We start from the raw sequence: 60,948 nt of genomic DNA on the forward strand, positions 1-60,948 counted from the left end.
ATGTTATATCTATCAGAGAATTTAAAAAAACTGATTAGCATGTTAGAAGGCCCTAGTGAAAAAAATAGACAATATGCATGAACAGATGAGGAATTTTCTCTGAAGGATAGAAACTGTAAGAGTCAAATGGAAATGCTAGAAATAACACAGTAACAGGGATGAAGAACGTCTTTGACAGGTCATGGAAATAATCAATTCACTTGAAGATGGGTAAATAGAAATTACCCAAACTGAAACAAAAAGAGAAAGAAAACCAAAAAACAAAACAAAAGAGCATCCAAGAACTGTGGGACAATCTCAAAGAGTGGCTGAGAATGGGACTGGAATCTCAGAAGGAGGAGAGGGGAAAGAGAGAGAGAATGGGAAAGAAGAAATATTGGAAGTGATAATAGCTAAGAATTTTCTGAAAATACAGAAAGACATCAAAAACAGGTCCAAGGAGCAGAGAACCACAAATAGGATAAAGAGGAAAAATAATTCCTAGATACAGCATACTCAAACTGCTAAAAAACAAAAGTAAAAAGAACATCTTTGAAGGCAGCCAAAGGAAAGCAGTGCTCAAGGAAACAGCTAAAAGAATCCTCGGTAAAAAATGTTGCTGTTGTTTTGTGCCATTGAGTCAATTCCGACTCACAGTAACCCTACAGGCAGAATGCATCTACAGTAAAATGCACAGTGAAAGGTATACACTAAAATGACTAAAGTGGGGACTTCCAGTAAGGGAGTGGGACAATGGTGACTGGATAAGCACATTACATGGAACTCCGGCCTTATTTATAATCTTTTAATTATTTACAGGGGCAATTTATTTACATAGTACTTGTGGTGGCACAGTGGTTAAGAGCTCAGACTGCTAACCAAAATGTTGGCAGTTCGAATCCACCAGCTGCTCCCTGGAAATCCTACGAGGCAGTTCTATTATGTCTGCTGTGAGTTGGAATCGACTTGACGGCATCAGGTTTGGTTTTTGTATGTGTGTGTGTGACTAACAACTGATTTTTTTTAAAGAAAAGGAAAGGAAAAAAAAAACTTACTCTGGGGTAGAGGAATCCAGAAGGAAACAGGTAAGAACCACCTCCAAAGGAGTATAGTTATAATAATAAATGTTACCAATTATTGAACACAAACCATGTAGAGCATTCTTTCAAGTGGTCTTCACAACAATCCTATGAGGTAAGTGCTACTATTATCCCCCTTTTACAGATAAAGAAACTGAGGCTCACAGAGGTAAAGTAATTCACATCCATTCCTTCATTCAGAAAATATTTTTTGACTGCTTACTATGTGCCAGCTTCTATGCTGAGTTTTGAGTATAAGTTGGTGGGTAAGTGTCACCACTAGTGGCAATACCAGAATGATGATTAAATCAACTTTGAGCCCATGCTTTAAGGACCACACACTCCACTATCTGCTGGTAGGACAGAGAATACTTCTTTGGACCCAACGTAATCCACAGGACACTACACTGCCTGTAGAAGATGCTACTGACTCAGAAGTGGGCCCACTCTTGGGAGGGACATCCACATGTGGCTCACATGAAGCCAGAAACACCCAAAGTACACTCACCACCCACCTCCCTCCCAACCCCACTGCTTCAGACTGGAGACACAGTTCTTACTTGAGGTTGTCAGGAGTTTTGGATGGCAATACTGACAGCACCAGAGAGGACTTCTCAATGGCCGAACAGGAGGCCACCAGATTCAGCTGGGGGATGAACTTGACCTGTTGGCACCAGTTGGGATGAACAGCCTGGGAAAGAGAGAGGCAATGGTGGGAGACTCAACCCAAGGATAGCATTCTGGGCCCAGACACCAGAACGTGGGTAGGTGTTAGGGACTGGAGGGGGCCAGAGATCACCAAGTCTAATGCTCTTCTCTTAGTGATCACAGCTCTGACAAAGTGCTATTGCCCCACAGTCCTAATCCAGGTCCTGCGACCAGGGGTGTGTGACTATCACTTGTCAACAAAAAAACTTAAAAGCACTCAAGCCTACTGGTATTTGATTTCTTGTTTTATAAGTTAGAAGATAGGCAAGGTCAGGACCATACTAATATTGTTCTCTGTCACCTGTATTCCAAGAGGGGAGAAAGGATGGATTCAAGTCTGCAGGAACCCCCGCTACAGATAAGCCTGTGCTTCCCAGCCCACTGCTGCCCTCCATGTTTGTCAGAACATGGTCGGCTCCAGGGAGCATGTAGTGCATGAGAACATTATTGGCTGCAACCTGGACAGCAAAAGGACAAGACACACAAGTCAAGGGACTGGCCTGGCCTGACGGGCTCTGAATTCACTAGCAGCAGCTATGATCTGAGCTAGTGCTTGGCCTCCCAAATGGGAGATTTTCCTCTCTGGGACAAGAATGGAGGAGAGAGGGTGAGAGGGTAAGCTGGACAGGTCACCAAACATTTTTCAGCCCATTCTACCGGCAAGATCCTGAGCCAGGTTTCACATACATTACTTCACCAAGCACCTGGCACAGTCTGTCCACAAAGGCATCTACCCGAGGCACTGAACTAAACCCAGGACACTTAGCACCTCAGAGGGAAAACCAAGCCCAAGGTGAGATTCACACAGAAGATGGAAAGAAGATGTGCTAGTTTGTGACTATGAGGGTCACAGGGCCTGAATTACCTGACCTGCTCAAAAAGAAGCATTTAGGAGCCTTGGGCCACCCAATTCAGGCAGCAAGGACCTGAGGAAGTAGAGTAGGGCATACAGGTACCTGAAGCAACAGCATGTGCCAAGACCCTGAGGTGGGAAAAGGCTTAGTGTGTTCGGCAAATAGTGAGGGAGCTGCATATCTGGAGCAGAGTAAACAGGAGAAGAAAGACAGAAAACAACAACAAGAGCAAACCAGGGGCCAGGTCACCTGGTATCCTGATGGTCATGGTAAGGACCTGAGGTTTTGTTCCAAATGTCATAAGAAGCTACAGGTGGATTTTGAGCAAGGGAGTGACATGACTGTATTTCTATTTCAGAATTCCTCTGGCTGCTGAATGGATAAAGCACTGCATGTAGAAAGGAAGTGGCAACCCACTAGAAGGCACTGCAGTGGTCCAGGAAGGAAGTGATGTTGCCAGGACCAGGGCTTAGCAAGAAAGGGAGTGAGAGAAGGGGCCACACCTGGGATGCATGTGTATTATGCAGATAGAGCTAATGGGGTCCAACAGCTACCTCAATCCCCTTCCCAGAGACCAAGCCCCAGGCCTAAGATTGAATGCAGGGGGGAAATCTACTTTTTGCATCATTTATTTTTGGGTGGGGCGTGTATACAGATAATTACCATGATAACAGCTCAATGAAAGGTAACACTTACCTTGAGTCGGTAACTTTTATGTGAAGTGGACTTCTCATTTAAGAGCTTCTGCATGGAAACTGTAATCCAGTTATCTGTTCGGGGGAAAACCGAGGTCTGGCTCACTAGCTCTTCCTCTCTGCCAGAAAAGCAAAATCTCACAAGTCACCTTGAGATGGTTTTGAACTCCTGTTTCTCAGAAGGCTTTTCCATCCTAACTCTCATTCTATCTCACTGTGTCCTGGTGATTTCAGTGGGTGCCTTCCCTTCTCCTGGAAACAGAGCCAGGCAGACTAACACTCTGCTCTGAGTCCCCTCTGACAGCTCGTGGAGGAGCTGGTACCAGAATTCAGGACTCTTCACTCTCCCTAACTACTGCAATCTTAAATTGATTCTCCATTGCAAGATGCCACCTTTGCTGGAGTGAATGAATTGAGATCCTAGGCTCTCTTCATTCTGAAGAGAAATCATTTGGGAGTTTGTCATCATGCCCCCAACTACAAGGGCTCCTTGTCCAGAAAACACAAGTTCTGAGAAGTAGAAATTGCTCACATGATCATAATGCAAGTATGCTTGGAGCAACTATGTGCCAGCACAGCACTAAGCACAGCCCTGCCCTGGTGGGGCTTAGAGTCTCTTGGCCACTGAAACTACCCAAGACCGGTGGCTGATGAATCTCCAGGGACAGCACTGTATGGCCGCTGGTATGAGCTAAATGCCTGGACACCAAGGCGTGGAGCCAACAGCGCCAGAGGACAAGCATAGGACCACCCTCAGAGCAGAGTTTAAGGAGGTAGGTCAGAAACGCCAGAACAGTCTGACAGGGGAACATGGAGAAAAGAGGAGCGGGGGAACCTGGAGGCTCATGACAAGTATTTTACTGCTGCACAGTCACCAGCTCCATCTTGCAAGGGCAGGAAGAAGCTTGAAAAGAAGTGTCAAGGGGGTGGGATGTCCCTCAAGGTTGCAAAAGCTGGGCAGGCCATGCATGAGCACAGGAGGAAGTTTTATTACAAGCTGTTTACCTGTCTGTCTCTCCCACAGGGCTGAGGTCCCAGGGAGGGTATGGATGACAGTCACTGAGCACTTACTAGATGTCTAACACTATGCTCTCTTATTCCACACTTACAGCAAAGCCCATGAACTAGGTATGATCACCCCTATTTGACTGATAAGCAAACTGAGGCACAGAGAGTTTAAGCAACTCGCTCCAGGTCACACAGAGCTGGGGTGCATAGCTGGGTCTGTCCATCTCCTCCCAATTCAACATGCTGGAACCACCTTGTCTTCAGTCTGTTCCCCTCAGCCCAGGCCTCAATCAGCAGGTGGTACCGAAGGACCCTGACCCTGCCCAACACTCCAGCTTCATCAGCCTCCCTCAACATCCCATCCCTCACTCAGCTCAAAGACCACCACAACCTCCCATCCTAATTCCCCAGGGTGACACGGAGTGAGTGACCAGGGCCAGGCAGTTGAGTGGGTTGGGCCAGGGCAAGGCAGCCACGAGGGGCAGAGGCTGATGAGGAAGGCCGAACCAGGATGCCAGCTACTGCTGTGTCCAGGGTGGGATTCATTTTCTGCTCTGCCAATGGGGGATGCTGCCCCAACAAGCTGGCAGAAGGGTGTCACCACCACCTGGGAACCCCTGAAGGGTGTCCTGCTCAGAAACCCTGGCTGGAAGTGCAACAGGCAGCTCTAGTGTCCCAGATAGAGGGAAGTTCAGTGTCCCTGCAGGTCCTCTGCTGGCCTGGGTCTCCTCTAGATGGACATGGAGGGGCCTGAAGTCCCAACACTGTGCACATACACCCAGGGCTCAGTCAGGGCAGGAGCCAGTCCAGATAAGTCACCCAGACAGTCCTGGGGATCTAGTGCCCCTTGGCAGAGCAGTTCCAAGCATATTCCTTCAGCATTTAATCAACATGGGATGGAGCCCAGCACATGGTTAAAGGGGAAGCCTCAGAGGCAGACTGTGGGGCCTGGGCAAGTGACTTCTCCAAACCTCAGTTCCTCCTGTAACTGGCTGTGGTAAAAGCACCAGCCCCTGGCAGTGGGTGGAGGTTCCCAGGAGATGAGGTGCCCAAAGTGCTCAGCACACAGCACTTGGCACCTATTCCCATTCATGTCAAGCCAGGCTTTCCTCCAGGCCCCATCAAGCCACCTTCAGTGCAACCTCCACCTCACCCCACCCCAAGACAGCTCAAGAGCCAAGGAGAGCAGAAGCCTTCTCACAACCTTCAGAGGAACCAGCACCATCCTGAGCCTCAGGGGGTAAGTGACTTCCCAGGGCCCACTCTTCTGGGACGAGGAGGGTCCTGAAGCCCCCACCCTCACTTCACAACCTGCCACCTTCTTCCATCACCCCACCTCCCACCCCCTCCCACACGCCAGTTCTGAGCTAGGTTTAACTTCTCAAGGATCCTAGCTTCCCAGAGGCTGGAGAGCAGGGAGGCCCAGAGTGAGGAGACAGCCTTCGGGACCACAGGATCTCAACACCCCCTTCCAGCCCACTCCCCAGGCCTCCACCTGACTTCTGGGACTCTTAGCTACCCCATTTGGAGGCCCTGGGGAGGATGCGGGGGTTGAATAGCCCATTCGCCATGTTGTCAGAGGTGAAAACGAAGACGTTGCCTTTGGTATCCCCATAGCAGAACACGCCTCTGTCATAGTCAGACCTGGGGAAAGATGGAGACAACAGATGCTAGGTCCCAGCTGGGGGCACCCACCTGCTGTCCTCTACCCCCTCCCCAAGCCTCCTCCACCTTCAAGCAAGGGCAGTTCCAATAAGACTTTCCAGCCTTGCCCTCAGCATCTGCTGAGCTGACAAACATGGGCTCAGCAGCCCAGATCCAGACTACCGTTGGACCAGGTCCAGAAGAAATCAGCACTTTCTTAAACTAAAATAAATGAGTCCCTGGTCTTCCAGCTGCGCTTTGTCAAGCTCCCCTCCCACCCCTCCCAATCAATGGACCATGACTTCTAGGGGCCCCAGAGTCCCCAGCCACAGTGGAACAAGCCTCTCCCAGGGTTTCCTGGCTGACTTAGTTGGGAGGGGAGGGGAGAGGAAGAGGGCTCAGTGGCAATGACTCCATGGTCTGAGTGACCACAAAAGGTGGCCTGCGAGAGCAGCAGGCTTGTGAAGAAAAAGAACACCAGCACTCACCAGCACTCCCAAGGGGCCTCAGATCCACGGGCCGGGGCTGTTTCCAGGGCCATTTCTAGAGAGGCTTTCTGGGGGGCCCAATCTCACCACGTGATGAGGTCGTGGCCAAGACCCTGCACCGATCTCCCAGGAGACTCACCAGTAGTTCATGACCAGAACACAACTGTCCAGTTCGATGAAGGTGAAGGCCCGGTCACATTTGTTGTTACTGATATCAAAGAACTCTGGGGAAGAGACAGAAGGGCCTCGGGTGTCTCTGGATGACAGTGGGCAGCCCTGTCAGTCCTTTCCCCACCACAGCCAGAGGAAGCCTTTCCCAAAGTAAACCTACCAGTCAGCACCCTACTAAAAACTCTCCAGTGGCTTCCCATTGTAGAGAGAATCAAATCCAGCTCCCAACCACAGCCTGCAGGGGCTGCCGTGATCCGGCCCCCCGTGGACCTCTGCAATCCCATCTCCGGCCACTATTCTCCCATCCCCACCCTTCCCCCGTCACCCTCTACCCTGGCTCCCCAGGCTCCAGCCACATTGGCTTTTCAGTTTCTCAAACACATCAAGCTCGTCCCACTTCAGGGTTTTTTCCACTCCACCTAGAACACTCAGGGTTCCCTTCACATAGAATACTCGTGGCACTTCCCAGACCGAGACCTCCAGGACTCGGCTCAAATGTCACCTCCCTCCCCCCTAAACCAGGGCCCTGTTGCCCTTCTCTCTAGGCTCCTTGTTGGATTCCTCCATGGCACATATCTCAGCCTCTAATTATTTTTTGTTGTGTTTGGATATTTAGGGTCTGTCTCTCCTTCTAGAACATAGATGCCATGGGGGCAGGGACATGTCTGTACAATTCCCTGTGGTATCCTTGGGGCCTAGCACAGCACCTGGGGCTCCTCGGAGACGAGCTGAATGAGGGTGGGGATAACAAGCAAAGGAGTGAGCAAATGCTGAGAGCCGGGCACTACTGGTACCTGACAGCCTCTGTCCCCTCCGTCCTCGGCCTAGTTCTTTCTCGCTCTCTGTGCCTCCCTATAGATGCTGGGAGCAGATGGAAGCAGAGAAGCTGCATCAGAGCTCAGGCTGATTCCTAACCAGTGCCTGCTCATCAGGCCCCAGTCCCATCATCCTCACTGCAAAAAACCCCAGGCAAATCTGAGACAAGGGAATCTGATTACACAGATGCATTGTGAGGGACGGATTATAGAAACTACCTCTTGCAGGATCACCCCTTTCCTCCACCATCCTGCACCAGCCCTGCCAGATTACTCTTTCACGAACATTCTCTTCATCCTAGTCAAAAGCCTTCAATGATGCCCTTCTACCCACTGCTTCAAATATAAACTCAAGAATCTGGCTCCTTCCAGCAGCCTCACTTCCAACTTCTGTCTCATGAGCAACACCCTCACGGCCTACGCTGCCTCTGGAGAAGGGCTGTGGGTTGCAGAAGGAAGGATGCTGAGCCACAGCCAGAGGACGAGGACCACGTGGCGCCACTTCCAACCCTGACTGTAGCCTCCACCGAGTGCCTCCAAGCAAAAGGCAGATGCTCAGCTGGGACAGCCATGATGCTATGGTAGTCTGTAAAACGGGTTATAACACCAACTCTCGGGGTGTCTGCAGATGACGGGAGAGAACAGCCAGGACAGCACCTGGTCCTTAGGAAATGGGTGTTACAACTAACACCCCAACTGGGTCACAAACACCTCCCCACCTGCTCTACCCCTGGCTGGTGACTGGCCATTGTCTCTGTCTGTATCACACAATTTATCCTCTAATGATGTTAATTATTGATTGGGCTCCTACTATGTCCCAGGCACCACGCCAGGAGCTTCACATACCCAACCACTAAGCCACACTCAACCTGGAGACATATATTATTGGCTCCATTTTACATCTGGGCAAACTGAGGCATAGGGAGGCAAAGTAATTGCCCGAAGTCACAAATCTACCGAGTGGTGGGGCCAGGGTCTGCGCCCAGGCCCATCTGATTCCAAAGTCCCTGCTCATTCCAGAACAGCCCATGTTCTCTCCTCCCATTTAGTCTTGCATCACTGGCTGCAGCTTCATATATTAGTTTCGTTTCCCTGACCACCTTGTAAGTTTGTTCGGTCAGAAGCATCATTCATTCACTCATTCATCCTTCCATTCAACAGTCATTGGGCCTCTAGGACGAGCCAGGCACTGAGATACAGAATGAAGCCAAACAGGCGCAGTCTCTACCCTCATGGAGCTTACAGTCTAGAAGAGGAGACAGATATTAAACAAAGAATCACACTAATAAATGTATGATCACATTGATTAAAAAGGGTTTGAAGGAAAGATGGTCAATCTCATGAGGGCCTTCTGAATAGAGGAACCTGACTTGGACTAGGCGGTCAGGGAGGGCTTCCTGGAGCAAGTGACAACTGGAGTGAGAGCCAAAGGAAAAGGAGAAGCTATGGGGGCAGAGAGGAGCCCTGGTGGCACAGTGGTTAAGTGCTACAGCTGCTAACTGAAACGCTGGCAGTCTGAATTCACCACCCGCTCCTTGGAAACCCTATGGGGCAGTTCTACTCTATGGGTAGGGATTTACTCGATGGCAGTGGGTTTGGTTTTTTTTTTTTTTTTTTTAATGCGGGCAGGGAGTGATTTGGAAGGGATGGCAGAGCACACAGACACAGGCCACACTGCCCATCAGAGGAGGCAAGAGAAGGCCACAGTGTCCTCACAAGAGAGGGAGAGGGTGAGTGGAGAAGGAGGCTGCCGGGGCAACAGGAGCCAGACCTTTAGGGACCTCGTACACCATGTTACGGATCTGATCTCCATTCTAGGAGCAGTGCAGGTGGGTGGAAGGCTTTCAGCACAGAGGCATTTTAAAAGCTCATCCTGGCTGCTCTGTGGGGCTAGTGTGGTGAGCAGTGGGGAGGCTGTTCCTGCTGTTGAGAGAGAGGTGTTGGTGGCCTGGACTAGGCATGGCAAGAGATAGGAGGTAGAATCAGGACTTGGAGAGAGGCTAGTGATGGCCTCTGGCTTATAAATCTGGAGCTGCTCAACAGTCCTGAGTCATTCCAGCATTCGCTGCGCGCCCTCTACCTACTCGCCATCAGGACACCAAGTGGGGCAGTTGGACAGTCAACAACATGAGTGACCAGGCCCTCCTGGCCCCTCTTGTGGCACCTGGCGCTCAGTTGGTCCTCATTAACCACCTGACTGCTAAGGCGTCACACCCAGTGACACCCCGAGAGAGCCCCAACCCATGCTTGTGGTTGGCTAGGCCAATGGAGCTCTCCCAAGGGCAAATGCGTGGTCCTGATGGCCAAGAGCAGACCCAGAGACTCACCTATCTTCTGGTCAGCAGACGCAATGGCAATCAGGTCCATGTTGTGGAGACACACCATGTCAATGACCCACATCTGCTGGTTGTAGGGTCTCTGGATCTGGTTAAGCTGGCCAGAGAAAAGCAGAGGAGACTGAGTGCTGAGGATGCTTGCCCAGGAGAGCACAGCCAGAGGCACAAGGTCCCCATGAACCTTCTCCTGCCCCACGAGGCCCTGGTGCCACGCACAGACCTGGTGTGGAGCCCAGAGCTACCAACACCAACTGGGCCTTGAATAAATTCCCTAACATCTCTGATTCTCAGTTTCCACATTAGTAAAATGGGCTTAAAGAACACCCATCCTCACAAGCCCTTTTTAGAGCAGTTTGACAAGATCTATCAAAATTTTAAATGTGCATATCTTTTGATACATGTATTCTATTTCTAAGATGTGTCTATGGATGTGTTTGCAGGTACTCATGGAACAATGTATGCCAGGGCAGCACGGTAGCCCTGCTGGGATAGCAGCAGGCCGGAGAGAGCCTGAGAGTCAGCAGGAGAGGACAGCTCAAACAAATCCACACCACATTAGGATGAGGAAGCTGTGTACATAACAACAGAGACTATTAAGTGAAAAAGCAAAGTGGAAAGCAGCACTATGTGCTGCCATTTGTATATTTAAAAAAAGAAAGGGGACAAAGATCATAAACGGTCACCAGGGGTGGGAGGGAGAGGGAATGGAAGAATTTTTGTTTGGAGGGCACTGAGTTCATGTTAATGGCAGCGGAATATTTTGGAAAAGGATAGCGATAATGGGGCACAACATGAAAAATGTAATCAATGTCATTTAATTGTGAATGTGGAAGTTGTTGTGCTGGCCTATGTTTTGCTGTGCATATTTTCACCAAAATTTAAAAAAAAAAGAGGAAGGATATATGTATACATACCCATGGAAGAATACCCCAAAACTGGTCCCAGTAGCTGCCTCTAGGGAGAGGAACTAGGGCCTAGGGGCTGGGAAGAGAGGCTGACTCTACTGCCTACCCCTCTGAATGTCTGAATCTCATTTACCATCTACAGACATCACCTAGTCAAAGTAGCTTATTAATGAGCAATCCTTCTACCAGGTTTCGAGGAATGAGTGGAATAAGGTAAGCGAAAGCAGCCGGTGTAGTGCCTGGCACTTGGCAGGGACTCAGGAAATACCAGTGCCCTTCCTCGCTCTGGTGCCAGTCTCGCACAACATCTATGAAGACAGAATCTGGGCTGGTGCTCTGGGAGGCGGACGCCACGAGCAAAGGCTCGTCAGGAGGAAGGAGCTGCTGTGCCCAGGGGACATAAGCCTTGGGGTTGGAAGACTGGAAGAAGAGTTAGGCATGGCCAGCTAGGGAATTTGTATTTTGCTCACTGAATAATGCCACAGGCTCTGAAATGGGGAAGGCAGAAAGGAGTATGATCTGAAGAAAAAAAAAAAAAATGGAAGAAATCGTTTTAAGGCATTTCCTCTGTACTCAGAAGAGATGACAGAGGCAGGAAGTGAACTGTTTCATCAGAATGCAGAGAGCACCAGGAGCTGAGAGGCCCGCCTAGGGCCCCAAGATGGCTCAGGCAGCAAAGACAATGGGCCAGGGACCCTGTGATGCCCTTTCTTGTACCCAACACTAGGGTCTAACCCACATACCCCATTATTCAGATGAGAAACCTGGAGCCCTAGGGTTTTCAGTGACTTGCCCAAGGTCACCCCAAACTTCAAGGCTTTTCACCTGCATGAGAGTGGGCAGGCAGTTGGTGATCATGGGTGATACTTGGGGGCTCATTCTTACCAAAATCTACTTGCCAAAGTAGCTCCTCAAGGAAGAATCCCCAGGTTAGCTTGGACCCTCCCTGGAACCTTCCTCTGCCCTCCTCCCTGTTCCTGACCTTTGGTCCCTGAGGGGCATGGTGACTATGTAGCAGCCAAAACCAGGAGGTCAGGCTGCAGTGCACCCCACCCCCACACGCACACAGAGAAAAGGAGGTGGGGTGGTGTCAGAAACTGCAAGCCTAAGGAACATGGTTGTGAATCCCACTTGGTCCTGGGCTACCAAGTGTACCCAGGGGAGTCACTGGACCTCCACCAGCCTCAGTTCCTTTCTAAGTGACCAGGGCAGGGGAGGGTACCATAAGATGCCTCCTCCACCAAGGAATGACACCTGATGCAATTATGGAAACCTCTGCAGTTCCACAAGGTTTATAAAACCCTTCATGCCGTTGGCAGCATTCTCAATAAGCTTTTCTTCTCTGGAGAGCTGAGCCTTCCTCACTTGCTGGAGGATTCTGGACTGGCCTGGCAACAACAAATGCACAACGGGTTTTCCTGAGTGTTTTATCACTTACTACATTTGGCCACGAGCCGGCAGCACAAAGACAATGATGATGTCAGTTTACGTTTATTGGGTACTTGCTGAGTGCCCTGCCCTACTCTAAGCACTAGACATGTATTATGTCACTAAATCCTCCCAAGAACACTGTGAGGGAGTCCTATTACTAACCCATTGGACGGATGAGAAAACTGAGGCACAAAGAACTATAGTAACTTGTCCAAGGTCACAGAGCTAGTATGTGGTGCCACGGGGATTCTGACCCTGGTAGTCGGGCTCTGAAGCCTATGTTCACAGCCACCATAATTCCCTGCCTGGTTCGGGCCAAGGATTTGAAAACCATTGTAGAAATAGAATCAGCAGAACTTGGTGATGGTTTGGATGTGACAAGGGAAGGGAAAGAGGCTTATTTCTAGCATGGAAACCTTGGTGGATGCTGATGCCATTCATTGAGATGGGGCAGAGGAGGAGAAGCCAGGTGGGGGGGGCAGAGTGGCATTCTGTTTGGACAAACTGGGTTTGAGCTGCCTGCAGGCCATCCAAGTGGCAGAAGAGAAACGTGAGGCACAAGGTCACACACAGTGAAGTCAGAGCCTGGATCCTGGCCCTGTGACGTCATGTCCAGGGCTGCTTAGACCATGAACTCTGACAATGCGCCTGCTCTGGGTCTGTGCCAACTTTGCAATCAGGCTCTTCAATGACCTGCATGTGCTCCACAGGCCCTACTCACCCTAAAGGAACTCAGCAGCAAGAAGGACTCAGACCAGAACTGTAGGGTCCCATTTTTGGTGACAGTCAGGAAATGGCCGATCTTCTTGAATCGATGGATTAAATACTCCACTTTCACAATTTCACAACCATGATTCCTGTGGAAGGTGATAAGAGAGAAAAGAGACCAAACAAAAACAATTCATAGAGGAGAGGGCACTCGCATCCAACAAAGAGCTACAGAGGAGGAAAGACCAAAGCAAGAGAAGCTTCATGTACACACACACGCACAGTTAAGATACTGCAGCTGGCTACAAGAGACATGGGACCTTGCCCCCTTCTCCAGGCAGGTTTCCACTGGATTACCAGCAAAAGAAAGAAAAAAAAACTCTTACTGTCAAGTCAATCCTGACTCATAGCGACCCTATAGGACAGAGTACAACCGCTCCATAGGGTTTCCAAGGAGCAGCTGGTGGATTTGAACTGCAAACCTTTTGGTTAGCAGCTGAACTCTTAACCACTGAGCCACCAGGGCTCCTGGATTATCAGCAATGGCCAAGAAAAAGAGACTCAAGTATGATGCAGGTATGAGGCAGTAAGTTTATCCTGTGAAAGAACAGTCCAGTTTCTTCATGTGTGACGGGACATAGGAGCCAGGCCAGAGACCTTTTGCAAACCTTCTTTTACAGGAAAAGCAGCCCACAGAGGGCAAGTGGAGTGGAACTCGTGACTGATGACTGTGAAATAATACTGTTTCCAGCAACTGCTCTAGTGCTCTGGGGTGGAGAGGGAAGAGAGCCCAAGAGATAAAAGTGGACAAAGGGACAGTGAGAAATTAGGACATGGTGTGCATCTGAGGACAGCACTGAACACTGCAAACAATTCCTGAGGCAAGCCTGGCCTCATAGGATGTCACCCTACAGCCTTCCCCCCACATGCTTCAGTGCGACTTTCCAGTGGCTTCTCTCCTGCCCTGAAGTTGGCTAAGCCACCTCTCTGGCCAGTAAGGGTCAGTGCCATTCTGACTTCCCGACGTGGCATGGCACACACTCCCACTTGATGCGCCCCTATCTCTGGGCCCAGTCAGGGCAGGTAACGTTACCTCACCGTTCAGGCACCCTACGGGATAACCATTTGTCTGGAGTTACGTCCTGGGTTACCAGTAGAACTAGGACTAGACCCCAGACACCTTGACCCCTACTCCAGAGCCTTTTCCACATGTCGCCATGGTCATGACTGACCTGTGGCATAAGGATAAATCACATTACTGTGAAATTCTACTGCCATTAGAATCTCTGCAGGAGAGATGGCAAAACTTGCATCTGGACACGTTCTCTACTGCCCTTTGCCCATAGCTTCATACAAGTCATGGTGAATATTCTCAGTCACTTCTCTAATACTATCACTTCCAATTGTGCCACTCTGCCAGGGCCAAGAGGCCTCGGTTTTCTCACTTGAAAAATAAGCATAATAGTCTTCATTGCCAACTCACAGGCCACTGTGAGGAACAGACACAACAGGTGGGAAAGCTATGAACAGTTAAGGGAAATGTCCTCCCAGTGCAGTCTCAGTGTCCTTGTCTCCCCGATCGGGAGGAGAGCACCTTCGTCTCCCAGCGCTGCTGCGGGGTCAGCGAGATGGTGCGTTTGGTGAGCTTGGCCCAGGCTCAGTAAAGGTGAGCCCACTTTTCTTTTTGAATTTTACTGTGGTAATATATAAAACATCAAATTTAGCATTTCAACCATCTTCAAGTGTACAATTCAGTGACATTAATTATAGTCACCATGTTGGGCAACCGTCACCAGTATCTGTTTCCAAACTTTTTCATCACTCCAAACGGAAACTCAGTACCCCTTCAGCAATAACTCCTCATTCCCCTCTCCCCCCAGCCCCAGGTCACTGCCAAGCTATTTTGGTCTCTATGCATTTGCCTATTCTAGATATTTCATATAAATAGGATCATACAATATTTTTCCTTTCGTGACTGACTTATTTCACTCAGCATAATGTTTTCAAGTTTCATCCATGTTGTATCATATATCAGGACTTTGTTTCTCTTTACGGTTGAGTAAAATTCCATTGCATATAGATATCACATTTTGTTTATCCATTCATCTGTTGATGGACACTTTTGTTTCTACTTTTTTACTATTGTGAATAATGCTGCAATGAACATTGGTGTACAAGTATCTGTTTGAGTCTCTGCTTTCAATTCTTTTGGGTATACGGTATATACCTAACAGTGAAATTGCTGGGTGTCACCTGAAGTCAATATTTAAAAGTTACTCTTTCATGGATTTTCATTAAACCTCTTCTCTATTAAACCCCAGGCTGCTTGAGGACAGGGACTACCTTCCAGCTCTTTGTCTTCCCTGTTCTGCTGCTCTGGGTGTGGTCCTCTGAGAACAGATACACCCACAGCCTCCTCCTAACCAATGCCACAAATGTAGACCACCAAACATTGTACCACAGGACCCAGCTCCCTGGCCCCGGCCACCTGTACCTGGCAGGAGTTGGTGCTCCACTAAAGGTGGGCTCCAAGAAAGACGAGCTCTGACTGCAGGGGGTCTGCTCTGGGACAGCAGCTCAGACCCACTGGAGTGCTCCTCTTTCCCTGGGAGTTTGGAGGGGGGAACACACAGAGAAAGAGGCCAAGGCCCAGTGGGCACAGTGGGCAGTAGGAGCCGCTCGAAAGAGCAAGCAGGTAGGCAGAAGTCAGGGCAGAGACAGAGACACGGAGTGTCTGTAGGAGGGGTAGCAATGCTAAGGCCTCAAGGCCTGGATAGGCTCAAGGCACAATTTCCTACAATGGCTTACTCCCTGCCACCTCACAGGAAAGCCCCATCCCAGAGGTACACAACCATCTGTGCCCCTGAAACTGCCAAACCCACCATCACACAGTGGTTAACAGACAGGTTGCCAGACGAGGCAGGAGAGCAATGTAGTACACTGGGGGAACAGGGGTTGGGATGGTCAAACAGACCAATGCCACCACTTTCCAGCTGGGTGGCCTGGGAAAGTAATTTGACCCCTCTGAGCTTCAGTTTCCTCATCTGTAAAAGGGGGACAAATCATCTACCTTAATCCTCATGAACACGTGCAGGGTTGTGAGGATGAAAGGAGCTAAGGTATATCAAGCATCAGGCCCAGTGCCAGAGGCTGGGAGACACCAACGAAGAGTGGCTCGTGGATTTTAGGAAGGCAGCAAGCACTGCAGGGCTGACACCAGCAGTTGTTCAGACACACCCCCTTCAGGTCCAGGGAAGAGGCTCCTTACTGGGGGATGATCCGCATAGGAAGGTGGAAGCGCAGGCGGTACTGGCTCCTCCTCATCGCCTCCTTTCCCCGGAACTCGTGCACCAAGTAATCCACATACTTCTGCTGCCTCAGAAGAAAAGGTGAGGGGGGAAGGATGCTGGCAAAATGGCTTCAGCATGAGGCTTTGGGAACCCAAGCCTGGTTTCTGGTGTCCTCCCCCATCTCTCTCCAGCTCTTTCCAAGGGACTCTGGGAGCTGTTTCCTAAGCACTGGCCAAAGAAGCCTCCATGTGACAGACCTCTTCCTGAACCTTACCACGTGAAGGGCCCATTTACGAGCACTTGTGAAAATAGCATAGCAGCATCTCTCTCCTTACCCTGTTTCTGTAATACCAGAGACATCTTCAGATCCCTTCCACATCCAGCATCTTATTTGAATCTCTTTATTCACCCCACTTTATAGATAATAAGACTGAGGCCCAATAAGTATATATGAGTTGCCCAAGCTCACAGATCAAGTTAACAGCAGGGGAGGACCCATAACCCGGGTCACTGGGCAACTCTAGACTCCACTAACTAGTCTCATGAAAATATAGTCGAGGCCAAAACATACTACCATAGGAAGCTATAACAAGAAACAGGGCATTTGATTAAAAAGAACCATGGTGTAGATAGCAGAGAATGCTGGAAGCATACTTGTTACAGAATTTAAAAAGAAGTTAAAACAAAGAAAACGGATGGCATACACTACAGCAGTAAATGCATGGGCTCTTGATTTGTTCCTGGGGCAAGTTTCTTTAACTTCTCTATGCCTCAGTTTCTCAATCTATCAAATGGCAGTAAGTAATAGCACCTACACCATAGGATACCCGTGAGGTTTAAGTAAAACCATATTTGAAGTGCGTAGCACAATGCCTGGCATAAATGCTAGTTATTGTTGCCGTCATTACTACATCGATATGCCAGACCATTTTTTGTACTTTCCTGTATGTTTAAATGCTATCTGCTCCTTTTAGAACACTTAGGATCAGAAACAAACAAAAGCATTATTATTACTATGCTGTAATAACTATTAACTATTTATTAGTCATTATAATAACTAATTACTGTGCCAACGTTTTTGGCTTTAACAGTCACCTAACCCAAAAAACCAGTTGCCATTGATTTGATTCCATCTCATGGCGACCCCACGTGTCAGAGTAGAACTGTGCTCCATAGGGTTTTCAACAGCTGATTTTTCAGAAGTAGATCGCCAGACCTTTCTCCTGAATCATCTCTGGATGGACTCAAACCTCCAGCCTTTTGGTTAGCAGCCAAGCACATTAACCGTTTGCACCATCCAGGGACTCCTTAACAGTCACAGGTTTGCCTATTTCTGAATGATCTCAAGGGGCCATGAGATGGTCACTGATATTTCTGTCGAGGCACCAACTCAAGCCCCACAAGTAGACAGGAGACTGGTGTGCAGGAGAGAGTCGCGTGGCAGGTGAGGAGGGCCCTTGCTGCTCCCTGCTGCACACTCAGTAGGTCCTACACAGGGCTCACTGGCACTTGTCATACACTTCCCTGCATCCCAGGAGAGAAGTGAGCTGTGATGAGTCCAGTACCTCAGGGGGAACCCAAGGACACCAAGGGTTCCCTCCACCCAACAAGTGCCATGGCTTGTGCCAGAATCCACAGGGAGGCTCTCTGATGTGGTAACGGTCCCCCATCTTCAACCCTCTGTTTGCTCAACCAATCTGCCAAGGACTGCACCCCACCAGCCTCCCTCCAGCTGCCGGAGGCAGCAGGGGCACTCTCCTCACCCAGGTGACGAAGCCACTACAGTCCGAGTCCACCTTCAAAAAAATCGCCTCTAGCACCTCATCTGACACATTGCTCAGAACCGTCTTCATGGCCTTAAGGAAAGCCTTCATGTTCAGGGCTTTGAAAGAGAGGAGAGAGAACACTGTCCACGTGCTTATGAGCCACTCGCCCCCATCACTGGCCACGGTGTTCTTGGGTGCCTGGATGCTGAGGAGGGCACGCAGAGGATCATGTTTACCTGGTGTCCTCAGCTAGAGGCAGTCTCTTTGCAGCCTCCCCCACAACCGTGAGCTGGGATCACTACAGGGGAGACATAGGAGATGGGCTCCATCCAGAGACGAGGCAGCCTCAGAAAGTACCTTCTCACCAACCCCTCAGATGCAGTCACTCGGTTGGCCCTGTCTACCCTCCCTCCTGTCTCCGACATCCACCACTCACCCTAACCTAGGCCCAATTTCTGAAGCTACCATCATTACTAGATTGTCTTCTGCATCTTGTCGGTTCAACGTTCAATCATCCCACAAGTTCTGGCTGAATACCTATCACATGGGGGCACTATGCTGGGCCCCTGCAGCAGTGGTGGATGGGCAGAGGGGGCTACCAACAAGAGTTCAGATCCCATTTCTGAACAAATAAGACAGACCAGGCATTGAAACAAAGAAAGCAACTGATGAAAGATCTCCAAAGAAAAGAAGAAAAGCAAAAGTAAATAATGGCAGCAAAGAAACAATAATTTCAAACATACAGAAGGAGAGGCTAAGGGCATCTTTTAAAGGCAATTATCAAAATGCAAACTTTGGCTGGAGGGAAAGACGGCAAGGAGAGAGGAGGAGACAGCAAGGATGAAATATTCTCCCCCATGCTGGGTGTCGTGGCTGTAAGGGAATCTGCCTACAAACGGATCAATAATCCCCACCTATATTTGTTTTCATAAGTACCATTTTTTTTTTTTTCAGTGCTCCTAAAAACCCCTACAAACAGTTTGGAACCTTCACAGTGGCCCTGAAGACCAAGCGTTATCTGGCTCCTCTCAGATTTCACCTCCCACTACCGTCCCTTCATTCTCTGCTCCAATCACCAAGGTCTCCTCAACGTTTCTCAAACCACCAAGTGTTCTCCTGCTTTTGCTCCATCTGGTCCCTGTCCCTCCCTCCACAGGGAAGCCTTCCCAGGAACTGCCTAAAGAAGCCACCCTGCCCACTATCCGTCTTCACTGTTCTTCCTGACATTCCTCATTATCTGACACACCTGATTTAGCTGCCTGTCTGCTGCCTCCCACCTTAGACTGTGAGCTCTAGGAGTACAGTATGAACGACTGTGTTTCATCCATTGCTGGGTCTCCAGCACTCAACAAATGTTGTGTCCCATGAGTGCTTCTATGGGCACTAGGATGTGATGGGGACAACACTGCCTACCAGGCACTGTTCTCTGTGCTTTGCACATATTAAGGCCTAATGAGCAAGGGACTCAGCAGGAAATTGCAGCACAGAAAGAAGCGGCCACTTGCCCAAGGTCACACAGCTAGTAAGTGGTGGCACCGCATGCTGACCCAAGCAATCCGACTCCAGAGTTCATGCTCTTAACCCTGCTCTACGCTCAGCGGAAAACACTCAGCACAGAGCTGCAGGAGTCATTATTATTATGTATTGCTAGTTTAAGGAACAAATCAAAGCCTGAACAAAGCATGCCTTGCTTGAGAAAAGATCCATCTGAAGCTATAGCCAAAGGGCTTGTGAGTTTTGAGTGGCACTTTATGGTCCTTCTGTGTTATAAGACGGGCCAGAAGCAGGGGTGGACTAACCAATAGCAAGGTACACATGGGCTTATTTGTGTTTACTTACTAATCTGTAGTGCACCACTTCACATATGGCACACTATTTGAAAGATGTGGTGAAAAAGAGGTGAAATGGTGCACTACAGATTAGTAAGAAAGCACAAGTAAGCCCGTGCGTACCTTGCTTATTGGGTAATACGGCCCTGGCCAAATGCCTTAGCAAAGGAGTCAGATGACAGTCCACTAGCACTGGGCTTCCCCTCGGGAGAACACTGGGAGCAAAACTGCCTTGGTGCAGTGATTAATGAACAAACTCTTCTTGAATGCAGTGTACAAACAGAGTCTTCTCACAGGTGTTTAAGAAACTGTATATATTGTTCACTGCTGTACTAATATACTTCTTATAAATATTTTGCTAAAATGTTTTTTTGGAATAACAAGAAAATAGACACAAAGGTATTTTGGAAAGGAAATGTACTTTGTGGAGGCTAGCTAATTCCCCTGCTCATCAACTCTTCAAGGAAGAGTTCATTCATCTCAAGCCGAATGACTTATCAACAGCTCTCAAAACACTGGGAAGGGAGTTTTTGACTTGGAACAGGCAGGAGAGAACTTTCTGGAGGGCTGGAAACAAATTAGGATGTGTGGGTGAGTCAGTGAGAGTAGCTAGTGTATGAGAAGAAGCTGGGAGAATGGCTAGGAATGGAGGAGGGGTTAGCACTACAGGAGCAAGTGAATCCTGTGAAGGAGGAATTCTGCCAACAACCTAAGTGAGCCTGGACAATCTCAGAGGATACCACAGCCATGGCTGACACCTTGATTGCAGCCTTATGAGATCCTGTGAGAGGCCCAGATAGAGCCATGCCTGGACTCCTGAACCCTGGAAACTGTGAGATGATAAACGTGTTGTTTTAAGCCACTAAGTTTGTGGAAATATTGTCACACAGCAACAGGTAATAAACCATACGTAGGAATTTTTTTGGAAGAAAACTTTCCAAAATACTAACAGTGGTTACATTTGGGTGTTTTATTTTTCTAGATCTCAAATGGCCTCCAATATAGTTACAATAGTTATATAATGATTTAAAAAAAAAAAAAATTTAAAGGAGACACTTTGCTTGTCAAGTCTGAATTCTGCACACACCCCATATGCGTTTCTTCCCTGTGCAGAAGGCACAGAGACTCACTCTACAGCATACCTTTACCTCCAGTTGCATCAGCGTCCTCAAATATTTTCTCCATCTCAGACAGCTGTAACTCAGCAAAGAGCTCAAACCCATGTTGGAAGTCGGTTATCTGGGCAGGGGTGGTGGATGGTGTCGGGGAGCTAAGGACGTTCTTGCTCTTCTGGGATCCATCTTGGGTGTATGACTAGAGCAAAGATGACAAGAACTAGGGACTGAGAGAGTTAATTTCCTGAGCTGAACAATTTTAAACACTTCTTATTTAAAGACAGGCTCTTTAGAGAAGGACAGGGTATGTAGTCTTATGGTGTTATTAACTGATGCAAACATATAGCCCATAACCACTTTGAGATCTAAGAGCATCAAGAAAAATCTAGATTGCTTCTCCTGACTTTGGGAATAGTTCACTCTCCTCACCCTGACCCCACCCAAAGAGCACACAGGCTCATCCTGCTGTGAACCTTCATTCATTCACTGTCTACCCACATTTACTTGAATGCCAGGCACTACAGATACAACAGTCAACAAAGTAGAGAGTCTGTGCCTTCATGGAGCCCAACAGATGATCTAGTTAATGCTTCACCATCTACCCAGGCCCCCAAATTAGAAATCTCAGCAATATCTTTGGCTTTTCCTTCTCCCTCCTTTCCATGAACAAGCCACTTCCCTATACTGTGATGGTTTTCTTACCTTTTGAGGCTGAGAGCTCTCTTTTAACAAGTTCTCAAAAGACACTAGTGTTGACCTAGAAGAAGGAATCGCAGTCATTTTAACTCTAATTGTTGTAAGAACCATATAGGAGGCTGACCTAGCCAACTCATAGATAGGTGGAAAAGAAGTCAGGGTCAAGGAAGGGGTTGCAGCCCCTTGCCCACAGGCACTCTGAGCATGCATTTAATGAGCATCCCTTGTCCCATAGAGGCTTCTCCAGCAAGGAGCTTTTCCCAAGTTTACACCTAACCCTTCCCCTGATGGAAAGTTGTTGTCCTACTGAAGCCCTGGGACTTCTCAAGTTACTTTTTTCTTGGCTCAATGCCAGAGGCTTCCTAAAGGGAGTCACACTTTTACTGAATTAGAAGGGGCTTAGGAGGCCATGCAATACAATTCCCTGATGAGGAAAACGAGGGCCAGGGCAAGCACATGCCAAAGGGTCAAAGACATGCACCAGAGGTGGGGGCACCCCTCCCTGTCCTCCAATGCCTTTGGAGACAGGATTTCTTCCAGAGAGCTGAGACAATTCTCCCAGTAGTGTCAGGATCAGGTGAGAGCGTGTGGGAGAGGGATGTTCCACTGGGCTCTGCTCTGAGACTAGAAAGAGCATGTTTCTACTGGGTCAGTAGCACCACCATGAGATGGAACACAGTACATTGTCAGGATTACTGGAGCACTAATCCACCTCAACAGCAAGTCCTACCAGGCAAGAGTTGTAACAGCACTCTAGGATGGCAGGGGAACAGCAGAGAAATAGTAAAGTCCAAGACATGCTCAGGGGACTGACCAAATGAACCAGCTTGGCTTGACCAAAGGTGGGGGGAATAGTTGCAGAAAACTTTGAAAAGAAAAACTCGAAACAGAATGTAGAATCTTAAATATCTGGCCAGGGAGTCTGAGCAAGATGAAAGGTAATTACAAAAATTCATCTGCATAAAAGACAGAAGAGCAAGAGTGAAGACTGGCCAAGGCAACCTAACAGTGTCTTGGCAACAGCTCAGATGTAAGAATCAAAGGAGAGAGAAGAGCCAAAGGTAAGGAGATTTGGAAGCCAAGAGCCAGGGTAACTGAGGGAAATGCCAGGACTTGTACCAGAAACAGGAATAAGGTGGGAAGTGTTGTAATGTATGTGACACTGGGCTATCCAATTAGAAATAAAGAATATACCTGGAAATGTAGGGACAGAAACTTAAGGAGTGGCTATACTGAGGGGATACAAAGGGGGGGAGAAACACACAAGAGACAGGATGGGTCAGACAGGTAGGGGGATAGGATGTTTCAGGATGAACCAAGATAAGGGAAAAGAAAAGACCACTGAATATGGCAATTAAGAGATCACCGGTGATTGACTGATAACAGTAACTCGAAAGGTTAGATGGCAAGCAAGTTTATATCAATAAAGCGGGGCTCACCAAACCAAACTGAAATGAAGGGTGATAATGGTTGTACAATTTGAAGAATGTAATCAATGTCACTATATTATACATGTAAAATCTATTGAATTGGTATATGTTTTAATGTATATATTTTCAACAATTTTTAAAAAGAGATCTGGTGAAAAACAGCTGAAGTATATTTGTAATATAATTCATGTATATGTTGGCAGAGGTAAAGAATTCAGTGCCAGAATTTGGCAATGTGGGAAGCAGCAGCCTCTAGCTTCTACCTACCCCCTGATCCCCTCTCTGTCCTGTGTATTAATGTCCCAGCAAACACATCCAAGCTGCACCTCCATCCCTCACGTCCACTGCTCCTTGGCCACCTCAGGTCTAGGCAGGACTGCCCTCAAAAATGATAGAATGGAATGGGGAACATGACCACAAAGACCCTGGAACTAGGTTCAAGGTGATTTTGGCAAGGAATATGAGGGTCCTGAGTACTCAGAGCACAGGGGGAGGAAGGCAGTTGGCTGTGTGGCCATGTCTCCTTAGACCCTTGGGCTCCTCATCCCTTGGAGAGGGACACAGCTAGAGGAGGGACAAAATGGGACCCTCGAAAGCTCAGGGCCCACAAGTCAAGGTCCTTCTTGCCTGGATCTAAGGAAGGTACTGTCAGTATATACAAAATTATAAGTACAGTGAAAAATACGGAAGGATATACACTGGGGTTTTGATATGGGTTGTGGGGAGTTGAGGGCTAAACAATCTTAAGGCTGAGGAGTCCAATCTTTCAGAAGACATTAGCCCCAAACCCTCACTCACTCTGACTCAAGTTGATCTTCCCAGCTAATCTTGCTGGTTACATTTTTCAGAGGTTTATTGGTTTTCGACACCAATCTCGACTGAGGCATCTTGGCAGCTGTCCCAAGTACAAGGCAGCTTGTCTGTGAGGTAGATGTGGAACTCTGAGGGTTTCTGCCTGAATGCAGAATCAACTGGCCACATTCAGAACTAGGGAAATGAGACAGAATTCCATATGCAGAACACAAATGGAACATCAGAATCCACCCCACAAACCATAATCACAGGCATTTTCATCAAATTTAAAACATTCTTTTTATTGATGAAGTTGAATTTACAGCAGTGACGGGAGCTACAGCACAAATAGCCAAGACAAGTATGAGAACAAATGATCCATAGGACAAGTACAGGCACAGACAGCCTACCACCCATGAAAAACCTAGAAAATGTCAAGAGCCTTATGATAAAAGCAGGGGTCACCAAACCAAAAGGCCAACTGGTTCTCACAGTTGAGACAGTGCAAGGCACAGCAGCTCTCCAATACTTCCTCTGTGTGAGCTCCAATTCTCCGAGATGAGGAAGGCTGTAAGAGCACTGTGTATAAGATGGTGTTTTATAAATCCAGACTTCAGAACAGATTCAGCATCGTTCAATCTTCGCTCCATGGCAAAATATGGCAGGATGAGTTGGTGAAAGGTGAAATCTCTTGGGGAGACTTCAACAAGCCATACAAGACTCCAAATTTAAAGAGATACCCAGCTAAATCACATTTAATGATGAACGAGATGTTACCAAAATGTTAACTGATCACCAAACAAGACACTCTTCTGGGACTTAGACCACAAAGAGAACACCACTACAACACACAGGAAGAAACTTTAGTTCCTATTTCATTAATAACGGAGACATGGGATTTTGTCATACTGTAGAACATAACAAGTGGTTAAATAAAATGTCAAGGGGCAGAACGTCTTTTAAATCAGATACTAGAGGATTTAAGAAAAAAATCCAGCCTGATGGCCCTAAATCTGACCTGTTTCTCACTTTTTTTGGTTCAGTACTTTCATTTTCCAATCCAATGTTAAACCATTTCTACTTAAAGCAGGTCCTGCATTTTTCCAATGACAACACATTTACTAATCGAAGTGTATATTTTTCACTATAAGCTATCTTCACTGATTAATAACTTTATCAACATGCTAAATTCTATCACAGTAAAAATATTTTTTCCCTCCCTAGGAAGAAACAGAAGATAAAGGGGAAAATATTAAGATGTAGTCTCCTTTTTTAGTTAAGGAAAAGTTGAGAAAATTCCCATTCAAAAAGACTGAAAATATGACCATTAATAGCTCATGTTAAAAAAAAAAAAGACCTGGGAGGGAGAGTATTAAGAAGAAAAATCTCCTAGATAAACCTCTCCACAAAGATAATTGTGGATAAAAGTTAAAGTCCTACTTCGGACTCATTCAGGCATCACTTCCAATCCTAAGGAAATTCTAATCCCTAATAAGAGAGGATGTTGCCAGGTGGGAGCAACTGCTGTAGGTAAGACACCTCCTCATACCTCCACTTAGAAGCAGTGCTGACAAATATCCTTTTAAGATTTAACACTGGCTTTTAAGATGTCAAAACTTGTATTTTTCTCAGCTCTATATAAACTGTCAAAAATTAAGACGCAATTTGATAGTCAAGAAGAGTTTTTTTCATTTCAAATAAGATGGTAGTCACTGACTCTAGAACTGAATAGGACCCTGGAGATTAGTATCTAAGGTCATACCTTTGGCTGGCAGTAGGCTGAAGTCTGAGGAGCCCCGGTGGTGCTCAACATTCAAGCACTTGGCTGCTAACCAAAAGGTTGGCAGTTCAAACCCACCCAGCAGCTCTGCAGGAGTAAGACTAGGTGATCTGCTCCCATAAAGATTACAGCCTAGAAAACCATAGGGGCAGTTCTACTGTTATGTGGAATCGCTATGAGTTGAAAATCAACTCCATGGCACCTAATGACAAAAAGTTGAGGTTAACAACCCAGCTCACATGACATATAGAACACCACTCTTCCTATCACACCACACTGCCAAACAGAACTCTAGGTTCAAACACCGAAGATTTCAAAACCCATGATTCAAGAAAAAGGAGATTCTCAGTGTGGTTAGGCAGCTACTCATCTGTCTTCTCAGAAAAAAAAAAACAAAACTATAAGGGAGAAATGATACTAAGTCAGAGAGTTCAAAATTCTTAGGAAATTCTTAAAAATATTTTATTTCATTCTACACTGAATCTTACAATTATTACTTCCTCTCTCAGCCAGGGAAAGGGGTTCACACACAGAAGCAAGCTAGGCTACCCTGTAAAAAACACTAATAGCTTATTCCATGCTCCCAAGCAGGATTTAAAATTTCAAAGTAAAAACAGCAGCCATTTATAATTATATATGTTTAACTCTCACATTATTTTGTAGAAAAACATATAAAATGAAAAAAAAGCAGTATCAAGTTTAAAAAATTAAGTAAAATGCTAAAATCCAGATGACCTTGAGGTTACAACAGATCTTAAAATTACTAGAACTACTTTAAAATATATAAATAGGCCCCATTATGAGACATATACATATATATGAACATGATGAAACAACTGAGAGCCAAGACAGAGAAGAAATCTGAAGGTCATTCAAGCTTAGGTAAGGATAAACCATGACTGAGAGTGGGTAAAACTTGAACACATAGATTCCTGCACTAAATGAGAATTCAGGGATGGTGTATTAGCAAAACTCTCCCTGTAGCTTACGGCCTGTGGAAAAAAAGTCAAACTCATGTGCCGAACCATTTGTCATTTTTGTCAAAGCCCCTTTTAGAGCCAAAACCAAAAGTACTTTTATTAAAGCACAAAAGTTCTGTACAGTTTACAGGATTCCCAAATGATTTCATTGTTAGTGAGCCTTTCTTCAATTTCCCACATGCAAGATACATGCAGCTGATGCTGAGAAACATTGTGCTTTACTTTGAACAGAGACTGCCAGTCAACTGACGAAAACCAACCTCCAGAGGCAACATCTTTTAGAATTTTGCACTCCCCTGCTCTTTCCCATTCTACTATCCTATTGTCTTTTACAGACCTAAGTAAATTTTTCTGAAGCAGAAGAGGTCTTGGGGAAACCATCCATACCCATCTCCTCACTGGGATGCAAGCCTGGAGGATCCCGGTCTCAACAACCAGTTCATGGTGTTCCCACAATAGCGCATCTCGCTCCTTGATTTCTGTAAAGGTCAGAGAGAGGTACTGTAGCCACATGCCCCCTTCATATGTTAAGTCTACCCACTCATATGCTTGACCTTAGACTTTAATAGTCTACACTGTATTTTGTGAATCATCCATCAAGGCTGTATCCTAGAAACTCAGCTCTGCCCCTACTGGAGACCAACAGGAGCCATAAAGCCAGCTTTGCTGAGACTTACTTTTATGGACTGATCTCACCCGCCAAAACCTTTCCGAATCTCATTCTATTGTCCACACTGAAAGTTAAACTAAAAGACATCAGTACCTGTGCCCAGCCTCCTATCCTCACCAACAGTTCCACAAACTGCAAAAAAAAAAAGAAAGTAAACCAGGAAAAAGGGAGAAATAAATTAAAGTATATAAAGTGATACATCTTACCAACTTCCAAACTGCTGATAAATCATTTTGCGATTCTAAATCTCTCTCTTGATGGTGTTTATATTAAAGTCCTTTCATGGGTACCCTGGTTTGCTTTCAAATGGTCACAGCAAAAAGAATTGCCTCTCTCTACACTCCCCATACTCAGGAACATGTCTATGAAAACTATTTCCATTTTACATTTCAGAATCTCAATCTCTCTGATAAAAAGAAAATGTTATTTAAACTTTAATTAAAATATATATATACACACATACATATATATATATATAAAATAAATCAAAATTTAAGGTTCTGATTGAGGGGCCCAGAAATTTGACTCTGAGGCTAGACCTGCTCACCCAGATAACTAAATTAATGAAGCTACCTGAATACAATCTCCTTCAACAGAGATCTTCTATACTCTTAGGGATTAAGGTAACATTACTTTCCAATTCAGATTAAGCCAAAAGGGAAACAAACCTTCACAAATTGTAGCTGCAGCCACGTTCAGTGTAAAAGTACAGAACCCCTCCTTGGGCTTCTTTTAGTGAGGGACTGTACACACAGTTTTACTCTCGCATGTGAAAACTAAGAGAAAGAAACATTGTGAAGATACAGAAATATGAATTTGCCTCATTTTAAAGTTTTACAAATCCAATTGTGAATTCAAAAGTATGGCATATTCCTAATTTCAAATCAATAACAGTTCCAGACCAGCAAAATGACTGGTCGGTCATTCACGAACACGGATCACAGGCTCAGGTTCAGCCTGGTTCAAAGCAATTACTTCCACTCTGTTGACAACGGTCACAGATTTGGGTCACCCCACATACTAGTAAGTTAATCTGATTAGGCTGATTAGGCTTAAAGCTTTAGTTTTGTTTGTGGACTAAGCTATGAACTATGGCAAACATCACAAATGGCACTCTTTGTACTAAAAACAAGAAAATTCTTAAAGAAAACCTTCTCTAGAGTCATCTTGGCTACAGGAAGAAAAAAAAACTGCTTCCTTTTCAACACCATATTACATTCAAGAGAGTAAACTTTCAAGAAAATACAAGTTTTTTAAATCAATGAATCTGAATCACTGAGTCACTGAATCACTGAGTCTTCATTTAAAAAAAAGAATGTGTGTTTAGAACTCAATTTCACTTGGGAAAAGCAGGACGAAAATCGATTTACAGTCTGAAGATAGAAAGAAGCTGGACTTATCAATACCAAGCTGAAGGGGAAGAAAAAAATCTAGAACAGCTTGCTATTCATTTTACAAAATACCCAAAGCCTATCCTCAGGAGTGCCCTCCCTGCTTCCTCAGGATACAAAAACCCTGTCCTAAGCTTTTCCTAATCCGTAAACAATTTCTGACGACCTGAAGAACCCACGCCGTAAATAATCCTCCCATCTGTCCAGTGCTTTCTAACATTGTGGATGCTTTTTTGGTCTGTCAGCTCCTTGTGATCCCAGCAAGCACCCAGTGAGGAACTTCAGCCAACATCATCCCTGTTTTGCTAGTAAGAACGAGAAAGGTCAAGCAGCTCCAAAATCACACACAGCTAGGAGGCGCCTGCAAGGACTCAAATCCAATGCTCCCCTCACCAGTATTAAGACCTGAAGCTGCAGGTATCTGGTAAAGCCTAACTAAGGCAGTATTTCTCACAAGTATAAGGTTGAAGACATCAGGCCCAGGTCACCTGATGTACGTAATAAAATGCAGATTTTCAGTCTCCTGACTCAGAATTTCTGGGGATGGACTTCCCATTTGCTTACTTTTCTTCCCTGCAACACAGAATTTGCCAAGCAAACTCAGCAGCTTATCCAAGTCTACTGCGCCGATGACCGAACCTGAAGTAGTCACATCAAGAGATTTTCTGTACCTCAGCCTGAAGCACTAGGTCAAAGGTACACACAGGATCAGCTTCACTCCTTACCAAGGTTAACTTCTCAGTTGACATCACCCAAAAGTATCTTCACAAACTCTATGCCTTCCTGGAGGTATCTTTTTGTAGATTACCAACACATAAGGTGACAAATTCCTTATGAAACTGTATTAACATTTCAAGGAAGATATCATACCATTAACTTCTAGAGGAAGTAATGTTGGTGTAACTTCAGTCAAAATCATCAAGTCAGGTTTACAGAGCATCCACAGTTGTGGTAGGTCCTCTAAAGACCTCACAAAACAACTACCTTCTGCCCATTTAATTTTATTTAATACTGGAAATGGCAGCAACTCTCCTTTTGAACTCTTGAACTCATTTTAAAGGCACAGAGTTACAAAAAGGAGGAAAAAAACCTAGAGTTACAATCTTAAGATTATTTTCTAGACTAAGACTGTGTTCATTTCCTTTGAAACATACTACAGGAAAAACAAAAGAAAATCTCCCCATGGTCATCTGCCAAGCACTGTCCTGCTGCATTTCTCAGGAGGAAATAGAACTGATGAGGCTTCAGGGCAGCTGGGCCAAGCCTTGCACTTCTGCGAGGTAAAACCTTTCACAGTAATATCAAAAATTAAAACGCTGAGAGGCTGAGAAATCTAATGTGAGGAATAAACAAAACAGGAAGCACACTCACAAATAAACACATTCGAAATAACAGTGAAGGAACTGAAAAGCTCAGCCCAAATTTACGAAAGCACTGGTACCATATCACTTAACCTAAAAGCATATACCCACGGCGTATACCACATTTTGTTGTACACAGGGTCGCCATGAGTCAGAACCGACTTGATGGCACCTAACAACAACAACATGGCAAGACAAATTTCAGAAGACATGACACTCTTGAAATACAGAACTTTATTTAGAAACTGTTTAAAGTAGAAAAAAACCCTGTCAAGAAAGACCAGGTGGAAAATGGGTTCCCAATAAACTGGAATTTTAGCGCAACAAAAGTCTAAAAGGCCACAAAAGAGAAATAGCACCACTGTCATTTAAACAATGGCTAATTACTTGCATTTTTTTTTGTTTTTTTGGCATTGTTAATCACTGAATTTCTGTTTTCCTCTGAATTCCACACAGAGCATGCACTACACAACAATTTTATCATAAAATACCTGTTTTCTACACACATTTTAGGACAAGCTACCACCAGAAACAAATCAATACAAACACATTAGGGGCTGAACAATCTCAGTAGTGGGTGACACACATTTTGCAGAATTCTGTCAAACAAAGGGACTGAATAGGCTATGGGCAGAGCAAATGAGGGAGAGTTAAGGAATGAAATATTTTAAATATTAATAATTAAATCAGACATGGTACTGTATTTTCTGCAAAAGAAAATTAACATTTAGTAACACGCTACGAATTTATCTCCGAAGAGATTAGTGCACTGGCAAAGTATTCCGATAACAGTGGAGAGCTGTGGACAGCAGGTACCGAAAACACCCAAGCCTTGCAGGTCCCAAGGTAGTGATGGACTTCACTGATCACTCCCTTTGCCAGAGGTCCAGAAAGAACTTGCAGCATTATCACCTGCCTGCTGTACTTCCTCTCTAAGCAGAAAACTTTAAGAAGCCAACAAAGAGGAGTCCCCAGTGGGCAAGGGGAGCAGAAAAGAGAAACATGTTAAATGTAAACTTAAAAGACAGCAAAATGGGACACTGCCCCCATTCAAATCCCACATGTGGGCAAGTCCGCAAAAGTAGCTGTTAGATCGAAAAACTGGACACACCTTATTTCCCAAAAAAAAAAACACAATACATAGAAATTTCAGGGATAACTGGGAAAATCATGAGGAGAAATGTTCACTGAAAACCGAGCTCTTCAACTCAACATCTCAGGGCTGAAACATACTCTCTATTCATCAGGGCAACAGTGCCTCTTGATTTTTGTTTTTAGCAGGGATGCAACTGGTCAGTGACACCACATGGCTTTACAGAGCAACTCTTAAACTTTTCTGTTGGGCCAATGTCTAGGCCTCCAAAGATTCAAGCAGCCCTACAAGGCCTATCAACAGCAGGTTCCAACAAAGGTGCCAAGGTCTGGCCCTTCCTTTGCAAACAATGTCAAACACACAAAATCTCCTGTCATGTTACACTTTACATTTTGAAATATGGAAGCATATTTTAAATACTCTTAAGGCATTTTATTTATTAAACGTTCTCTGCCAAGATTTCACATTAGCTTAAAAATTAATTCAGTCTTTACATTTCTCTACTGACACCTTCTCCAGCAGCCACGTGATGAGCCCCATGGTCAACCTCTTTGTTCTCTAGGTGAGCCAACTAGATGTTAATACTGCTCTGCTACAAAGTAAAAGCTCCTAACTCAAACTTATGGAAAAAGGAGTGAGACTTCTGCAAAGTGCACTTTAAGAAGAGGTACTTTTTGCTTATGAAAAGAAACCAGTGAGTCCTCTAAGAATCATAAAAGGGAGTATTTTACAGTTAAGCACATGATTTGGAGTGAAGAATTCAGATGTTGCTCTGCTGGTCCAGGCTGCTAATACTCTTCTTGTTCCTCCTGTGGGCCCCCTTCATCAGGTATCACAAAGCCTTCCTAAAACGCAAAAAGGAGAGGGAAAGGCTATTACTCAACATTGAATGAATGGCCAGTTCCTACTGTGGGTTCACTTTCCTCATTTCTAAAGCATCTCAAAGTCAAAGGTTCCTCCTGTCTGAACCACACATTTGGCACTTAACCACAAAAGGTTAAGCAGCCACGATTTTATTTCTTAGGCAGTGGAATCACATCTTGCATAAGGCAAAAACTGAGCACAAATACACTCTCAAACTTTTGGGGGTGACGAATATGTACATTGTCTTGACTACAGGATGATTTCACACGTCAAGTTATCAAACTGTACACATGAATATGTGCAGCTTATCATATGTCAATTTTACCTCAATAAAGTTGTCTAAAACAAAAGAAAATTTACCCTCAAAAATCCCTGAAAAAGTCATCCATAAAATTCAGTATTACACCATCTCCTCTCAATAAGCCCTACACAGCCAGCTCTTCCTTAACTCATTCTTTTGATTGAGCCCCAGAAGTAGTAGGCATGTACTTAGGAATCACGCTTTACCAAAAACATCCGCAACAGCGGAACTGACCCAACACTCTACCCCCGACACAAAAACACACTCTCAGTCCAGGGCATTCTGGCACGTACTTATTGCAGGGAATGACTACACTATCGTTAACTATTAGGCTTCTCCTTCAATCACCCAACTTTTTTTATTTTTCAACTGAATCCCTATGGATGCATTTACTTAAAATATGACTCTATTAAAATACTCAGACTAGACCAAGTTATTTGGCAGGATCCCTGTCTTCATTATCTTTGTTTTCATTATTCAGCACAGAGTAAGCCCTAAATACTTACTATCAACTTTTCAGTCATCAGTTTTATTCTCCCAAAATTCACAAGATCCGTTTAGAGGGCAGTGATAATGGCATAATATTACCTTATATCTGTATAGTGTGCTACGCAACTATAAACTATAAAACAGAGTTAGACATAAACTCTGACTTGGCCTTCCAGACCTTGATAGGCATGCAGGAGCATTGTAAGTAAATAAATAAGATCAGTAAATAGTGGACACAGCAAGACACTAAATCCTAAATCTAGGGAAAATCAGTCTTTCCTGATTAGCTAATATGTCATGACTAATATCAGCAGATTCGGCTGTGTAATAAACATAGGTCCAATGAAACCTGATCACAAAGCACTTTGAGGGAATGGGAACCAGGCGAGCTCCTGGGAGGGAGGAGTAAAGGAGCACTCTGACAGCTGTGGGCAGCAGACACCAAAGAAGGGGCCATTTGTCTCATTCTCCAGGGCATGCCTGGAGCCCTGCTAAAATGGAGGCAACACCTCAGGCTGAGGGGTCCCAGCAGCGGTGGGTGAGGTAATAGGATGAGGGTGTGGTCTATGGCACTCACCACCTATCAGTGGCCACAAACTACAAAGCAGGGCAAGCCAGCTACTTCCTTGTCCTACTCCTGCCTCAAACGCTCAAAGACTTCAAGACAGAGACTACAGCTGGGCAGAGGTACCATCTGGCTGTCTGTGAAGGTTCCAAGATGAAGCCTGGGAGCATGACAAGCATCAGCAAAAAGTTTGCCAAAACCAGCAGATAAAATGTATTTTCCCTCAGATGGCGAAATGGAAAGAAAACATCCTCATGTCAACACGTACGTCTGTGGCATAGAGAATGTCCACAATCCTTTGCAATACAGGGTCGTTCTCCCCTTCATTCTCCTGGCAAATCAATTCAATGTTCCTTAGCTTTCCAAAGTAGAAATCTCTCTCCTTCTCCAAATCTTCAACGGTAAGCTTCAATACGTTGACCTGCACAAGATATTAAGAAGAGTGAGACACACCAGGCATTAATGTATCAGTAACATTCAAACAAACTTCTAACCCAAAAGGAGATGTGGTCTTTGACCAAACTATCTAATACCTACACAAAAATCCATGTCAGTTTGTCAGTTTTCCTCAGCCCCAGATAAAATGGACTTGTTCACAGCAATCTTGGCTATAATAATAGCTCCCAGGAAAGGGTACGCTATAACCAGAAACATGCAGGAACTTCTCAAGGACTGAAAAAGGAGTAAAGAGGAAAAAACCAGGGGAGTCTGAGACAAATACAGAAGTAGAACCCACAGCCCAGTCAACAAGGTGGCTGACAATCATAAATTGGGTCTGTAACAGGGACTAGTCAATCTAGTCCATTGAAATGGAGAGTCTGGCCCGGGGGGAATAGAGGACGAGAGTAGAAATGGTGAGCAGGGAGGGAAAGACTAGTTAAAGATGACTAATAGTAGCCAAAGACAGTTAGGACTGAGAGAGGCCTGGACACGGAAAACTCTCTGGTTCTTTCTCCCTCCCCAGATGCTGGCGGTAAGGGCTATCTATGACTCTAAAAGAGCAGCAATTTGAGGAGAGGTTCCTGGTCCCTTTCTCCCAGAGACCCTTCAAAAGGGAGAGAAGACAGCAGATGCAGGGAGCAGATCCAACACATTCCACTGCTCGCTCCATAGAGCATCTCACCAGGTCACCACACATGCTGATCCTCCAAGAGCTTCCCTGAGGGGTTATGGTTCCCACAAAGAGCTGTGAAGATATAAATCCCCCTTGAATCCTTCCTCAGTCCCTGAGAGGTTCCTGTATGTTTCAGGGTATAGTGCTTAGTCTAGGACTATATCTAGCCAAGAGCAATAAAAGTAGTAGTAACTCTCAAGATCCTTTGTGTATTTTAACCATGGTACATCTTCATTCAAATGTATTCAAAACTATGACAAGTGAATTCAATTTCACTCTTACTGAATGCAAATTACATGGCATATGGTGAAGCATAAAACCCTCACAAGACTTACAAGCTAAGGCCACAGAGCAGCATGGAAGGCCAAGTTAGGAAATCGAAGGTAGAGGAGTTAAGGATAGTCTGGGTAGCAGGGAATTCTGAGAGCCAGAAGGCACCATGGAGATCATCTAGTCCAACCTTCTGAACTGACAGCTGCCAAAACCAAAGCAAACAGCTTGTCTAGCTTCGCCACAACCAGATACAACAGAGGGGCTCAAGTCCTGTCCGAGGGTGGGAGGAAGCTCTCCCTTCATAATGTGCAATGAAGAAGCATCAAGAGATGGAGAAGCAGATGACCGGGGCCAGTAGGCCCATTCTGTCAAACACTTAACTTAGAAATTCTTCACCAAAGTCCTCGTTCTAGACAATACTCTTGACAGTTTCCAAAAAGTCCTACCATGGCCTGGTAGCCAGTAAAGCTAAATCACCCATCTCTCCCCACTCTCCCTACCCCTGCTTAGTTACTTCTTCTTGTCTTTCCTTAACCTATCAACTAGCCCCAAGGTGGGGTATAAGAACGGTACAGAAGGGCATGAATTGACCAACCCCAGAAGTAGGAAGCTGCCTCAGAGCTTCACGATCCAAGAGGCAGAGAAGAGGCCTTCTAACCACGTCTGGTGGCATTAGTGACCGAGGAAGAGAGGGAAGTCAAAGTAGCTTAAAATGGAATGTTAGCTTGGAGTCCACCCAGATGCCCACATCTCCCCGTGCCATCCTCACAAACCATTAAAAACTTCTCTGGCCTACAAATCACCAAGGGCACCAAAGCTGATACCCAGCCTTCTGGATCCCACTTGCGGGGCCAAAGCAGCATTCTTGGGTGGGGTCAGGGGGGACACCTTTTAGCTTCCTGTGGAAAAGTCTAAGTAGCTTCTGGTTTCTAGGTACCAACCATGTACAAACAAACATCTGTTACCAAGTGATCTGTTCTCTGCAATAGATATTAACTCCTGAAGAATACCCTGTTAAGAAATCAAATGTTAAAAAGACAATACACTTAACTCACAAGTCACCAGAGAATCATTCTTAAATTTTAGTCTTACCTCCTCAAAAAGTCCACAAACTCAAACCACAAGAACAGTGTCTCCTATATGTCTGTTATCACCCCACCAATCTAGTCAACTCTGTACCCACGATAAACAAGTACTAAATCCCTGGCTCTCACCTAGAACTCCTTTAAATACTGATTTATGAGGTTATTAAATCTGTCACTAGTAATCAATGTTACTCTTAGAACCTTCTCTTGAGTAAAGCAGGTTTACTCAAGGAGAATGCTTTGGACCTGCACTGGCCAACAGGGTAACTATAAGCCACATGCTGCTACTGAGCACTTGAAATGTGGCCAGCGCAGACTGAGATGGGCTGTCAGTATATAACACACACCAGATCTCACGGATCTAGTTCCAGTCTTCAAATGGAAATACCTCACTGATAATTACTTATCTCGATTACATACTGAAATGATAATATTTTGGATATATTGGATAATATGCTATTAAAATCATTGTTACTTATTTCTTTTTACTTTTGTTAAAGTAGCTACCAGGAAATTTTAAATTGCAGATATGGCTCACATTTCTGGCTCACATTCTATTTCCATTGGAAAGCACTACTTAGGACTAAAATAACCCAAAATAAATTTCTTTAGAATGACTTAAGAATGTGAAGTCCTTGCAGATTTCCCATGCACAGGAATACTACAAAATAATGTGTAGAATGCATCGTTTTTTCTTAGCATAACACACCCATTTGACTCCAGATCTACACACCTTTATCAAGGCCACAAATTCAAATACTTTCAGGACCAAGAAATAATGTAAATGAGCCAAGATAGACAGGTTTAAGTAACCGTGTGGGTAAGGACTTTGCAACCTGGAAAGAGCCTAAAATCCTTCATATTTAAAATTTTTCATTTTTTTTTTTAATTAAAATCCTATGCAGCCCAAACAAAGTACTTCTGTGGCATGGCTGGATCACCTGTTCACAAGTGTTTGACCCTAGTCTTCCAGGCTCAATGAAGCACCTGTTAGTGAACTTCTAGCCTCTGTCACCTTAGCCTCCAAACCAAATCTGGCCCCCTTTTCCCCCACTCGACTCTAAAACCTTGTTGTAAAGCACTGCTGGAGACGGACAACCACACAGAGTTCCAAACCTTCTACCTTCCCTTTAAGGCCATAAACCCTCCAACCTCAACTACTAAAGTTCTGCACTGGCCATCCAAACCAGCCGATCCCGGTCGCTCTCTCAGGGAGTGAAGTCCCAAAAGACTCCAACCACACCGGCTGCCACTAAGTCTTCTCCAACTACATCAAAAGCCCCTTCCAGGCCTAGACCAAGTCTTCCACACCTTGGTATTCTCCCCAGTGCTTAGCAGTACTTTGCCCAGTACAAGCTTTCAATATTTATTTGGTGAATAATTACAATTTCTAATGGTGGATGTGAGGAAACAAAGAACCTTCTCTATAACCCTAGATAAGTCACACAACCTCCTGCACTCACTCACTTCCCCATTCAGCAGTGACTGGCCTAGGCTCTGGAGCCAGGTATACCTGGGTTCAAATCCCAGCTCAAGTTATTTAACCTCTCCAAGCCACACAGTCCTCATCTGTAAAACCTCACAGGGTTGTTGTAAAAGTAAGATGAAAGTGCTTAGTACAGTGCATGGCATAAGCACTCTAAAATGTTAGCTACTTTTGTTATTATATCAAACATGAGTCCAAAAAAAAAAAAAACTTAACTTCCAAAAACACTTCAGAACTCATTTACTCCACCAACACCACAGACAAGACCATAATAATCACAACTGCCCTTTCTCCCATCGCCATTTATCCCAATGGTGTTGGTGCCAAACACCATTAACAGTTCATGTAATCTGCTCAACTACTGTGAGCAAAGTATTAGCCCCACTTCACACATGAGGCAATAGGTTCAGAGAAGTCACCTGACTTGCGCCAGGTAGAGGTATGCAGCACAGTTAGGACATCCAAATCTGTGCAACATGGGACAGAGCTGAGCAGAGAGCAGCAGTCCTACAGAATCTGTACATCTTCTCCTGAGAGCACAAGATCAACTCACTGGCCACCTCGCCTCTGCATTAACAAGTCTTTACTCCTGTGTTTTTCTCTGAAACTGCCTCCTGTATACATCCATGCTTCAAAATAGATAGTTACAGGAAAGTCTTATTTTCTAGGACTTCTGTACTCCACAGTGACAGTGCCCAGAGGGTGCTTAAGTCAACGAAGGACAGGGAGGGTGACCTATTTACCATGACACTCCCAAGGCACCTAGAACTATGAGGCACACACAAATGAGAGAATAAAAAAATGAAATGTGATATTTGGGAAGGCTCTCATGTTCCCAATCTCCTAAAACCATGGGTCTGGGTACCAAGAGGTTCTGATTAAACTAGCGTTGTTCCTCTCAGTTTTCAGGACCTGGCTTTTTAAAAAGTAAAAAGCTCCAATCCCAACTTCACTAGAATCACAGGGCATCCATGATTTAAAAACTGGAATCCAGAGAGTCATCCAAAAGCAAACAAAGTAACCATGAAGTTTAATGAAAAAATTTCTAAAAATCCAAAATTTGTTCTCATCAGAGACCTGTGACAAGAACCTTAAGGATATTTAACTAACCCTGAAGAAGCAAGACATATCAAATCACAGAACAGCAATAGGCTTCTCATACCAGTTTCACTCTCAACTCTGGAATGAGCCCCACTTCACACCTGAGGTGCAGAGCAGTTAACTGACTTGCACCAGGCAGAAGTAAATGGTACAGTTAGGATTCAGCACAGTGACTGTGAAATCTTTTATTGCTATTATTATTATTCAGAAAGGAACCCTCATTTATATTTTGTCAGAGCCAAAATTCAAGAGATACTATCTGGCATCCCAAAGTACCCTGACAGCATTCCAGAAACATCCAACAGGGTTCTATTCTATGGGCCGGTTTCTGTTCTATAGGCTTAGGTTTCTGTCAATTGAACAGGTTCCAAAAATGCCTAGACGCTCCTCTTTCATCTCCACACATACACCCATGCTCCCCTCACACCATCTGAAGTGCTCTCAGGAGAAGACACACAGATTCTACAGGATATTTTGGCAATGAGACAACGCAGGCACTTCTACAAGAATACAGACAAGCCTCCCGAGTCAGTGCAGCAAGCGGTCTTTCCGCTGAAGTGACTCATGTCTTGGATGCAGGAAGTGCCTACCTGCTGCATCAATTCAGCTGCTTCGTCATCCCCGTTGCCCACACCAGGATTCTTTCTCACCACACCTGGGCCAGCCTTGGAAGCTGCAGTAGTTCTCTGTGTTGAAATGGGCCTCTGTGGAGCTGAGAGAGGAGCAGAGTTTTGTTTTGTTTTGTTTTTAAACTGTGTTAAGATATACATAACAAAACATTTACCATTTTAACCATTTTTATGTGTACAATTTAGTGACATTAATTACATTCACCATGCTGGGCAACCATCACCACTATCCATTTCCAAAAGTTTTACATCACCTCAAACGGGAATTCAGTACACCTTCAGAGTAACTCCCCATTTCCCCATCCCCTGGTAACCACTAATAAATTCTGGTCTCTATACATTTGCCTACTCTAGCTATTTCATGTAAGTGGGATCATGTAATATTTGTCCTTTTGTGTCTGACTTATTTCATTCAGTATAATGTTTTCAAGGTCGTCCACGTTGTAGCATATATCAGGAATTCATTTCTATTTATGTCTGAATCATATTACATTGTATGTATATACTACATTGTTTATTCATTCATCTGTTGTTGGACACTTGAGTTGTTTCCACCTTTTTGCTATTAGTATTACAATGAACACTGGTGTAAAAGTTATCTGTCCCTGCTTTCCAGTCTTTGGGGTATATATCTAGGAGTGGAATTGCTACATCATATGGTAATTGCATGTGTAACTTTCTGAGAATCCACAAACTGTTTTCCACAGCAGATGTACCATTTTATATTCCCACCAGCAATGCACAAGGGTTCTAATTTCTCCATATCCTCGCCAATACTTGTTATTTTCCATTTTTCTGATAACAGACATTCTAGTGGAGGTGAAGTGGTATCTACTGTGGTTTCCATTTGCATTCCCCTAATGACTACTGAGGAGCCCTTGCGGCACAGTGGTTAAGAGCTGGCTGCTAAACCAAAAGGTTAGCAGTTCGAACCCACCAGCTGCTCCTTGGAAACCCTAATGGTGCAGTTCTACTCTGTTCTGTAGGGTCATTATGAGCCGGAATCAACTCGACAGCAACAGGTTTGGTTTGGTTTTTGGTTAATGACTAATGGAGTCCTGGTGATGCAGCGGTTAAATGCTTGGCTACTAATCGAAAGGTCAGGTGTTCCAACCCCCCAGCTGCACCATGGGAGAAAGATGTGGCAATCTGCTTCTGTAAAGATAACAGCCTTGGAAACCCTATTGGGCAGGTCTACTCTATCCTATAGGGTTGCTATGAGTCAGAATCAACTCGACAGCAACAGGTTAATGACTAATGAAATTGAGCATCTTTTCATGTGCTTATTGGCCATTTGTATCTTCTTTGGAAAAATGTCTATTCAAGTCCTTTGCTCATTTTACGACTGGGCTGTCTTTTTGTTGTTAAGAGTTCTTTATATATTCTGGATATTATACCCTTATCATATATATGATTACCAAATATTATCTCCAATTCTTAGATTGTCTCTTCGTTTTGTTAATAAAGTCCTATGATGTGTAAACATTTTTAATTTTAATGAAGTCCAATTTATACATTTTACCTTTTGTTGTTCATGCTTTTGGTGTTATATTAAGAATCCATTGTCAAAACCAGGTCCCAAATCATTATCCCTATGTTTTGTTCTAAGAGTTTTATGGATTTAGGTTATTGATCCATTTGGAACTAATTTGCATTTATGGTGTGAGGTACAGGTCCAACTTCATCTTTCACATATAGAAATCAAATTGTCTAGCATCATTTATTGAAGAGACTATTCTTTCTCCATTGAATGAGCTTGGCACCCTTGTCGAAAATGAACTGGCCACAGACGTACAGATTTATTTCTGGACTCACAATTCTATTCCATTGGTCTATAAGTCTATCCTTATACCAGTACCAGACTGTTTTGATTACTGTAGCTTTATAGTATGTTTTGAAATTGGGAAGTGTATGATTCCTCCTTTGTTCTTTTTTCAAGATTGTTTTGGCTACTTAGGCCCGTTGTAATTCCATATGAATTTGAGGACTGGCTTTTCCATTTCTGCAAAGGCAGCTGTTGGAATTTTGATAGGGACCGCACCGAATCTATAGATCACTTTAGGGGAGCAGAGAATTTTTTAAGATGAGAAATTTCAAAGGCAAAAAATCTACCAGACAAGGGGAGACTGTGACCAACTAGGCAGCTGCATCTTGTTGTCCACGGTGCTCAGTGAAGGGAACCAATGCTAGAGAGCCCCAGCATGCAAGACAGCAACCCCACATTTGCCCAAGTGGTTTTTCTATCCTGGCAGCAGAATAAGTACCAATTTTAGCCATGATCGTTTGTGCTGAAAATAAGTCCTTCGGTGAGGTGTTTTCTCCGCTGGGATGAAGAGGACTATCATCTGAAAGAGGTACAACAGATCTGGTACATACAGATGATCTACCTTAACCCACCTCCAACCAAATCCACAAGTGGGGCACATCATGGAGTGAAGGCAAACTTCACACCAGGAGTGAACTCATAGTCCCAGCTGTTGCCAGGTGTTCAAGGTTTCCCAGCTGGAAGGTAAAATGCCTTCTAACTCAGAAGCTCAGGCTCCATGGATTTGGAAGGGGAAGGAGTCCATAAGGGTGGTAAAGCCTGCTCTTACCGCTAATTACTTTGAAACTTTGCTCACCCTTTAGAAGGTGTTTAGAAGGGCTTAAAAAGAAAAGCATCAAACTGTCTAGTATTTAAAGACTTCTCAAAATAATAATAGCCAAAAACAGGCAAAGACAACAAAAAACTAGTAACGTGGCCAACTTATCTATAGGTGAGAATAATCAAGAACAGTCTACCTTCAATGTAAACATATTATGCATGGTTTTATTCATTCATTCAGCAATTATTCTGTAAAACTTGTACATATACCAGGCTTAGAAATCTGATCTTCCTGACACCCCAAACTCAATAAACATAGGCCTTTCACCCACAGTAACAGCCATTTCCTCTGCATGGCCCTCCCTAGTACATGTCTCTTCCAAGGACTAAATGTTTAATACAAGTCTCAAATAGACTGTCAGCAGCATCTGAAACATGAAATTCATGTGATTATCTATACTGGACCCATTCTGAACAGCTAAGGAATAAAGTACTATTCAATAGCTGGAGAAATTAGAACCCTCATACACTGCTGATGGGAATGTAGAATGGTACAGCTGCTCTGGAAAACAGGCATTTCTGCAAAGGTCAAACATTGTTACCATACGATAACATGCAATTGCACTGCAAGAGTATATGATCTTGGAGATATACTTACGAGAAATAAAAACATAAGTCCAGCAGCATTATTCATAATAGCCAAAAAGTAGACACAAGCCAAATGCCCATCAAATGATGAAGAGAGGAATCCATACAATGGAATATTATTTGGCAATAAAAAGGAATGACATACTAATAAAGATGCTATAATATGGATGAACTTTGAAAACATTATGCCAAGTGAAAAAAGCCAATCACAAAAGAATACTATGGCTCCATTTATATGAAATGTCCAGAATACGCAAATCTATAAAGACAGAAAGTGGACTAGTGGTTGCCTAGGGCTGGAGGCTTAGGAGGAAATGAGAAGTAATTACTAATGGGCACGAGGCTTCTCTTCTGGGGTGATGAAAATGTTCAAAAACTGATTTGGTGATGGCTGCATAACTCTGTGAATATACCAAAAACTAGTGAATCGTATACTTTAAATGGGTGAATTGTATGGCATGTGAGTTATATCTCAATAAAGCTATTAAAAATAAAAAAGTACTCAACATCCCTCTCTACCTACCAGATAGATCAGCCTCTCTCAAGGTACTGAGACCTTAACTAATGCTCTTGCCACCTTCTAGAAAAGGAAGAATTACCATTTGTATACATATGTTATGACTATACCACTGCAAATACATTTTAGAAAACTTAACCAGGCCAAAACCTTTGGAAGGTCTCTAAAAATAGCCTTTCCTTGCCTCTTAGACTCTGCTACCAGCATAGCAAGCCAAAGCCACTTACCAGCTAAAGTTCTAGGGAGGGGCAAGGGAGCCATGAGTAAGCATAGAAAGCTGGTCTACAGAAAGAAAGACAACGCAGACAGCGAAAAACAGTCCCTGAGGCCTAGAAAGCTCCTTCCGTTCCTGGGAGTTCAGTCCTGGTTGTAAATTCTCATCCTACGGTTTTGTGAAATAAATGCCCTTGTGTTCAAACTAAAGTTTCCTTTATGTGAGCCTGAAGGGATTTCTATTCTACACAACTAAAAAGCCTTGGCAAAATTGCATACAATAACTCATTCAGGCCTCAAAGTAACCCACTAGCGCAAATGAAGTGGCTTACACAGGGGTACAGAGACCTAAGAACAAACACCCATGGGCCTGATGCCAGAATCCATGTTCTTGCCACATGGCCTCACAGCCCTGAAAGGAGATGGCACACTGGGATTATGTCCCCGAAAAGCAGAGCCTATGGCTACTCAACAAATTCTGGTTGACTGCTGAATGAATGAATGCCTGGGTTACTGTTATTTGGAAATGGTGATTTTCCTTTTACCTGCACTGCTAGTGCTGACAGGTTTCTTCGGTTTACTCAGAGCTGGAGCAACAAGGGAAGGAGCCATTGCAGTTTCTTGACCTTGTCTGGCAGCTACAGGGTCATAGTCTTTTCCATCGTAGTTTGCATCAAAAAATTTCTTGAACCACTGAACAAATTCAAAATTGTCCTGAAACTTTCCTTTTACTAATTTGTCCACTGGAATTATCTGCAGAGAAAAATGAAGACTGTTTAGCCAAAAGCTGAAGGCTTTTATCAAGCATCAAACTTGTACAGGCATCAAATCAGTATAAAGCTCTGTGAAAAGGAGAAAAAAACATTTTAGAGGCAGTAACAGCTTAACCCCTAGAAGTCTGAAATGCAAACTTCATTCAGTTTGCCTTCCACAATACTTACACATACGAACCCATCTCAAGGTCCATCAAATTTATGAAAAGAGAGTCAGAAACCAAAATGAAAAATAGAGCAAGTATCCATATACATGTCGCAAACACACACCCCAGCACATTCTGAGAGGTGATACAGGTGTCATTCCACTGTAAAGTGTAAACCCACCCATGTAACTTGCAGGACCACAGTGCCTGTGGCAAAGTATGAAATCCATAGCACAACCGAAAACGGGCGACTACGATGAACACTGTTAAAGAGAGTTCTGTCTGGAACATAGAAGGTGCAGAAATCAGTTCCAGGATAGATTTCTACCAAACAGCATGCTTTTCAAATTCAAATGCCGTTAAAACGTACTTTAATTACCTTTTAAGTTTTTTTTTGTTATATAAGAATATTGTATAGACGTATCTATAGATGTATGTACATACTTAGGTATATGTGTGCATACATGTATACCCATACATATAATAAACCACATGGGGGCACAGTTACAGATACTTCTTAGACATAACCAAACACCCTGCGAGACTAGTTTTTGGGTTTGAAGGCCTAGGAACATGGTTTCATGGAACAACTCTGTTAACTGGCATAATATAGTTCATAGAGTCTATGTTCTACATTCAATGTGGTGAGCAGTGTCTTAAAAGCTGCATGTAGCCATCTAAGATACATCTACTGGTCTCTATTCATCTGGAACAAAAGAGAAAGACAGAAACTTGAGACTCAGAGAAGAAAGCAGCCTCTGTGGCTAACAGTTTACACAAATCATGTGCTCATCTACCCTGAGACCAGAAAAACTAGATGGTGCCTGGCTACCACTACCAACCATTCTGATCAGGACCACAATAGGTGGATCCTCATAGAGCAGGAGAAAAATGCGCAACAGAACTCAAATTCTTTCAAAGTCCAGACTCAGTGGACCTGTTGAGACTAGACAACTCCCCAAGACTATCACCATGAGATACTCTTTAAACCTTAAACCAAAATTATCCCTTGAGGTCACCTTTTAGCTAAATAACAGACCAGCTCATAAAATAAAGAAAATCACCCATGACCAATGAACTGCTTTAAAAAATTATCTATGAGACCAAATGGTCAAAAATTACTGAAAAGCAAAGACGATAATGTAAGGTGGCAGGGAAACTAGAGTACTGGAAATGGTATAACCAGAATGGAATGAATGAGAATGATGACACATTGGGAAAATGTAAGCATTATCACCGAATAATTTGTGCAGAATTGTTAAATGGGAACCTAATTTGCTGTGTAAATTTTCACCTTAAACACAATAAAATACTATTTAAAAAAAAAAAAAGAAGAAGAGGAATATTGTTATAGGTATTATTTCAAATTGTTAAGCTGTTGGCCAGAACTTATCTATTAACTCTTCAAGGATTCCAGCTGCAATGGTACTTATTATTAAAAAAATATAGCATGATCAAAAAAAGGGAAAAGAGTATAAAATGAAGTTAAAAGAAAAAGAAGCTTTACTAATGCTTGCTACGCTTTCTGACAGTGGTGCCTTCACTCAGTCCATAGTTTGGACTACGTGCGATTGGTCCTAAGGGAAGAGCTGGAGTCCTACAAGCCACAGGGGTTGACAGCGGTACTTCACTCAGTCCTACCTTTTTGATATACTTGATTTATTGTGGATATCTTGTAGTAACTGATTAAGTAGTTTTACAAATGCTATAGCTTACCTAGTTTTAAGTAAACTAAACTAACTTACAAGAAACAGACTTGCGCTTGAAAGGATTTCTGCAAAGATGCTGCAGGCTAAAGAGAACACTAACAATGCAAGCCCAAGTAAACAATGAGAAAATGCCAGAGCTGACAAGTAGGCAGGAGTGCTTTCTCAGCCACATCCTTAACTTCTTCCTTTCAGTAAAGGTGCCTTTCCAACAGAGTGGGGGAACATAGCTACTTTTCACAAGAAACTCATGCAGTAGAGGGATCTTTCAGAAATTGGCTCCATTGTTTCGTGACTTTGTTGTCAAAAAAGATGTACACATATTACCTGCCAACAGTATCCTATCTTCACACTTCAACTTGGAAACAAAATGTTCTAACCTATTTTAAAATCTCCCAAGGGAAGTATTTCAGTAGATTTTGAAGCTATTTATTTAAAACATAAAACCAAAACACCTGATTACTTGGAACGAACAACTGACATCAGGACAGATATAAATTTTCTACGCATGATTGGTAGGTGAAACTAAATATATTAGTATCATGCTTTACTATGCCAATGATGCATTTCTTCCATTTGTAACCACATTATCTTTTACCAGCTCTTTTTAAAATTAAACTATGTGTCTGTCGTTTAAAATCAAATGGCAAAATAAACTGAATTTAGAGTCAGGCCTTCAAATTACTGATCACAACATGTTAAACCAAGATTTTTCAAAAATAATGAAGGTTTTATGAACCAATAATAAACTAAACATTAAAAAAAGAAAAATAATAATATTAACTAGATCCACCCGTCTGAACAAATAAATACAATTTTTAAAAATTATTTTGTACGATACTGCAACATTTACAAATAAAATGTTACATCTGGAACTTGCTTCAAAATAATCCAGGAACAGGAGGGTAGCGTAGGAGTGTAACTGAAACAAAATTGGTCCTAAGTTGATAACAGTTGAGATACATGGAAGATCTTAACACTATTCTCTCTACTTAATGTATACTTCAGAAATTTTCCATAGTAACTTCACTTTTTAAAAATCACTGTATATAATAAGCTATTCCTAGTTTAAACTATGCCTGGCAACTAAATAAGGAGCCCTGGTGTACAGTGGTTAAAGCCCTCGGCTGCTAACCAAAAGGTCAGCAGTTCAAACCCACCAGCCACTCCTCAGGAGAAACATGTGGCAGTCTGCTTCTGTAAAGATTTACAGCCTTGGAATCCCTATGGGGCAGTTCTACTCTGTCCTATAGGGTCGCTATGAGTCGGAATCAACTTGATGGCAGTGGGCTTGGTTTTGGTTTGGCAACTAAATGGTATTCTCACAATACAAATGCAAATCTTATATATTATAGAGACAAAACTAAATAAATTTCACAGTAAATAAAACCAGATATACCAACAGCAAGATAATTAGCAGATCACTAAAAGCTTTAGTAAAAATATTATCCCCAAAGAATGGCTTGAAAGAATAAACCCTTCTGATGGGGGACAGAGAGAAAGTCTGCCTAATTTTGCAATTATCTATTATCTCCTAAAGCAGAGGTAATATTTATCCTAATGAGGCCTACTGGACCATATTCCTGGTACCTTCAAATAACCTTGGACACAGGAGGAAACTTCCCATCACCCACCAGGGATCCTCCTGGGACCAGAAATAGCAAGTATTTCTAGAATCTTCTATATTGGAACTACCTATTCTACATATGATATGCTTCACAGAAGTAAATCCAGAGATTAAGAGACTAGATCTCAGGCTAACAGAAATTAAACAGTAATATTTAAAAGAAAAAAAAATCCACTGGTACTGATTTACAGGTTGACTCCTCCAAACAGTCACCAACTTCACAGACAATGAAGAAAGAAGATGGCAAAGGGACTAGGGGTAGGGAGGGTAAAGGGAAACTTTGTTCCCAGTAAATTCTGTGTTAACTGAGAAAAGATACTTACATAAACTGTGAAAAGAAAAGCTCAAAGTCATGGGCTAGTATTTGTATCCTTAGTAACAATCATTAGTTAAGAAACATTAACCAACATGAAAGAATAAAATGTACTTACTTTGTCAACACCCATTCTCTTAAAACCTGCTTGCAGTATTTTAAAGTTCTGGATGTACTCATGTTCTAGTTTAGCCTGGAATTTCACTTTCTTCAAGGCAATGGAGCCAGGGAACAGCATGTCCATAAACTGACAATAGGCAGCCCCTGAATGAACAACAACAACAAAAGAATAAGATTAAAAGTAGGTCATTTCATGCTACCATTAAAGAAGCAGGCTGAACTTTTTCCCAGACCTACCTAACCCAAATACAATTTAAAAAGTTGTAAAGTGGACCTACAAAACCCAGAAGCTTCATTACTACCTGACATTGAAGTCATTTTTTTATAAATCTATTAACAAGGCTATGGCACTTTATAAATTCTACAATATACTTGCAATTCGGAAGCCTATAAAGAGAAAAGGAAAGCTTAAAACTCCCAGTTTTTATTAGAAACCAGCATAACAATAAAATGACCACTAGAGAGAGAAGTGAGGGCCTAGATTAGAAAGGAGGAAATCAAAGGTAACATTTTCTGATTTTTCACAAGGACAAACCCTCCTCCCCACTAGGGAGGAAGAGAGGAATTCCCGTAAGTATTTCCAAGATCCATCCTCTGGCTTAAAAAAAAAAAAAAAAAAAAATTTTTCTAGAATGTTTGTCTCCCTGGACTTTTTATATCTGTAAGTAAACCTATCATTTTATCAACGAAGTTGAATAAAAGACATTTTTATGTTCCTCCCTTAAAAATATTTTAATGGGTACTGTGAGAAATTATGGGAAACCCTGGTGGCTTAGTGATTAAAGAGTCTGGCTGCTAACCAAAAGGTCAGCAGCTCGAATCCACCAGGCATTCCTTGGAAACTCTATGGGGCAGTTCTACTCTGTCCTATAGGGTCGCTATGGGTTGTAATCGACTCGACGGCAATGAGTTTGGTCCTTTTTTTTTTTTTTTGGTGAGAAATTATTGCACATATTTCATCCCATTTGCTTCCCGAATTTTATTCCTTCCCCTTCTTGCCCTTTTTTTCCTTCACCATCACCCCAAAAAGGTGTTTTCCTCAGTGCTTAAATTTTCCAGAAATGCTATTTCTCTAATGCCTACCGAACAGAACTCTCCTAATACAGGTCAGGCTTCTCTGCGTACTTACTGCTCTTCCAGGGCGAATACGCCGAAAGAACAAGCTATAGAAGGAGGCAAGAAATCCCCGAACTAAACAATAGGTGTTCCACAGCACTCAAGACCACCATAAAATGTACACTCGACTTACTCAAGACCTGGCCAAGCTGGCTCACTGCCAGGTTCAGCATAAAGATTATTTTTAGAAAGAAGATTCTAAGAGAACAGAAGCACTTCAATGAGCAGGGTGACATTCTTAGTATAGAAAGCAGCCTTAGAAAGTGACAGCCTGATTTTTGAGATGGCTGATTTATTTACTCACGCAACAAAAATATACTGAGGGCACTCAATGTACCAGGCACTGAATTAGCAATGTTTATATTTTTAAAAACAGGGACCGTTTCTAAATTCTAGAGAACACGACACAGTTTCTTCAACAACATATTGGGAGCGGGGGGCCATTATGTTTTAAAAGAGATTTAACCACTAAGAGTTAATAATTTACCAGATGCAACATATAGACTTTGTTTGGAAACTGATATATACAAGCCAACTTTAAGAGAAAAAAAAAAAACTACATCATCTATTAAGCATCTAAACCCATGGGCACTGTTAACATGAAAGACATTTTTTTGAAACAGAAAAACAGTGTGCATTTTCTAAATCACCGTATTTTTAAAACATCCAGGGGGATCCTAAGTAGAATCAATCAAAACCACTTAAAAGCAAGAGTCACCTGCTTTTCAGAAAAAGTCTGCTTGAAGAACTATTTCAGTTTTTATTTTAGAACGAGAAGAATCCTTAGACTCACTTGAAAATAAAAAACTGAGGACCAGAGGTAAAGTGACTTGCCCAAGGCCACAGAGCCAGAAACTTCTTAGGATGAATCCCAGGTATCCTGACTCCCAGTTCACTCCTCTCTTACACATCATTAAACTTACTCCCTCAGATAATGCCCTATAATTGAGTAAAGCAGCTATTCCTGGGTCAAGGAAAAAAGAAACATGTCATGCCGCTGGTTGAAACAGAGTTAATATACAGAGAAAAACATTAAGATGCCAGTATCAATGGGCAAAACAATGGGACAATTCAAAGAAATGTAAGTGGCTAACAAACACGGGGGCCCAGACTAAGGAAGTGATCTTTTTTTTAAAGAACAAAGATTTATGCATGAAACTGGTTATCACAACTTTATTCACAGGCATTAAAACTGGGAACAACCTAAATCTCCAACAGTACAAGAGATCAATTACATAAATTTTAGCACCCCTACCCTCACAATAGAGCCTTGGTGGCGCAGTGGTTAAGAGTGTGGCTGCTAATCAAAAGGTCGGCAGTTCGAATCCACCAGCCACTCCTTGGAAACCCTGTGGGGCAGTTCTACTCTGTTCTATAGGGTCTCTATGATTTGCAATCGACTAGATGGCAATAGATTTTTTTTATATATTACTTTTATAATCAGAAAACAAAAAAGGGTAAAATTTTAAAAGAAGAAAAGACAGTATATTAACTACTTTTCACAAGAAAAGAGCTGAACACTCTGGCCTATAAATGACTCAAATAGCTGAAGAACAGGTTAAAAAGGGACCTGCCTTCCAACTTCTGCCTTAATAACTAGGGTGGTCATGGCCAGAGCAAAAGCTGGCAACACAAGCATGGCCACTGGCCCAAAAATTTGCAGCAGGAGGCTGCAGACAGACTGAGGGTAGGACCACCTGTCACTGCATTGACTACCAAGTGACTGCCACAGCTTCACTCTACCAGGCTCTGCGCTGGCTCTCAGCCCCTTCAAATCAATGGTCCCCTGGAGAAGTAGATGAAAGGTACAGCCAACATTCTGCACAGAATGCTTCCCCATCAGAAGATCCCAGATTAGGAACTCCCAGGGGGTTACACACTGACTATTAAATGTTAAGAGTGCTCAGGCTTCAAGGAGTAGGTGAGGCTTCAGATGGATGTTAAAGGATGAAAAAATTTGGAAACAGAGGGCTGTGAGGAGTCATTAATGCACACATTAAAAATCAGGTTTATTTTAACATGGGAAAATCCTAGTTAAATTTAAAAAGCAGGAAATAAACTGTACAACACATGCGTTTATATATGCTATTTACTGCAACAGTCTGTAATAGCAACAGACTACAAACCACCTAAATATACATTAATGGGAGACTGATCCAAAAAAATTATGGTACTACAGAGTCATAAGAGAAAATGAACTGACATTAGCAATACAGACATGGAACACTTTCCAGAATATATAGTGTGATTGAACATGCTACCATTTGTGTGGAAAAGAGAATACACACACACACACACACTATATAGAAATATGCATGTTTTCGCTTGTATGTACATATACTCTCTGGAGGATACTCAGCTAATAACACTGGTTACCTCTGAGAAGGGGACTGTATGGCCGGGAGATGGGGGTGAGAGGGGGACTGCTCACTGTTTATCTGTTTCCTTTGAATTTTAAACCATTTTGAGAGTTTGGGTTATTCAAGAATAAAAACTGTATATACAGCATGTTAATTATACTTTAATATTATAAGGGTCACTATGAGTTGGAATCAACTCGACAGCAACAGGTTTTATTATAAGAAAATACTGGAAGAAAGTATAGCCACAATGAGTGACTCTGATCAAGTTCTTTAACCTCTCTGTGCCACAGTTTCCCTATCTGTAAAGTGGGAATTATAGTCCCTACTTCCAGATTATATAACTAAAGCACGTTGGAAGCTGCCTGCCCTATCATAAGTACTCAATAAATGAAGCCATGATTAGGCTAAAAAAAATTATAGCTCAAAGATAACAATGACTATTGCTAACCTGTGATATTATAGAGGACTGTGATTTTCTTAATATGTTTCTATATTGAGGATCTAACAATTTACAATCAGAAGAAAATAACTTGCCTGTCTTTTGTCTTATTTTGCTTTAAGTAAGGCAAAGAAAAATCAAGGAGGCACTTGAAGAGTTAGGCAAAAAAGTTTGGAGAGTTACTGAAGGTCCTCGAGCAGAAGAGCGACTTAATGAAAACAGTCTCTTAGAAAGGCTGCAAACGGATGCGGTGTAATGAGAGAAGGTAGGAGCTGGAGAATCTAGAATTTGGTGCCTAGTTAGGAGGCCACTGTGGCAGCAGTGGGCAAACTGAGAAGGGGCTGGATCCAAAAGACTCTTCACAAGACAAATAGAACTTTGTGGGGAACCAGCCTCAAAAGATGCTTCTCAGGCCAGAGATACTGGAAAAATGGTGGAATCTTGGCCCTAAATGGAGTACCTGGGAAAGGGAGTCAGCTTGAGGAGAAAACAAAGTTGGAACTTAAGTAGAGGTGGGTAAGAAGTATCCTATGGATAAAAACACCAGAGAAGATCAAAGTGGGGAAGACCTGGTTAGGGGCATGGTCACACACTCTCAGAATAGGGGACCAAGCCATTAACAGTAAAATACAAACAAGACTAATATGAACAAGACAGTACAACACAAACAAGTCTATAAACTCAAGGGCTATTGGGGCCCCACAATATGCTGAGGAAAAAGAAAATCTAACATTTGTCTGGGGGTATCTGAGCACCTCTCTGAATCTTCACAATGCAGTAACTACGGAGGATGTCAGACTGGAGTGCAGAAGGCAAGAAGAGGAGAGAGGAGCTAAGGGCAGTACCTGAAGGCTCTTCTACATGTGCTAAGCACTATGCAGGCCATTGCAAAAATGCAGAGGGGCCTGAATATGGGATGGAACTGGAAAGAAAGAGGAAATTGACAAAAGGCAATTGGCATCCCTGTTTTGATACAACCAATTCCTTGTCAAAATCATTCTCTGTCATCAGGTTGTTGTTTTGTTTTTTCTAGATGATTTATTCTTCCAAAATACTTAATGACTAGCTCTACAAAGGGAGCAGTCGTGGTTTAGTGGTAGAATTCTAGCCTTCCATGCAGGAGACCCAGATTCGATTCCTGGCCAATGTACCTCATGCACAGCCACTACCCATCTGCCAGTGTTGCTATGATGCTGAACGGGTTTCAGCACAGCTTCCTGACTGAGATGGACTAGGAAGAAAGCCCCAGTGATCTACTTCTGAAAATCAGCCAATGGATCACATCGATCTGATCCACAACCAATCATGGGGATGGCACAGGACCAGGTAGCACTTCCTTCCATTGGGCACGGGGTCATCATGAGTCAGGGGCTGACCCAACGGCAGCTAACAACAACAGATTTTTTCTGAGGATGGTCATTTTCCCTGGGAGCTGGCTCCTCTCTGTATGGAAGTTTATGCATGGGGTTGCCACGAGTCAGGGGCCCACCTGGCAGCAGCTAACGAACAACAACAAGCTCTCCAAAATTGGGAACTATGGATGTAATAATCAATCTCAAAACAACCTGCCAACTCTGTCCCTGAAAGTTATCCTCACCTTATCTCATGATAAGAGGCAAGCAAAAGCTCTTTTCAGTGTTGGGGCAGGGGAAGTCTATCATGCTATCAAAACTCAGACACTTCACAGGCAGCTGCACATTAACAGTGTAGGAGTTCACAGCTTTGCCCTCTCAAGGGAAGACCTATTCCTACCTTTTATTTCGTGGGGAATTCTGGTCTGTTTGATCCTCTGCTCATCAGAGGTGAAACCAGGAAGGACCAGGCAACAGCACGAAAGGCTATGGGGATTCTCCTTGGGCCTCAGTAAACGCAAGGAGCTGAGGAGCCTCATGTTCTCTATGACTCCGACCCCATGGAAGCGGGTCTTCCTCAGGGATACAGTGTCTGCGGCTCATCCTGTTTGGTCTCGTACCGGAAGCTGAGACTTGGTTTTCTAAAGGCTAATGTGAAACACAATGCAACCATCACTGTATTTTTACACAAATAATGCACGCGTTATATGTTTTTTGCCAACCATGCAACCCCCTTGCGCATTATTTTCCTAGGCGCACTACACACTTAATACGTGTGGACGTGCTATTTTATTTGTGAAAAAATATGGTACACTCATTCATAACGCCTTCTTAAGAGCCTCCTAAAAGAAAGGGTTATGAATGAATAGATGTTTATTTACAAATCACAAATCACAGCTAAGTGTCCTGCCCTTACCACTTTCTACTGGGGAAAAGCACTTTTATCTGGGATAAGAAAGGAGACTGCCATCAGGTAAAGTTGAAATACTTGGCAGCTGTTTAATGACACAATATCACTGTAATTAATTATATATAATTTACATATATTTACATTTAACCCTCTTTCAAATGCTTCCTTAAAAGATAGAACATGTACACAGCAGAAAGAGTGTGGGTGGTGTGGTCAGACAGATTTGAGTTCAAAATCAGCCTCTAAAATACGTAAGCTGTGACCCAACAGGCACTGTCCCTTCATCCTTAAGACGATGTGCCCTCCCTTGCGAGGATCTACAGGGTCTGGCACGGACTGTATCTGGAAGCCACTATTACAGGTGATCCTCACAACACTCCAACAGGTGAGCCAAGTACTACTATCCCAGAGTACAGATGAGGAAACAGATATGAAGGAACTCCTCTAAAGTCAGAGGGCTCAGAGCAGACTGAAGTCTCTTAATGCTCAGTCCTGACTGTCCATGGCAGCTCCCTACCTAAATGAGATAAACTTGAGCACCACACGTACAACACATGACAAGAGATCTCATTTTCCAAGCAACTAAGTGAAATATACTTTAGGGTATTATATTTATAGGAAGAGGTAAATTTTAGGGAGAAATTTCTGGTGAAAAAGCTGGCTTCAATGAAAACTAAGATGACCTCATGCCCACGTTAGTCATACATCATGGGACAAATAATTGCTTTAAGCCTCAAGCAAATGGGGGTATGGAGATGAAAGTGAGAAAAATAATAGAAAATGGTGGAAAAGCAGCACAAATCCAGCACAAATCCAAATCTAACAACTTGTGTCCATTATTTAAAAAGTAATTAATGTTTAATCAACATTAGGCATCACTGTTTCACTACACAATTTCACAAGAAGCTTCCCTCTGATCATCTGCAAAACTGAGATTAAACCTTACAGAGGAAATAAGACAAGCAAATGAAACAATGACCCAACTATAACATAAGTACAAAGGCTCAACTGAGGAAAAAAAATTATAGAAATGACAGTAATAATTTTAAATCAATCTAAACGGCACTGGTCTGAAGGAGAATCTGAAGAGGCAATAGGGTACACTGCTGAAGAGCATGGGCTCTTGATTTGGAAGAAGGTTCAAAAACCAATTCTGTTGTTTGTATAACCCTAGGTTTGTTACTCAACTTCTCTAAGCCTGCTTCCTCATCTTATAATGGGGTTGACAACCATATCTAGGTACAGTGAGAATTAAACGAAGAGATGTTTGACAAGCATTTACATGATGTCTGGTACATAAATGTTCAATTAAATGATTACTGTTCTTATTACTAGAGAGAGGCTGAGGATTCTGATTCTCTACCCCATAAACAAGTCAAGAATTTAAGCAGCAGCAGAATACATATCCTATCATTCCTTCTGGCATATTTCTGACCTAACTCCTGTGTTAGATCTAGTTTTGATAACCCTAACGCCTTCCTTACTATGTCAAAACAGAAGCAGTCAGTAGAACTCAAAAGGTGGGGCAAAAAGTCTTTACAGAGAGTGTAAACGGGTAACAAGGAGACCTGTTGGTGCAGTGGTTAAAGCGCTCAGATGTTAACCGAAAGGTCGGCTGTTCCAACCCACCAGCCAGCCTAGCCACTCTGGAAGAGAAAGATGCGGCTCTACTTCCACAAAGATTTATACCCTTGGAAACCTTATAAAGCAGTTCTACTCTTCCCTACAGGGCTGCTGTGAGTAAGAGTCAACTCTAAACCAGTGGGGTTTAAAGTGATAACACCTTGGAAAAATAATTACTAAGAGCCTAAAAAGTTCACACCCTTTGATCTAGTAATTCCACTTCTAGGAATCACTGAGGAAACTGACAGATTTATGTTAAGGGATATTCAACTTAGCCATAATTCATAGAGTAGGAAAATTAGAAACAAGTTAAATGAACAAAAACTAAAAGGAGATTAAATAACTCCAGCACAGCCACAGAATGAAACAGTACACGGCCCTTAAAAATTAAGTAATTAGAAACCACAGGTGGCGCAAACAGTTAACACAGTCAGCTACTAACCAACAAGTTGGTGGTTTGAGTCTACCCAGAAGAGCGTCAGAACAAAGGCCTGGTGATCTACTTCTGAAAAAATCAGCCACTGAAAACCCTATGGAGCACAGTTGTACTCTGGCACATACGGGGTTGCCATGAGTCAGAGTCAACTTGACGGCAACTAGTTTTTAATTCCAAGATACATAACGGCAGGGGTGAATATCCACAATAAAATCTTAAATGAAAAAATGTTCCACTATATACAAATACATACATGCATAAAAAAGTGACAGAAAGAAAAACTCAAACAGTGGCTTTCTCGGAATAATGGAATTACAGGCATTTAACTTTCTTCTTTCTAGTTTTCTAAATGTTATACAATTAGTACGTACTACTTTTTTAGCAGAAACAAAACATGGTTTTTTGTTTTTTAAATCATTATCTTGTCAAATTGTTGTTGTCAAACAGTAGTTCAATAAAATCATGGTTGAAATGTATGTGCCTGACTTTGGTTTTGTGCTTCTTGGGAATAATAAATGCCACCGGTGAACTAATATAAAACTACAACAGCAGTATAGTCATGCACCATGTAACATCTGTTCAGGCAATGTCCAACTGTATATACATCCTTGGTCCCATAAGGTTATAAAAGAGTTCAGAAATCTCAATCTAACAATGGGACATAGCGGATTTAGGCATGTCACACTCGACAATCACAACGATCCTCAAAAACAAAGAAAAAATTCTCCAAGCTGTTATAAGGATCAGCTCCACTGAAAGCTACAAGGCTAACGAAAATGTAAGAGGGACCTATATCTGATATAGAGAAATTGCTAATGACATGGATTGAGGACCAAACACAAAAGCAAATCCCTCTCAGCACGTTGACAATCACTGCTAAGGCACGAAGCTTGCGCAAGAGACTTAAAAAAAAAGCAGGACCAGACTACGTTACCGAGTTTAGTGCTAGCTCTGGGTGGTTTAAGCGCTTCAAATGTTTTTCACTGCATAATGTGAAAGTGAGTGGTGAGTCTGAGAGTGCTGACGTGAAGGGAGCTGAAGAATTTGTTGAAACCTTAGATAAACTAATTGTAGAGGGACGTTATTTGTCTCAGCAAATTTTTAATATGGATGAAACCTCCTTATTCTGGAAGCGAATGTCTGAAAGGACCTTCATCCATAATATGGTTTCACACAACATCCAAATCACATAGTGTCCTATTTCACAAAATATATCATGGATATTAAGTGACATATGACTAAACAATTATTGTCCCCAAATAAAGCATTTCAAATCTGGACGCCTAAGAGTACAGGCCAAGAAGTCGAGACTAAGCTGTGGGCCTCACACTCTAGTCTCTCTAGCAGGAGACAGTGGACACACAGGCCAGAAGCAGTATCTTTTAAGCACAGTTCCTTTTAGAAGAGGAAGTAGAGCAAGAGGAAGAAATGGAGTGGCCCTAATGCAGATCCTGAACCACTGTGTGGTTTTTGCACTCAGATACGGCGCTGAGCATTCCTGAAGGACCAGCAGGCTTTCCTAGAAAAGTGGTCTAGCGAGTTTCTCTTACCTGAGCACAACTGTTCGATCTTTGTCAGATTCAACTGCAGAGACTCATTGATCCAAGCCAGCATGTCATGTCGACTTAGGTTATCACTGGTGACTGACGTCGAGTATACGTTCACTGCCATCTTCTACAGCATGCAAGGAAAAGAGAAGGGAGCTCACATTATATTAGGCATGCAAGTCAGGGCAAGCACTTCTGGAGAGTCACCCAGAGCAGACTCGTGGGAACACTCACTTTTTAAGCCTCGCCTTCTTTCCAGAGAGGCCAACCCAGAGACACTAGGATTCCAGTCACAAACCTGGATCTCCATGCATAAGCACAACTTGAAATAAATTGCCCAACACCAGCCAGCCTAAAGTTTAGGCCACATTTTAATGTGATTGACAGAAAACTCTAAATTACAAGAGACACTAAGGGATGATTACGGGCTTTATGAAGGGAGGATAATGCACAAACAAGAACCTCCTCTGTTCAGAAAACATCTCAGTCCAAGCTTACCTAGCAAAATAGCAAAATGCCTACACAAGGTTTTTTGAGATGGTGAGCTTTTATTAAGTCTTCTTAATAGTTTTCACTATTTTCCAAATTTTCTTTAAAGACTCTACCCACTTTTGTAATTGAAAAAGTAAGCAAGCTTCTCAATAACCTAAGTACTATAAAAGCACTAATGGTAGTGAATGATCTTACACTGATGAGTCCTTGGTGCTAACTTTCTGCTGAGCCATTTGAGCAGGAAGGGCATCTGAGGGCTACTACGTGCTGCCTCTGAGATCCGCCCACCCAATCCCCTTACTGGGAGTAGGGGTGACAGGTCTAGAGAGGTTAAGTGTCTTACCAGGTCTGGGCCCTCACATCCCCCATGGCACCTGGCACAGTGCCTTGCACACAATAGGCGCTCAATAAATGTTACTTATCTCCAGGTTGGCAGGACTGTGTTGAAGAGAGAAAAATGTATCTGTATTTTCTTTTTTTCAGAAAAGCAAACCACCAACATCTTTACACTCCCAAACTTGGTCGATAAAACCATGTTATGCAACAGGCCAAAAGGACTTAGTTCCTGACTCCGCTGGGAAATTAATCCCTCCTGTGTTCCCAAAGCACTTCATTCATACCTCTGCAATAGGCATTATTCATACTGGGCTGTCACTACCTCTTCATCTCCGAATCACTCCCAGGCCAGATTTGGACCAGGAGGCGATCAGCCATATGCAGAACTGAGAATTTGAAGCCAGGACCACCAGATTTGAACGTGAAGCTACCACCTATCTGAAATGGATCATGATGAGGTTTAAGTGAGACCATATACATTTTATCTGGCATGGTATCTAACACATATGAGGTATTAAACAAGGTCCAGGGCAGGAACCTTGTCTCACTCACCCTCATATCCCCAGTGCCAAAAAGAATGCTGAAGACCTGCACTACCATCTCTCACTGGGATCAGCTACAACAGCCTTCAAATTAATCTCACGGTCTCAATCTGTTATTCACACAGCAGCTGGAGAGAATTTTCTGAATCATAAGTCAGATCAAGTGTCTCCCCTGTCAAAATCCCTTCAACGAACAAAATGCATACTGTGTGCAAAATGCTATTATCAGGTAATCAAGGAGATACACATTCAAACAAAAAACACAGTCTCAGGCTGAGCGCTTGTAATTTATTTTGGCGATATTCATACATACATCGAGTACTGTATGTGTCATGCTACCATAAAATGCAAGCAGATGGTAAAGCCACATGTGTCTTCTGACCACACCCCAGCTCAGAAAAATGTTAATGGCCTTCCATCATCATATAATTTAAAACTCTTTCATTAGCAGTACATTAATACCTGGTCCCATGTGCTCCAAATGATCTGCGGCCACTAAAAACCTGGAGTTAGGCACCCTGTGGATGTGCAATAAACACCCACTGACTCAACCAATTAATTGGATCTTCCAGGCAGTCAAAAGGGAGCCTAGTTCTCAGAGCTACAGCTACAGCTCACCCTTCCTCCATAAAAATTCCATCACTTGACCTCAGTGGAAGACCCCATGAGTACCACACAAACCTCACCATTACAAGGCAGCTTCATACAGGTTTTGACTGCCTTAAAAAAGCTCCCTCTTGCCTACCCAGGTTTCTCTCTTCCTTCAGTTCTCCTAGCAGGCTCCCAAACCCATTCTAATGCAATGCTGGCGATGAGCTCCCTATTCCTTTCAGGGCATATAAGGCCCTTTGAAAAGAGTGTGTGCAAAGTGTGTCCCAGAGAGGTGAGGTGTCTAACCCTGCTCCCAGGTGTACAGCCAGGATCACAGCTCTTTGCTGGCGCCACTTTCCTCACCTTCAAGATTCTCATCCCTAAAACGGGGGGGGGGGGGAGGGATAGGAAAGGGGAGACGCCAAGCTCTGCCCTGCAGCACAGGAGGGCAGCTGTGAGGCAATGACTGGAAAAGCATTTTTCACATCACCTTGCTTTACTGTCTTCCCAGTACTCATTATATGGAATCATCTTGCCCATGTATTCATTTTCTTATTTACTATCTGCCTCCCCACCAAAAGTAGGCTCCCAGAGAGCAGGCCGTTCGTTGCCTTCCTCTTCCCGGGTGTATAACCAGCACTTAACACAGTGCCTAACACTTAGTAGGTGCTCAACAAATATCTGTTGAAAGAAAAAAAGGGTCCAATGACCTGGCTTACTTTTTGCCACTCACCTACTAAGAGCTTTCTGTACAGTACTATCAGTGTCCCATTTCACAGATGAGGAAGCCCAGGCCCAGAGATACTAAAGCACCTGTCCAAGGTCGTACAGCAGGAAATCGAACCCAGGCCTGAATCTAAAACCCAGTTTCTTATCAGGAGATATGTCCTCCTACAGTGGGGACCCTCAAAGTTCCTAGCAGGGCCCATCTTCACCACCCACCCACCCTTCACCGGCCTAGTTAACCTGGGACATCAGACCGCGGACCTTCACCGCGGCCCAGAAGCCCTCACGCCGCCAAGGGGCAGCCCCCATTTCCGGCCCGAGGCCCCGCCCGCACCGGGAGCATAGCGCGGCCCCCCACCCCGGCCCAGTTCGCACGCGCCGGGTCACAGCCCCGCCCTTCCCCCACCCGGCCCGAACCGCATCGCCGTGTGGAGCGGCCCGGACACTAGGACCTGCCGGTGCCTGCCCGGTCCAAGGCCCATACGGCCACCCGCATGGCCACGGACCCCGCGCCTCCTTGCCAGCTAGCTCACCGTCTCTTGCCTGAACCGTGTCCAGTGCCAGAACCCGGTTCCGTCTTCGTCTCGTTCAAACCGCCCAACCCCGCCGGCCCGCCCGCGCGATGACTTCAGACGCACCCCCCGTTACGCACCGACGTAAAGACTCGTCATTGCCCGCCGGCTCCTTTTATAGAGAGGGGCTCAGCCGTGCGCCGCGGGGCGGGGCCCGGCCCCTGACTGATGGCTGGGGCCCTAAGGGGCGGGGCGCAGACTGCCGTAGCGGACTATGGTCACGTGGTTGACTGCAGCCAATGAAGTCCCGCCTCGGGGGCGGGTGTGCCTCCCTCTAGAAGGAGGGGTCTACATACAAATTGTCCTAGGCTTTAGCCAAAAACAAAAAAAGATTG

General features: G+C 43.8%; 2 protein-coding genes across 2 annotated transcripts in view; both read right to left on the reverse strand.

Moving 5' to 3' along the window:
• Positions 1 to 25,774, reverse strand: part of EFCAB8 (EF-hand calcium binding domain 8) — an 85,771-nt gene extending 59,997 nt beyond the window's left edge. The window contains exons 1-10 of the mRNA XM_023742353.1: positions 21,524 to 25,774; positions 20,855 to 21,020; positions 17,875 to 17,993; positions 16,090 to 16,193; positions 12,835 to 12,970; positions 9,769 to 9,874; positions 6,595 to 6,679; positions 5,843 to 5,967; positions 3,317 to 3,390; positions 1,619 to 1,749 (exon numbers count right to left, since the gene is read on the reverse strand). Of these exons, the coding sequence (XP_023598121.1) occupies positions 1,619 to 1,749; positions 3,317 to 3,390; positions 5,843 to 5,967; positions 6,595 to 6,679; positions 9,769 to 9,874; positions 12,835 to 12,970; positions 16,090 to 16,193; positions 17,875 to 17,993; positions 20,855 to 21,020; positions 21,524 to 21,727 (1,250 nt within the window). The 5' untranslated portion in view covers positions 21,728 to 25,774. The remainder of the gene's footprint in view (positions 1 to 1,618; positions 1,750 to 3,316; positions 3,391 to 5,842; positions 5,968 to 6,594; positions 6,680 to 9,768; positions 9,875 to 12,834; positions 12,971 to 16,089; positions 16,194 to 17,874; positions 17,994 to 20,854; positions 21,021 to 21,523) is intronic.
• Positions 25,775 to 30,136: 4,362 nt separating this feature from the next.
• On the reverse strand, positions 30,137 to 60,698 carry MAPRE1 (microtubule associated protein RP/EB family member 1). The gene is made up of 7 exons (XM_004370445.2): positions 60,575 to 60,698; positions 57,358 to 57,481; positions 47,567 to 47,712; positions 43,429 to 43,636; positions 38,883 to 39,004; positions 33,502 to 33,654; positions 30,137 to 31,859 (listed from the first exon to the last, which is right to left on the reverse strand). The coding sequence occupies exons 2-7, from the start codon at positions 57,476 to 57,478 to the stop codon at positions 31,803 to 31,805; spliced, it is 807 nt and encodes a 268-aa protein (XP_004370502.1). The 5' UTR covers positions 57,479 to 57,481; positions 60,575 to 60,698; the 3' UTR covers positions 30,137 to 31,802.
• Positions 60,699 to 60,948: the final 250 nt, after the last annotated feature.

This window comes from Trichechus manatus, unplaced genomic scaffold (genome assembly GCF_000243295.1).
Source record: "Trichechus manatus latirostris isolate Lorelei unplaced genomic scaffold, TriManLat1.0 scaffold00008, whole genome shotgun sequence".
NCBI lineage: Eukaryota > Metazoa > Chordata > Mammalia > Sirenia > Trichechidae > Trichechus > Trichechus manatus.

Bases quoted from the DNA above. Each gene is read 5' to 3' on its own strand.
- MAPRE1 (XM_004370445.2), bottom strand. From the start codon at position 57,478: ATGGCAGTGAACGTATACTCGACGTCAGTCACCAGTGATAACCTAAGT. The intron at 39,005-43,428 runs GTAAAAGGAAAA...CTCCTCTCTCAG, and splicing joins TGTCAGCACTAGCAGTGCAG to CTCCACAGAGGCCCATTTCA. The intron at 31,860-33,501 runs GTACGTGTTGAC...TTTGCGTTTTAG, and splicing joins ACATTCTCTATGCCACAGAC to GAAGGCTTTGTGATACCTGA.